We start from the raw sequence: 72,089 nt of genomic DNA, 5'->3' as shown, positions 1-72,089 counted from the left end.
CTTTATGATGGTAATGGTGGAAAACACACTCCAATCAGGGTGTAATTTGGACAATATGCTTAAGATTGTACAAGAACTTGAGGAGGAAGAAGCGAAAAAGGAACAAATCATGCCAGCAGAAATGGCTTCCGGTATCCCAGTGGTATCCATTGAAGAAGAAATTCAAGAACAAGAACAGATTTTCATTGAAATCAAGAGGGAGATTTATACCAGCTATGGTAATACAGAAAACGACACTCACCAATCGTTCGATGAAATTCCTAAGCCAAGCCAAATGGAGTTAAGCATATTAGAATCTAATGGCGTGGATATTGTTGGCATGCCTAAAGAAGCGCAAGAAGTATTGCAAAAAAAATGGCAAGCAATGGAAGAGTCAAAGATAGTTCCTAAAGAGGTTAAGAGCAAAGAAATTGTTTGCATGCCTGAGAAAGAATGAGAACCAATCCAAGGAATTCTTTTAGACAGGGAGAGGAATTATTGTGATACAGAGAAGGTGTTTGAAAAAAATCTTGAAAGAAAGTTGGATGATGGTGTTTACTTTCAGTGGTGTTTTGATCCCTGCAAAAATCATTTTCCTCTTGAAGAAACCTTCTCCAATCTCGTGTCCAAGATGATCAACTACATGAAGGTCGAGAAGCTACAATTGGCTTCTAAGAATGCAGAGAGCAAGGCTCAGTAGGTGATCGTGATGTTACCAAAATTAATATGCCTGCCCTTGGGTCAGGTCCAGACCGAAGCTATCTTAGTCGACGTGTCGTGTATGTTGGGCTCAAATGATGTCCTAGGTGAAATCCGTGGAGGGCCGAAGAACATATTTGATGAAATGTTGAAGCGAACATTTAAGCTAGTGAGTATTTTTGTGCTAGCAAGCATGCCCATTAAATTGCATCTTCAAAAATATTTTGTTGTCTTGAAGCACCGATGGCGTTGGAAGTTCCTTTGTGGCGGCCACTGTGGGTGCTAAGAACTGGGGCGAAGGCTTAAACCACCTTTCACGGAAGAGTATGGAAAGCGTGGTCATTAGGGATGGAACCTAGTTGTAAGGCTAGAAGATTGTAGAAGCTTTGGATGTCTGAAAGAGAGGTGGCATTGCTAGGAGTAAGAGAAAGGATGGTAGGGATGAATATCTTGTTATTGAAGGTGGAAGATGGGTTGTTCCTTGTCTTGACAAGCGTGGGGTTTAAAGAGAAAATGGAGGTCAGGTCAGTTGATCGTGCAACAGTCAAATATGAGAAAGAGGAAGACGCGTTGGATGATGTCTAGGAAATGTGCTGGGTCAAATTGGAAAATTAAATTTCACTGGATTCACACATTTTACATGGAGCAACGAGTGGCGTATTTGGAAATAATAAATGTTAATCTTGGTACTGTGAACATCTACAAGGGGTGCCATCATTCTCCGTTGGGCATTATAAATCTATCTCACAAGGAGGAATTTTTGCTGCATATGTTATAAGCCTTGAATCTATAATTGATAGGTGACTTGGCATTAAATGGAAGTGGATGTGGCAAGTAAAAATGTCAGAGGTGAGAAGGGAAAAAGCTGGGTGAGAAAAAAGGCATGGCGTATTGTGAACATTAATTTGGAGGAAATGAAGCGTCTTGGGGAGAGGAGCTTACACCTTTAGTGTGGATCTTTAGTCAATCTAGAGAAGTATGTGGGTTGCTTGACAATTAGCTTAAGTGCTTTGGGAAGACAAACGTGCATATGACATAATTCAATGCATAATCTTTAGACACCTTTTTATCCGAAGTGGCCATGTTTTTGGTTTGGTACAGGTGTTTAGGCAAGAAGGAGTAAGGAGGTGCTCCAAAAAGAAAAACAAGTTGACTTACCCGAAGTGGACTTCAAGAAGATCTTCACATGCTAACTCAGAAATGATTAGAATTAGTGTGTTGAAACAAAAATATCGATATTTTGTTGTCAACCGCACCTTGTGGGCAAAGTGCTTTGAAGGAGAGAGTAATGTAAGGGATATAGTTTTAGTGGGCCTTTAAGCATAATGGGCCATTATAATGTGCGTTTTTTAGTATAATAGGTGTTGGGAGTTAGAATTGTGTAGCTGAATGTGGGTTGTATAAATATAAGCAACCCAGTTCATTAGAGGTATGGAAAATGACTTGAGTGTTTTAATTGCTTTCATCTAGAGAGTGGGTTTTTCGAACAAACTGTTTATCAATACAATTTCTATATCCATTTCATCATCATCTTTCCATTATAATCATATATCTTTCACATTTGATATAAAATATCCATACTTCTTATAGATTACGAATCAAAGAATAGAAAAACTCATTACATTATGATCAAGGTCTCTACTTTCACAATTCTTCCATACCGCAACTCCTTGCATATTCAAATTTGGACTAGGCTAGCTGCCCCGATGATCGGCGCTTTAACTCGGGTTATTGTATTATTCTTGATAAAAACCTACTAGTTTGGAGCTCCAAGAAACAAGCTACTGTTTCTCGGTCAATTACTAAGTCCGAATATAAAGCCTTGCCAAATGCAACAGTTGAACTGATTTGGCAACAATCCCTGTTAGGTGAGCTTGGCGTTGCTATTCGAAGTCCACCTATTCTCCAGGTGCCACATATCTCTTTGCAAATCCTATCTACCATGCACATACCAAATACATTAAGATAGATTATTATTTTGTAAGAGATCGCATTGCACGTAAACAATTAGAGGTTTGTTTCCTATCCAACAAAGACCAGATCACTGATATCCTCACCAAACCTCTTTTTTCACAACGCTTTATATTGCTTAAAAACATACTCAACGTTTATCCAACGATGTTGGGTTTGAGGGGGTGTAATAGACTACCTAAAAATATTGAAAATCAAAACACATTACGGTGGTGTTTGGTAACCGTGTTGCGCTGGGTAGACACGATGCACTTTTGAAAAAAGTACGTATGATTAAATGCAAGACATGCTGTCTACAAGGTTTTTTCTCGCCCTTTCATAGTATCCTATTTGGCAAAATTACGCTTCTATCCTCGTGCATTTATTTTATTTTATTTTATTTTTATTTATTAATTTTTTTTTTTTTAGAGCACGACATCTTCTCTCTTCTCCCCTACAAGCTCTTTCTTCTCCCTCACTCTTCTCCCCTGCGATCTCTTTCTTCTCCCATCTTCTCCCCATACCAGCCTACCAGTACCCCTCCCCTATCTGACTTTCTCCCCCCACCCCCAAACCTTCATCCTCTGGCCATGCCTTGACGCTGACCTCTCCACAAGCAACACCCACCTACCCTGGAAGTCGATCGGCGACACCCACCACGGAACCACAATAGCGACACCCACATCGGAAACACACAGGCGATGCCCCCTTAGGAACCACACTGGCTACATCGACGACCAGGGCACCAGATCGTGCTCTTGTGCGTGGAGCCATGGTTGGAGGTGTTGCCCACCGATTCTCGCGTCTGGCTACACCGACAATAGGCTGAGCTTCGGATGTGGAGGGCAGTGCAGGTTTTTTGAGCGGCGACATCTCCAATTTATGGAGTTTGAGAAAGTTATGTTCGTCTATGACGCACATGACTACAAACCCATAAAATCTCTGAATCTAGATATGCTGCCAAAAGCTTTGCTTTGTCTCAGGACGTTTGAAAGCGAGTAGGGGACATCGAGAAAAGCAGGCATAGGTGTTTGTGTCTCTGTTTGTTGAAAAATGAGAAGATGGAAGTGATTGTTCATGCAGAGATTCGTGAGAGAGAAGAGGGAGAATCGTGAGAGAGAAGAGGGGTAAAGCTACAGGAAGATGCGGATTTGTCGTTTATGGCAGAAATATTTGAGGTAGAGAGGAAGATTCTAATGCAGGTTGATTTTGGAAAAAGAGTCAAAGGCATAGGTAGTTTGATTCGGGTAGAAGATGGGTACTGGTAGGCTGGTAGGGGGATAAGATGGGAGAAGAGTGAGGGAGAAGAGAGACATCACAGGGGAGAAGAGTGAGGGAGAAGACACACCATCGCAGGGGAGAAGAGGGAAGATGTCATGGTCTGGAAAAAAAAACAAAGGAGAAAAAAAATAAATGAGGGTAAAAGCGTAAATAGCCTTACGTGGGTACTATGACTGGTTTGAAAAAATATTGTAGATGAAAGATGTGCTTTTAACAAGATGCACATATGGTCTTAAAGTGCACGCTGTCTACCCAACGCAACACGGTTACCAAAAAAACCCTACTTGAAAATTAGAGTCAACAAACATAGCAAAGATCATATCAACAACCAACTAAGAGTCATTTAAATACAAAACATAATTCTAGATAAAATACATCTGTTATTGTAATCTTTCAATTGTACATTTGAATTCCTTATCTTGTATTTACTATACAACAATAAAGCTTATAAATAGAACCATTGTCATACCTTAAAGGTAGGCAGAGAAATACACAAAAATATTTGTGTAATCTTTTATGTTTCATCCTCACCCAAAAAAAAAAAAAAAAAGTCTTAGTAAGTAGCATACTTGTACTCCCAATCAATTTTGGGAAAAAAAAATTATTTAAAACATTTTTCTTGAAGATCATTTATTTGCCAATAAAAGGAAACTCTACAAATTCTTTCTTTGTAAAATTGAAACATAGGAAAAATTCTTCATTCTTGTCTTACTATGGTTTATTCAGACTATCGTGCCCCACATACTAAGGTTGCGCGATTCAATCTTTGAAATCATGGCATCATTTGTGACTATGAACGTGCCTTCTTACCAGCTGAATAACTATGGATGACTCAGCTTGCCAACCATGATTATGGACCACCCGTACTTTGGTGGGTTGCGCTCCATCGCCATCTCCAGGACCATGCTGTCTCTTCTCTAATGTCTTAGGTTAAATATATATAAAATAACCACCTTTTCATATGCCTTCAACTTTTCTCTTTCCATTTCTTAAATTCTTAATTTTCTCATAATCTAAGGGCAATATGAGAGGGTTTTTTTATCCTCTTCAAAAATCTCTCTTTCTTTCTCTAGGATCATAGGGTACCACGTGTTACTCGAGTGACATCATAATGTACGTTTTGTAAAAAATTCATCATAATATTCTTTAAATAAAAACATAACACGTGATAATATATATATATATATAATACCATTTAACAATCATAACATAAAACATATACGTAGAAGGGGTAAGGAATATAACTTATCTTAGTCTTAGCTGAAATAGGTCCAACGAATTCCAATGTCTTAGTCTAAACATACTCTAACTTTAGTTAGAATTGAAGTTGGCTCAAAACTAAGATATTTCTTGGCTTTTCCTCCTTATAAAATTTTTATTTGTAAAAATAGGCTTAGGGAGTTTCTTTAATTAAACCCCCTATTTTATTTTGGATTTTAATCCAAAAATAAACTCTTAAACAAATAAAGATTTATTTTGTCGAAATTATTTTCTTTGGACTTTCGTGATTTTGAAAACACTTTTCATTTAGAAAATCACTTATTGGCCTATTTTATTTTTAGAAATTTCCAGAATTTTCTAAAATTGTTCTCCAACTTTTAAAATCTAGGAATTGTCAAGACAAGAATGACCCTTTTAGACCTTCTCCTAAGTCCTCACTAGTTTCTTAATTCTAAAGTCCAAAAACACATAATCAGGCGCATAGACATAACTAGTTTAGACCCAATTAACTAAAAACGTCTCTCAATGCCCATAACCTAAACAAAATGGATCAAACAAATGTTCTAAGATATTAATTTAATATGAGCCCAATTTTCGCCCTTAACAAGTAGTAAATGTGTACCTTTTTATGAAAAATTTAAGCCAGTGGAGTTTCTCTCCAGACCGAGATTAAGTCCTATAAATCAGTTTTTGAGGACTTTTCGGTCAAAAAAACATTAATGCTAGAAATAAAATTTTTGTGCACTATCCTGTACGCTTTTATTTCCTGTTTTTGCTTGTAATAAGACTCTTACCTCTCTTGATTTGTATGCTTGATGCTCTCTAGGTTATTTGCTATGGTCCAGACCGTTGGGTTGTGGACGTAAACGTTATCTTGGCTTTCAAGTTGAGTAAAAAGAGTTTCGGTTGGGGGTTTGTCTACCCTCAGTTTCGAGGAATAAGCACTACATGCATTAATTTGAGTCTGTTTGGCACAGATCTATTTTTTAATATGTAGCTTAGTCATGGGTTAGTGGATTAGTTTTGGGTTTGGAATGTAATACGTCATCTATGACGCTTGTAACCTCGTAACTTTGGCTATGGTTGCTTGTAAAAGCTTTATACTCATGATAATTTTTATGAATAAGACTGATATGGATTCCCTTTAAAAAAAAAAAAAAAAAAAAAGTGACTCGGCCATGCCTATGGATGAATTAATGCTACTCGTGTTGTTAATTTTTCAATATATTCGTGAAATCTAACTGTTAAAAAAAATTATTCTACAAAACAATTTATAGTTTATGCATAAATCATAATTGATGAACTAAAAGATATTTTTTTGCCGACATTATGTTTCAAGCATACTAAAATTCATATAGACCAAAAACTCATGTAAAAAAAAACACAAATGTTGGGGAAGCCCATGCATAATAATATCCATTATGGCCATCAACAAAGCCATTAATTATTTTCTCTGAATGCATGGATATTTGGTGCTACCACAGCAATCATGAAGACAAATCATGTTCCGACACCTCAACATATTCTCCGGGTCGTCATGGTAATCAAAGGTCACATCGGAGTCTGACGACAAAATGCTGAAGCCATAGGTGCCATACATATACACAACAATAACAATATGCAACAAGAAGGAAGATAGCAATATATATGCAGAGAATCCAATGATACTTTTATTCCCTAAATATCTTATTTTTCTGACATACCTTGTTCCATACATTTGATGTTCCTCAAACATACGTGTCTAATTCCCATGCATGAAGCTTCTATAGGCATTCGATGATCTCCACGTCACCTTGACCATAGGGATCTTTCTCCATCCTCGTCGTCAACTATCCGCACCGATGTCTCTTCATAGGTTAAATCTCAGCTAATCTGGAGCAGCTCCCTATCCACCACGTGTGACGGGTCGGACATAGGCCGCTGTACAGCTAATTTAGCTTATTATTTTATCCAAAATGAGCAACTCTCTTTGTAAGCGTATTTTTTCGAAATTAGTAATTTTAAAATCTCTTGTATCATTTATATATTTTTAAAAAATTATGTGACTTTTAAAATTACTAGTCAATTAAAATTTCAATTTTAAATAGTGGAATTCCTCATTTATTAATAGAATGTTATATTCCATTTGAATCCTTGTTTATCTCATGAATTTGACTTGTGGATGAGGATCAATTGCAGTTGTAGAGTTATCTCCAATAGTCCCACGCCCACTTTGTTGATGTGTGCTTCTTCACTTTGATGGCAATGATTTCCACTTTGCCATAAAAAATAAACAAATAAATAAATAATCCTCTTAATGTTATTAAATCAATGAATTCTTCTTATGACCTAATGTTAGATAAATGGGGATTGAAAATTTAATACAATCATATGGAAATCCATCAAAGAAAAACAGAGTGAGATAATTAAAGAGGCTTACCACCTTATGAAATTCCACCAAAAGGGATATATAGCGAACAAGAAGAAAATTATTCTTCTCAAAAGCCAAAAGGGCTCAAATTTTATTTTTTCAAAATACTCCAATGCCTTGGGTGCCCGTCAACTCCAGAGGTTTATTTATAGAGAAAGTGAAAAGAGACCTCGCTTAGGCAAAATAATAAAGAAACTAAGGACTCGTTTGGTACGCATAATAGACTCTTAAAAATGTTCTTTTGTTTGATTGCGTACCATTTCAAAGAATAACTATTCATTTACGACAAGGAATACCCATTTTTCTTCACACAAAAAAAGAGAAAAAAAAAAGAGGAATAGTAATTCATTGAGGAATGAAATGAATTTTCAAAAAATCCATTAATTTTTTTTTTTTTATGTAAATCTAAATATATATTAAAAAGAAAATTGAAATTCACAACACCATAATTTCCCTTGTTATTTTTCTTGTTATGCAATATGGTGGAATTCCTTCTTTCTTTCTCAATGTTATTCCATATTTTCAAATCGTGTTACAATTTTCCAAAATATACTAGGGATAAATGTAAAATTGGTCTTTGTGGTTACTTCATGAAATCAATTTCCATTAAGTAATTAACAAAATCTGCTACTTTGCCATATCATACCCAATAAAAACGTGACACCTAATTTTTTACTTTAAAAAATAACAATTATGATTTTTCACATAATTTTACGATGCCAGCTAAGAATACACATTAGTCCTCACTCCACTTCATACTGTTACAGTAAATTAACCTAATATTGCGACAGTAACTTAACTTAATCTCTTATATCCCAAAATTTTACCCCGTGCATAACCTTCCCTTATTTTCATCTTCCTTAGCCACTTCACAAAATGCGACTGTCAAATTCTTGCAAAATGCACCCAAATCATGGCAAGGAAGATGAAAATGAGTAAGGGTGTTACGCATTGAGTAAAATTTCAGGGATAGAAGAGATTAGGTTAATTTATTGTTGTAGTATGACGTGACAAAGTAATAGATTTTGTTAAGTTACTTAACGGAAATTGATTTTAGGGAGTAAACTGTTATTTTGGCCTACCTTGAAGACTTATCAATTATTTTTTATACCACATGGAGTGATGATTTGTAATTGAGGCCAACTACAAGGAGCTATAAATTATTTTTTATACTACAGGAAGTGATTTGTAATTTAGACTAACCATAAGGGTCAATTTTGCATTTATCCTTATATACTAATTCCCCTTTTTCTTACTTCCTTTTTACTTTTCCTTTCCATTTTTTTATTTTTTTAATTTTTTACACATAAAACTACACTAGTTAGGCAATTTTCTCGCCATTTTGAGAGAAAACGTTGTATAGAAATTTCAAACTTCCATTTAAAAGAAAAAAAGAAAGAAAGAAAGTATATTAGAAGCAAAATAGACCACTTGACAAGCATGTATGGGACCCTCTTCCTTTTTTTTTTTTCCTTTTTTTGGGGGCGGGGGGGTCTCTTCTGAGATTGTGAATACAAATTTTTGAAGAACTATGACTCGTCACCATTTAACCATATGACTATGAGAGATAGCAGATAATTAACTTAATGATTAAATTGTATCTTTTCTATATGTTTAAGTTTTTGAGATAATTGATGATTTAATATGATATTATAATAAATGTCATGAGTTTGCACTTTGACTTTAACGTTTTTTCTCATTTAAACTAAATATTATATGATTAAATTCAACTTCTTATCATCAATTTGAGCCATGTGCATGGTAGTATCATAGTAGTGTTGTTAAAAGTTCATTAGCTAATATTATTATTATTTTTTTCTCTTTTGCATCCAAGATTAGTAGCGACACAAAAGTCGCCGCTAATAATATGTAGTATACTAGCTGCGACGACTTTATTGTCGCTGCTAATAATCTTGACACTAATGAGCGAGATGTTTGTAGTTAAAGCATCATTCGAATGAAGGATTCCGAAATCTGTTTTGTTAGAAGTGTATTCGAGCAATCTTTGAAGTGTGTTAGAAGTGGTGTTTGAACGGTAGTCTACTAGATAGCTCCTTTTGAAGGGAGTTTGAATGGTACTTTAAATTCGCTATTTATTATAGATTAAGGTTTTGAAATGAGCGTTAATTTATTAGTCATCAACCACTGTATATCCTCTATTGAGAAACAATATATAGACTGATAGATTGGCGTCACTTGCTTACTTCCCTTTGTATCAAGTCCAATGTTCATGAAATTTTCTAAATGATGCTAACCTTACAATATTATAATTTCAATATTTATTAATTTTACAAGACTTTTACATATTGTAACATAAGATTTGTGAAAGATACCAAAAACCCAATCAGTAGATGGTAATTCTATCTATAGCTCTTTGCTTTAAAATTTATACAAAACCTCACTCACGACAATTAATTAACATTTTGCCATATGGAGGGCCTGGATACCTCGCCAATAAAAAATTCACGGAAGGCACAACCACAGCCTCAAGGGCACACATTTCAAAATTTCTATGGAATGATGTACTAATCGATCATCCAAGAGAATTGGTGGACTCCTGGAGGACTCAGTAAATATCCACCCAAGAAGAAGACTCACAACCCTAGATCAAGCCCAACCACTTAGTGACCCAACGGGTTTAAGCCACTACGCGACCCAAATAGCTAACAACCCGAAGACCTATATAAGGCCTAAGGTAAACAAATCTCAATTCTGTTGTACACTATCAATAACACTCTGCTCACTTGAGAGAGCTCTCATTCACGCCCCTTACTAACTTGGGCGTTGGAGTCCCTCCAACCCTCTAGGGTCGGTGGGCTTCTGACTTTCTTTACCTCTTTTGCAAATGGAGCTCCTCTCTGAAAGGCGGCTTGAGACTATTGTTGGTTCCGTACACCAACATTATATATCGTGCTTTGGAAGACCATTTTTTTTTTCCCCTTCAAATGCTAGTAGCAGATTACACAATTGGGAATCTCCTCCGACATCCAGTTCTTTAATTTTATGGTCATAGAATCCAAAATTATTCTCTTAAAATGAAATATCAGGTCATAAAAACGATTTATGATCGTAATAAACATAATAATTAAGTTCTTCAACATATATATGTGCTTTTATAACCATGCTTCCTTATATTAGTTCTTTCATGTCTCATAAATTAATTAATAACATCATGCTGTTAATAAATAATAGTGATGCAAGTAAAGAATTAATGTAAGAACATTGGAAATATATATATATACCTCTAGTAATATTTTGTTCAAGCATGCTTTTGATTTGAGCAGAAAATCCCAACAAATGAAACCCTAAAGAAAGTTTTTTTTTTTTCCTATGCCTAATAATGTATTGTTGATAGAGTACACAGATAGTTTATTTATAAACTAAACTATTCTCCCATCAAGGAAATTGGAATTGGACTCCAACAAGGGGTAGTTCAACAAATAATTTCTTATTTTTAATAATTACCAAAAACTGTTAATTTGTGTTTAATTAAACCATGTTAAATCATATATATAAGGTATGTGGGCCACACATTAATTTATTAGGGAATTTCTTATATTCTCCTACTTGGCCCTCTGGCCACATTAATTTTTTTTTTATATTGTATTTTTTTTTTTGAAAAGTTTTTTTTTATTTTTTTTTTATTTTTTATTTTTTTTTATATTGTATTAGGTACTTCAATATGGCCATAACTTTATTTATTAATCCAAATTATTAATGGAATTTTCTTACGGACTCACATAAGGAATACTCCGCATGAATCATGACTGCAAAACAAAACTATTATATAATGAGTCTTCCCTTCTATTATTACAATAAATCAATAATGAGTATCTTATGGGCAATCAAACTTTATAAAATTAATTTGAATTTCCTTTAAGCCAGTCGGGTCCAACTTTATATATTCCAATCGATAACAACAATACACGTGCGCTCACAAAACAATTCATAACTTGCAGCCCATCCTTAATTAAAAGTAACCTAAACCTAACCCATAGGACAACTTCCCCATTTGTTTAGGACAATAAATTAATAATTAATCCACATGTGGGGGTTGTGAGAAATGAGCTGTGGATGTGGAAGTTGTTGGAACATTAGGGCCCTAAAGGTGCCCTACGAGGGATTCCCTTTCTTCTTGAATTGGAATGAGGTGGAGGAGGCGTGCTTCGGTACATGTCTTGTTGGATGCCTTCACGCAATTTTTCTTCTTCCTTTTGTGCCAATCTTCCTTGTATTCCTTCCCTTCTTTCCTTCATTTCTTCATTCTTCATGCTTAAGATAAAGCTAGAATCCCCATTTTTCTTTATTCCCACAACCTAAGATTTGAAAAATAATCATCACAAAACTATTTGAATTATGCATTAATTTGATGAACTTTGGATTAGGCTTAGGTGCCATAAAAAAAAAAAAAAAAATACAACATGTGCATTCAAATTTAATTTCCCTCTCTTGATCTTTCTCATGAAAAATTTAAATTATTCATCGAAAAAAAAAAAAATAGAACGAAAATTAGAATTATATCTGAACCATTGAAAAAACTACAACACCTAAGCGAAATCCGTTGAAGCGGGTGATGGAAATGGAAACTAACCTTACATCCCAATGAACAAAAACGAAAGGGTTCCAAGAGAGCTCTCCTGCATATTTCACACAAATGAGAGCTTCCTTTCCCAGTATTTTTAGGCTGAGGTCTCTCATTGAGGAAGAGAACTCTGGCACTGTTTATCACATAAGTCTGAACTCCATTAATGTCCAAAAACTTCTCAATCTCAGCCACCCTAACAACATCATGATACGATGATCGCCTAATCTGCATTATACATTTGTATATACAACCCCAATTAATTTAAGAAAATGAACTAAAAATTAAGAAATAAAATTAAAATATTACCCACTTGAATAACTAGGTGATCCTTATGGCAGGTTGATGTACAATAGAAGCAGAATGCATCATTATGGCAATCAAGGCAGAACATGTTGCACTCGTTACGGGGAGCATTTTTGTGGGCGGAGCAGACGGAGAAGAATTCTTTAGCTAATAAGGATTCAAGCCATGGTGGTACCAACATTGCCTCCTGCATGTTTTTGAACGAATTAACTCAAAAACAAAACAAAACAAAACACCAACAAGTATAAGCCATGAAACATAATAGAATAAAGCCTGATAATTGTGTATTAATTACCATTATCGAGGTTGATTTCTTGACAAATCCACAGAGAGAGAGAGAGAGAGAGAGAGAGAGAGAGAGAGGGTTTAAAGAACCAGAAAGAGTAACATAAGATTCATCAACAAGACAATGGATTAACAAAAGGACAAGAACATATAAAGAAAAGGGCTAAAACTAGGTTGCGTTCGGGCGGGGAAGCCTTTTATGAAAAGAAAAGTCAAAACAAACCATATATGCATGATGACGTGTATGCCACGTGGGAAGAGCTCAATGGTTGTCTTCCAGGTAGCCTCTTAAATGAGTTAATAGGTTGTATATCTTGCATTTAAGAATTCAAAATGGCATGATGTATTAATTAAAATTCATGGGTGCACGCAACGACTATAAACATCAATTAATTTATATTTGAAATCCATAAAATTATTTTAGAGATCACATGGATCTCGATTATTTATGTTAGAGAGCTTGACATGATACTCTATGAGGGTAATTTTGCAAAAAGAGAATTTGATGGCTGACCAACCAAAGGAGTGGTCAAACACTCTAACAAAACCACAGGGTAGTCGGGTCATTCCCCAAGCTCCTTTCAAGCCGGTCGCATAAACCCCTAAAACTAAATGACCAAAATTCTCTTCGATTCATTTGTTTTTATTTTATGGTCATGATTTAAAATTTGTGTATTTAATAATGTACATGATATTGTATTATTTAAATTTTTTAAAAGACGTGTACAGTACAATCCTATTATGTTCATCAATCTCATTGATTGAGATTATATGAGTAATATAATCCTCTTTTCTTTAACCATTTATCTATCTATTGAATCATCATGATTTGCCCTGCGGGGCAAGTCAGATAATTGGGCCGTATGCCCAAATAAGGCCCTCCATGCAGCGAACCCAGATTGGATTCTCCATCACCAGGCCCATGGATCAAGCCCTAGTTTCTCAAAGTTGGGTTTCCAAGTTCCATATATATAAAAGAAAAAAAAAAAAAAAAAAAAAAAAAAGAAGAAAATTACACTTTACCTCTCCAAAGTTTGAGGTGATTTTCAATTCGACCTTTAATGTTTCAATTTTTGCAATGTACCACAAAAAGTTCTAAATTTTTGCAATTCGACCAATTTTATCATAAAATTCCCATATTGCCCCGAATTTTTTAATAAAAAATAAAAAAATTATAGGCAATATGGGAATTTTGAGATAAAATTGGTTAAATTGCAAAAATTTGGAAGTTTTTTGGGGGAAGGTGCATTGCAAAAATTAAAACATTAGAGGTTGGATTAAAAATCGCTTTAAACTTTTGGGGGGAGGGGGGCTAAAGTGTACTTTTCTCAAGAAAAAAAAATGGTTAACCCAATAATTTTTTTTTTTTAATTTTTTTTTGAGAAAAAAGCGGAGGAGGCCGACTGTAATCATTATATTTAAGCATGATTATAGTAGCGCCTATTCACTATGAATTGCACAGAAAAAGCTAAACAGTGAAAAATGCAAGCGTTCCCTTCAATCTAAATGAACCATATCATAATGTATTTATAAAACAATAAGATATGATTTATTTATTGACAAAGTATGCCTTTATATGTGGCGTGGAGGCTATAAATTCTTGTGAAGAAGTAGGTCCAACAACCTACGTACAAGCTTCAAAGTGACAGCTAATTGTAGGCAAAAATGATTGTAATTGGTACTTAGCACAGCTGGGTTACAGCAATGTGACCCTACAAGCATATGTTTACGCGTGAGCTTAATTTGTTTGATTCCTTAGGACAACACCAATACCATGACGCTTTTCTCATAATTTGTATACCATTAACTTTACATAATCTATTTGTATAAATTCCACCGCTCTTTCATTCTCCCCGTTTCAAATGAAACAGATAGTATTCATTTCATTATCCCGAGCCTCGGTGTTAGGAAGACAACGATAATTTCGCAAATGTGAAGAAGTGTTCACATTGTGGCAAAAAGGGGTTTATAAATGCACATCATCATCATCATTCATCACCATCATTAGCCCCTAAGTCTTATAATTTCTTTCCATGTTGGAATCCAATTGTAAATCATTTAATAGTGTCACATTATGATAGTGGAGCCTAAAGAATCGAGAGTTGGAAAATTATTTGATCTTGTGGGGGAAAGAAATTGATTTCTTGCCTAATGCTGGGTTGTTGTCTAAACAACAACTTATCCCCAATATGTAGCGTGGTTCCCACAACTCGAAAACGAATTCTCATGCATTAAATGTTGTGAGAGCACTGCACCACATAGAATTAAAGGATGAAAGAAGATGGGGTTGATGACGTAAATATGACTTCAATCTGCTGCTATAAATATGACTTTTTTATTTTTATTTTTGGATATAGATGTCTTCATTAGAAGTAGCATGGCCTTAACAGACAATTTTTGTTTCCTATAAATCCTTTGCTTAAAAGCTACACTGCGTTCTAGAGCCATGGTCCCTTTCACGTGTGATCACAATATCGAGTACTACAGTAGTCCCATTAGAACTTTTTTCATCATGGTCCTTTTTGAAGGATCATTTGATTCATTTGTGGAGATCTTGTGACCACTAAACGACATAGGGCTTAATCATATCACTTATGCTTACATATGTACACTCTAAATTGCATTGATTACTTTCTCCATAAAATTACTACCGCCTAATGAAGGCCGCCATGCATAGGCCTCTTTCTAGTTAGGGATTTTTTTTTTTTTTTTTTTTTTTTAAGACATGTCCACACAAGAGGGGGGAAGAGGATTCGACTAGTGACCTCCGCTTCATGAGGCGTGATCCCTAGTCGATTGAGCTACCTCTTAAAGACCTTTCTAGCTAGAATTATTTCAATGGGGTTTGCAAATTCGAACAAATTTTAACCTTAAATATTAAGGTTGAACCAAACTGTTTTCTTTTCTACAACTGCCCCTACCCCCCAATGTTAATTGAATAGATTAGGCTTCCCCTTCTTCCTTGATGATCTAACCCAATGAAACGCCCAATGAAACAAACTTTTAAGTAAAATCCACTCTTGAAAATCGGTTTGTAAAAAGAGGGTGCCAAAGAATTTATGATGTACAGTTTGTTAAGATTGTACTTAAATTGCTAGGTGGAACACTTAAGATTGTAACATACCACCGCGTTCTGTAACTAAAGCTCACGACAGCTTACTCTGTCCTATAAGCCACTCCTTCCTTGACTCAAACCCCAGACGTAGTGATTGGCTCTAATACCAAATTATACGAACTTTATGTATAACTCATTCTCAAAACTTAGCTTGTAAGGGGAAGAGGTGCCAAAAAACTTCTATACACATGGTTAAAATTGTACTTAAGCTAAACAACATGAAACATTCACTATTGTTACGCTTAATGAAAATTCAAATACACATGTGGACCATAAATGTGTACTGCCACTATGATGGTGATCCATGGTGCAAATGTGCACTTCAACTTTCCGTAAACTCGGAAGTCCACATGCATGAATGATGAGAGAATCAAAAGCCTCAAATGATTTCCATGTTTTCTGCCAACTTTCACAAACTCTGAATCATTCTCAGTTTCAAGGTTCAATGCTCAAGGTTTTATTAATTACACTGGTATTATTTTAATTTTTTTTTCATCATTGTTTAATTTCTATTAAATTGGTATTTGAAGAGAGGTCAATGTAAATGAGTTTTGAATTAATATTATGCTTATTATAATTCTGGCCTTTTTGTTTTGGATTGATCAATAAATCCGACCATTTCTTCTATGTTGTGTTGAAGCCCTTGGCGGCCACTTGGCATAATCGCCCGTCGCCAGCAAATATCCATCTAGGCCCAAGAGAGTTTTTTGAAGAGGCCAGGAGCTTAATTCATTGAAGTTATCGATCTGAAAGGGAACAAATGAGAAGCTCGATGAGTACTTGTAACAATTGGTTGGAAGATCCAGACAACATTTCTGAGTTTTTGGGAGGCTGACATGTTTGTTTCCCTGTTTTACCTGCCTTAAAAAAATAGAATCAATGTCTTGTCGCATTGTATGTGGTTTATTCTTGCTACTAGTTTATCTATGCAGCTCTAATTACAATGGTACTTTTAAGGAAAAAAAAAAAAAAAAACAATTAACCTCGCTTAGTAAAGGTACGTAATTAAACATATATATTGCCATATTGGAAAGTCTTATTATATATACCATTTGTTAAGAAGATTGATGTCTGAAGAGTTTTTTTAATGATCCCATAATATAGTATTTTGAAATACTACATGTCTCAATAGCTTAAGTCTATGAATTTGGATTCAACCATGCTATATTAATCACTTGCATTCACACATATATACTCAACAATATGTTTACGTCATTCCTTTTAACGAATTCAATATTTACATTGTTTAGTTTTAAATGATGTAAAATTTTAAAAATAATCAGTAAACGACGTTAATTTACTTATTTTTAATAAAAGATTTGGGCATTCTAATGTATTTAGTATACCCAAATTTTTTTTTCACCTAATAAATAATCAACACAAAAATATCTCTAGGTACTCAAATAATCACTACAAACATAATTCTCATATCACCAATCCACAACTTATCAAAATTGATCACCCTCAGAAACAATAATCAAACCATTCATCTACCACAAGGTCACAAATTGAAACAATCACTTATTTATATCCATACCTTAACCCTTAATGGCAAGGACGGCACTAGAGGTTCGGTCTAAAAATTAATTTGTTTCTAACAAAATTAAACTTGATCCATCATTCATGTTTTTCCGCTTATCATATGCTAGTAAATGAAATATTGTACGAATGTAAATGGTTTAATATTTGAGCATGATAGTTGACAAAGCTAGAAACAATTTTATTATTATTATTATTATTATTATTATTTTTAGGTGAAGTATTAATTACAATTTTTTTTTTTTTTTTTTTTTTTTTTTTTTTTTTTTTTTTTTTTTTTCAGGTGAAGGGGTGTAAACGAGCCGAGCTTGAGCGAGCTTCCCTTGTTTGGGCTCGGTTCATTTAAATTTTACTCGAGCTCAAGCCGAGTTTAAGGATGAGCCAAAAAATCGAGCTCCGAGTTCGAGTTCATAATAAGTCAAGCCGAGCCGAGCCGATGACTCTTATATTTAATTTATTTTTTTATTATAAATTTAAACTTCAAATACTCTTAAACGGCTCAAGAAGCCAGCTTACATATGAGTATTTGCTTAGTTTGGCTAACCGAGTATGGAGCCTGAGTCAAGACAGCAAGACACTTGATTTCGAAGAGAGAGGATATGCATCATTTTATAATAAAATGATGCTATTAGGAAAAAAAAAATCATCAATTTTTTATATTAATATGAGCAACTATGTGAACAACCACCAATTCGAGCCTTATACGAGCTGCTCACGAGCGTAACCGAGTCGAGCTAAGCTTGCTTCGTTTAATATTTATTTGAGCCAGTATTTGTGTTCACAAAACACCTCATTTAATAATCGAGTTGAGTACGAATCAATCTCAAACTCACTTGCAAACGGCTTGCTCATTTAACACCCCTCAAGTGAACTAACAAGCTATTTATTTATATATTTAGTTTTTGGGTCTCTCGTTTTTTATTCCTGAAAAATATATTAATTACCCAGGTGTTTACCTCAAAAGTGCTTTATTGTTTTCAAAAATTGAGCATCTATTTTAAGGAAAGTATTACCTTGATTCAAGTCAGTTTTATATTTAATGTTTTCAGTTAAACAAAAGAGAGAGAGGCTTTATAAGAGCAGGAGGGCTCACGTGACACAAACAGTTTGATTGGAGGTTTTACTTGTTGAGACGTGGACTCACAATTTCACCTATAAAATTGTTGAATTTTACAACTATAATTCGTTTCTATTATTATTATTATTATTATTATTATTATTTTTTTTTTTTTGTGTGTTATTTGTTATTAATATATTTTTATTTTTATTTTATTAAATTCTTTTTTTTTTTTTTTCTAAGCAATAATGGGATAAGGGTTACAGGGAAATAAACAAATAAAGTGGGGTGGATTTCCCAACAACAAGACCCAAACAAAAATGACAATACAAGGAAAAACACATAAACACATGGTAACAGTAGGCAATGATTCCAAAAAAGTTCCGGGCCTTTCTAAGGGCCGCACGAAACGGTATCTAGGTGCAAAAGGACTCGGTTAAGAGCCTCAAACGGTAAGGGCAACAACCATGGTCAAGAAGTTATTGCAGGGAGAGTATTGCCGAAAACCAAACAGGCTACAAAGTCTCCACTAAAACAAATAACAACAACTGAGCAGATCTTCTCAATCTCGTGACTTAGAAGAAAATTTTCAGAAAACTCTGGATGATCTGCTTATTCAAGAAGAATCTCTGTGGAGGAATAAATCTAGAGAACTTTGGCTTACTTGTAAAGATTTGAACACGAAATTCTTCCATACTTCAACTATTATCAAAAGACGGAGAAATGCTATTGACTTCTTAAAAATGCCTTCTGGGAACTGGACTGCTGATAGATCTGATATTGGTAATTGCTTTACCTCTCATTTCAAGAATTTATTTTCATCTTCTGTTCCTACCTTAGATGAAGATTTATTATCTTTGTTTGATAATTGTATCTCTCCTGAGGAAAATGATACTATCTGTGCTATTCCTTCGGAAGAAGAGATTTTCTCTATCTTATCCAGTATTGGTTCCACAAAAGCTCCTGGCCCTGATGGGTTTACTGCACTCTTTTATAAGAAATATTGGAGCACGGTGAAAGATGTAGTGCTTGCAAGCATATGGGATTTTTTTGGGAAAAACCATCTCCTAAAACAACAAAATCACACTTTTATTGCTCTCATTCCCAAACGATTGGGGGCATCTTCTGTGGATCAATTTAGACCTATTAGCTTGTGTAATATTATCTACAAGATCATCTCCAAGCTCCTAGCCAATTGGTTCAAAGGTTTGCTTCATCTCTTCATTTCTCCTTATCAATCTGCCTTTGTTCCTTCCAGGAATATTCAAGATAATACTATTTTGGCTCATGAACTTCTCTACTCTCTCAACTCTAAGAAAGGGCGAGGTGGACTTATGGCTATAAAAATTGATATGGAAAAAGCCTTTGATCGAATGGAATGGAAATTTCTTCTAGATATTCTAGCAAAGCTTGGGTTTAATTCTACTTGGATCAACTGGATTCGAATCTGCATTACTTCTCCCTCATTCTCCATTCTCATCAATGGAAGCCCATTTGGTCTTTTCAGCCCAGCCAGAGGGCTTCGTCAAGGGGACCCCTTATCCCCCTTTCTATTTATTCTTGGCACAGAAGTCATCTCTCGGCTTCTCCTTCGCCAAGAATCTCATGATCTTCTTAAAGGAATCAAAATTGCTTGTAATTGCTCCCCAATTACGCATCTCTTGTTTGCGGATGATCTTATTGTTTTTGCTAAAGCCACTTCTGCAGAAGCAGTTATTATCAAATCATGCTTGGATAAATACTGCCTTTGGTCTGGACAGGCTATCAATAGTTCTAAATCTTCGGTCCACTTTAGCAAAAACACTGCTGCCTCCACTATCACCAGTATCCAAGGAATATTCCCATACAAATCGGCTTCGGCTACTTCTAAATACCTTGGTCTTCCTCTCTTCTTTGGTAGATCCAAAAAAGCAGCTTTTCAGGATATCTTAGATAAAGTTTCTGGCAAGATAGAGGGTTGGCGAGCTAAAACTTTGTCTCAAGCTGGACGCTCAGTGCTAATTAAATCGATTGCAGCTACAATTCCTTCTTATGCTATGAGCACTTTTCTTCTTCCTGCCTCTTTGTCTTCTTCCCTTGATAGGTCTTTCAAAAACTTTTGGTGGGGGTTTCCAAAGGATAAAGCAAAAAATCTCTCATTGAAATCATGGAGCTCTATTTGTCTTCCAAAAAATATAGGAGGTCTTGGATTTCGTCGTATGCATGCTTTTAATTTGTCTCTATTAGCCAAGCTGGGATGGAAATTGCTCTCAAACTCTGATTGTCTCTGGGTAAAGCAACTTCAGAATAAATATATCAAGTATGGGAATTTTGTTTCCTCCCCCAATCCCTCTTCTGCCTCCTGGTTCTGGAAAGGTATTCAAAAAATTAAACCGTATATTTCAGTGGGAGCTTGTTTAAAGGTTTCAAGGTCATCTTCCAATTCTATCTGGTCTTCAAATTGGATCCCTACTATTCCTTCTTTCAAGCCTATGCCCAAATTCCCCAACAATCGCAATCTGCCATCTCTTCAAATTAAGGATCTTATTAATCCTTTTTCCTGTAATTGGAAGTTTTCTTCCATTCATGCTTTGTTTGATCCTGTTTCAGCTCATGAAATTCTTAAAATTCGCATTTCATCAGATCCCGAGACAAAGTATATATGGACTCCTTCCACTTCAGGATGTTTCTCGACTTCATCAGCCTATCATTTTATTTCTGCCTGCTTTTCCAATATAGATCCTTCCTCTATTTGTTGGAAATCTTTATGGAAGCTTAATATCAATGACAGGCTCCAATTGTTTTTGTGGAAAATAGCTTGGAATATTCTTCCGACTAAGGAGAGATTAAGTCAATTGTTTCCTTCCATTGCTGATACTTCTTGTCCTCTTTGTAAAGTGGCCACAGATTCCATGCATCATTTATTTTTCAAATGTGTTTTTGCTCGTGTTGTCTGGCGAAATTCTTTCTGGCCTTTGGACTCGACAGCTTTCAATTTCTCTTCAATGGAGGAATGGATAAATTTGATTATTTCTCCAGGCAGATATCTCGGTATCCCTCGAGAGGACTGTCATAAGTTCCAAATCTTTGCCTCTGTGGCATGTGACATCTTATGGTTCTACAGAAACAAAGCTTTTCATGACAATTCTGTCTTTGATGTTCGGAATGTCTCAGCTCATATTAATAAAATCTCACTTGAGCATTATCAAGCTTGGCATCCAGATACACAGGTTTCAACAGAAAATTGGATTACCCCTCCAAATCTCTGGTTCAAGATTAATTTTGATACTGTCATCCGGGACTCTTTCTCATGTCAGGCAGCAGTTTGTCGTGATTCTAAAGGACATATTATTGCAATGATCTCCCAGATCAGTCCATCATGCTCTCCAAATTTGGGAGAAGCCTTGGCAGCCCGTCTTGCGGTTTCCTTAGCATCTTCGCTTCGTCTTGATCGTTTTATACTAGAAGGAGATTCTGATGTGGTTATTCTAGCTCTTCGTCATTTAGATTCTTCTCCAGACTGGAGGATCTCTTCTGTCATCTCTGATATTTTAGACTCTATTCCCTTTGCTTCCTCTTGGGAAGCTAGAAAGGTTCACCGAAGTGCAAACTTCTGTGCCGACTATTTGGCACGTTGGGCCGCAGCCAGATCTCACTCTGGCAGCATTCCCTTTTCCTCTTCCCCTTTCAATTCTTCTACGATTGTTAGCGGAGAGGAACATAATCTTTCTGTTTGTTTGTTGTAGTTTTGCGGGTTTGTAATGTACTTATAAAAAAAACAACAACTGAGCAGAGACGATAAACCACATAATACAACAGCAACAAAACACCAGAAAGGCTGCATAAAAACACCATAAATAAATAAATAAATAAACACCAAAATACAGCACCAAAATACGGCAACCCACCCCCCCATATATATAGTTTTTTTTTTTTTTTAGTAATCACACACAAATGTATAGATTTCCGCGGAAAGCTGCATGCTTTGAAAGGAAACGTAGTAATCAATCACACACACACACACATAGAATACTATTATGTGTGTGTATAGTAAATGGCTTGCATTTGTGGAGGACGAATCATTGGGAGTTCACCAGTTCAATGGAGCCACTGTGATTGGTCAATGAGTGGGTGAATCTAGTCTCTTTATTTTTATTTTTTATTTTTAATTCTTGAAGCTCTGTGGACGAGAGTCAAAATACATATTCCAAGCTTCCACATTTTTCTCCACTTGAAAAGGTAATAAGATATTCAAACCCCTTACTTTATGGGCATTCTTTTAACAAAACAAAATCCAACCACACACTGAGAATCTGAGATAAAAGAACAGTTGCATTGCATTTCAATCTTCACTGCCAAACAAAACTACATTCCTGCAAGCAAGCAATCTCCTTTCTTTTTCTTTTCTTTAAAGATGAGATAAAAACAACCTTGCAGTTGTGTCATAATACCTGTCAATTGAGATTGAGCACCATCAAGAGTCAATCAATAAGGCGACAAAAGGAAAGAAACCCTGAAAAATATTTTCAAGGATATATTATTATTTATAGCTGTCATTGTTTTCATCCCACTGAATTCCATATTTTGTTTGTTGATTCAATGGGTTGCATTAAAGCAATTAAAAGCTGTCGAGTGGGTTGTTAATAAGCTATTGATAGAAGAACCTTATCTCAAATTATCCGTGTAAGTCTCCCTCCTATGTATTTACCCCTATTTTGTATTAATGTTCAAGACACAGACAAAATAAGCTTCAAATATATTCTCTCCCTTTACAGCATTTTTGCTTGATCAATTGGAGAGGTCAATCTCTGACATCTCTGCTTTGTAAATGGGAAAGTGGGGTGGTGTTATTTTCTCTCTTCTGTTCTTTTCTCCTCTGTTTCTTGGAAAAATAGCAGAAGCTTCAAGAACAACAGATGGATCAGAGGAATGGGGATATGTTGAAGTCAGACCCAGTAAGCCAAATGGTTCATAATTGTATAAATTTTCCTTCTTTTTAATTTTCTCAAACGGGGTGTTTATATTTACACAGAAGCCCACATGTTCTGGTGGCTTTACAGAAGTCCCTACAGAGTTGAGGATGCCTCCAAGCCATGGCCTATCATCCTTTGGTTGCAGGGCGGCCCGGTGAGTATATATTGTATTGGTTTTGAAAATGAATGAATAAAAAAACTCAGGGCTTTTACGATTGTCTAAAACATATATACTCGTTTCTTCATGCTTCATATGTGAATTCCCAGATTTTCATTTTCATATTCATACTCACTCTCCTCATCTGTATTTTTTTTTCTTCCTGCAAAATCAGGGCGCTTCAGGAGTTGGGATAGGGAATTTTGAAGAGGTTGGGCCATTAGACACCGATTTGAAGCCGAGGAATTCGACATGGTTGCAAATAGCTGATCTTCTGTTTGTGGTAAGTCAGCCATGGTTAGAACTCTGTTATGAAGAAAACGATTTGAATTTTGTTGGTTCTTTTAATCAAATGATTCGGTGTAATGCAGGATAATCCAGTTGGAACCGGATATAGTTTTGTGGATGATGAAAAACTGTATGTCAAAACCGATGAAGAGGCAGGAAACGATTTAACCACATTGTTGGAGAAGATATTCAATAAAAATGAGAGCCTCCAAAAGAGTCCTCTGTTCATTGTGGCAGAGTCCTATGGTGGGAAATATGCTGTCACTCTTGCACTGTCAGCACTAAGAGCCATAGAAGCCGGGAAATTGAAGCTTAAACTGGGAGGTAATCTCTTCTCAAGCAACATTTCTCCACTTAGCAATATCAAGAACCTGAAAAAGAAAAGGAGAGGAAAAAAAAAAAGAAAAAAAAAAGACATGGGCCACTTTCATGTGCTCAATCTATCATTAATACTGCAACTTTCATGTTTCTTCCATGTGTAGGAGTTGTATTAGGAGACAGCTGGATCTCCCCAGAAGATTTTGTGGTACATAGTTTTTGATTTGTCCAATTCACATGCTTTAGCTTGACTATTGATTCTGAGAATTACAGTATGTTATATAGAAACCCTTATATTCAGTTGTTCAGATTTCAATTTTGATATGCAGTTTTCATGGGGTCCTCTTCTCAAAGATGTCTCTCGGCTTGACTACAATGGGCTGCATTACTCAGACAGGTCTAGTTTATCCACTTAAAACTAAAATGTAGAAGAAAACTATCTTAGTATTGGAAAATTTTCAGTTAACTAACAAACCCATTTCAGAATACAGTGTAGCTCAGAAGATTAAGCAGCAAATTGAGCAAGGTCAATATGTTGAGGCAACCAAATCATGGATGCTACTTGAGTCACTGATTAGCAGGAGCAGCAATAATGTGGTACAGTACACCTAGACCCCATATTGACTAATTACCTGTAGGGTAGTAATTCGCGTTTGCGTATTAGGTTCGGGTTATGTCAAAGCACGGGTGTATAAGGCTATATATGTTAATTTTAACTCGACTCATTTAATTAAATGAGTCATACTCATTAATCATAATCTGCTAATTTCATGTTGAGTTTGTGTTGGATTTGCAGGACTTCTACAATTTTCTATTGGATTCAGGATCCGATGTGGCATCCTTCACAGCCATAGAATTATCAAAAGGGATTGCACTAAAAAGATATTCAAGATATTTAAGTTCCTTAAGGTCAAGGTCTTCTCCTGGTGGTGGTGGTGGTGGTTTGGATAGCTTGATGAATGGCCCCATTAAAGAGAAGCTTAAGATTCCGGAAAATGTGACGTGAGTTTTCTTTCTGCTCTCTAAAAGGACAACAAAAATTGCTGAAAGTTATATAATCCATCAAAGAAGTATGAATGTTTTCTTTCCAGGTGGGGAGGGCAGTCAGACAATGTTTTTACAGAGCTGGAAGGCGATTTCATGAAGCCTAGGATTAATGAGGTAAAAAGTTTGGCATTGGAGAAGTTAAAAGGGTAAAGGGTTTTGCATTATCCATACAAATCAACTCTTATTGAGCATGAATCAGTGGCATTTAAGCCTATTTGGAACAAGAAATGTGAGGGATAGAAAACAGAATAATGTAATATATCTTAAATTTCTCTCCTTTGGCTTCCTTGAGTCCAGTGAAAGTATGATGAACTCGCTTGCTTTTTCTGCATGTTATTCCCATTTCCAGCTTAACAAGCAATCAGTTGTTTGGTAGCCACAGAAATCAAGATTCTCTTTTGCTGTCATACAACCAATAGAAAGATCAGACCTTTCATCCAAACTGATATTTTATGGAGGGACCAAATTTCCTTCATCCTTACCTATTTGGCATCATTTTGGTTTCACATGGGAGCATACGTGTATTAATTTATTATTTGTTTATTTTTAAATTCATCGATGGAGATGGTGGTTACAGTTATTGCCATAAAAGATGTTATATAATTGAGACCTTATCTTATTCTTTTACAGGTCGATGAGCTCCTTGCTAAAGGGGTGAATGTGACTGTGTACAACGGGCAAGTAAGATTTCTCATCATGTCTTTCTCAACAATACCCCTGAGGCTATGTTTGCCATTGGCCTTAAAAAATGAAGTGGCCTGAAATTGTAGCAGATTTGATTGATGTGAGAAAAAAAAGTTTTGTAGTAATTTTTTTTTATTTAAATAGTAATAAAAAGTGATTGATATGATATAAAAAATAAAAATATTGGAGATTGATTTTGAGAGGAATAGTATAAATCTATTTTTAAGGCCACTAGCAAACAGACTCTCAGTGCCCATATAAAGACTTAAAAGGTTTAGACATGTGGTGGGTTTCCCATCTGGACCACCCATCTCTCTGGCTTTCTTTGGAAACTAATGTTGACTTAAGGGGGATCATTTAGGATCCGTTTGGATTTGTCATTTCAAAACGTGCGATTTGAAAAATGCAATTTTTTAAAAAACGTACTCTCAAAAGATATTTTTTTGCGATTTAGTTTAAAATTACAGTGCTAAACGCACTCTTAGTAGTTTTCAAACACAATTATACGGTTAATGTTCTGATTGTTATTTTATGAATTGTAGCTTGATCTTATATGTGCAACCAAGGGGACAGAAGCATGGATTGAGAAGCTCAAGTAACTCTCCTGACATCTCTCTTCCAATTGTGTTTATCCATACCTTTTTTTCTTTTTCTTTTTTGCTGCTATATATATATATATATGTTGAAGGGGGGTTTGTGTTGTCAGGTGGGAAGGGCTACATAATTTCTTGAGCACGGACAGAACCAATCTCTATTGTGGGGATAAAAAAGGCACCCAAGGTTTCACCAAGTCGTCGAAAAACCTACACATGTATTGGATACTTGGAGCAGGCCACTTTGTAAGTCAAACAAAACCATCTTTCACTCTCCTCATCATTACCCTTTTCTTTCACTCTCCTCATCATTACCCTTTTTTCAACGGAGAAAAACACTACACAAACTCTCTTTTCTACGTTCTTATTCCACGATGTGATAGTTGCCATGTCAGCTTTCCACAATAGGGTTTTCTAATCTCTTATTAGAGAGTATAAAAAAGAAGGTTCGTGTAGCTTAGCATACAACATACCTTACTTCCCCCAAAGCAAAGTGAAACAAGTGACACTTTCTTTCTCTCTCGGCAATAGCCCATTATTGACATAAAAACAACATATACTGTTTGCCTTCTGTAGTTTGTCTCTGTAGTTGAGATGTCACAATCATGATAGTTTCAATTAATCCAGGCCCTCCATCAGAAAACTCAGGATTGAATTAGGGCAGCAGTGAGACAACCTCACAAATAGTCAAAACATTTGAAAAAGAAAAGAAACATCAAACAAACAAGTTACCCCTGCCTCTGCCTGCATGCATGATTTCTGACTTTACGAGTAAATAATAAACATGGGATGCTGTGAAACACACTACACATGGGGTTTCTGACCCGTCCCACCGAGGTACCTCATGTGCGCGTGGCTCCCACTGCACCTAACAAAATTATTAAAGACAAAAAACATAGTAGGTCTGTAGGTGAATGTAATCAAGAATTAGAGAGATTAGCGAGGCCACGCGCTAGGAGAAAGTGTGAGATTGGAGTTTGACTTGTACAGTAAAGGTGCATGACAATTACGTGAGGGTTAGTAGGGTAAACTGACAGCCCAGGCGCTTACGGCAAAAGTACTACAGAAGAAGAGATATGGTGTCAGCACGGAGTCGGGAAATCAGAAGACAAAATAACAGACCAGACCAGACCAGACCAGTTTCTCCCTGCCCTTTTGCTTTCTCAAAATGGGTGGTGAGGGAATTCGGTGATTGTCGGTCTGAAATATTAATAATTTAGACAAATAACTTGAGGATTAAAAATGAGAATTTTTTTTTTTTAAATGAGACTTTTCTAAAAGACTGTTGAGTGATGGTAATTGCAGGTACCGGCTGAACAGCCGTGCGTTGCATTAAAAATGGTGGGTGCCATCACGCAGTCACCAGCGGCTTCTAGGCTTGTACGTAGAAAGTGAAGAAGGAGAAACACAGAGCCAGCCTGAGAGTATAGAAGGGAAGCAAACAAGAAAGAGGGCTTGGACAGAGTCAACAAACAAGCAAGCAAGCAAACCAACAGTAGAGACTGAGATGAGAGGACAGAGATTATATATTTTTATGTCACAGTTTGATTCATTATCCCCATTATCCTTCACCCACCAAAGTACATAATTTATTTCTTTTATTGAATAACAGAAATTTCTATCTTCTTCTTTCTTCTTCTCTTGTGAATTTCTATCCATGCATTCACCAGCTTCAGAAACCCATCCATGACATGGAAATTTCTATCCATTATTGCTAGTACTTCGATCAAGGCTGCTCTGCCAACTCATTTGATCGGTGAATTATATATTTTTGGACTTTAAAGTACGTTTGATAAGCAAAATAACTATTCCATTAAAAGCAAATAAGTCTTTATTAAGAATTGAAGTAGACATGTACTTTAACACTATAAATAGTCCTTCCCTTGTGGGCGGCGAGAATGGCTATTTTAAGGTTATTCTATTCCACCTTCAATTTTCAATAAAAGATATTCATTTTTTTTTTTAATAGAATAGTCAATCCTTGCACCAAACTTAACCTTAGTATTTTTGAATAATTATTGCAATACATCATAACTCAAAGCAGTGGAAAAAACAGAAGATATTTGCTAGTAATTAGATTAAGAACAAAAAAGATCAAATGGATGCAACAAAAAGGACCTTCTGCAAGTGAAAGTGGAATCGGGACTTTGATTATTTCCATATAAACTCATTATTTCGCCTATTATGTGATCCAAAATTACATTTGATGTTCCCTTAAAAGGGATGATCATATATTACAAGCTCAGATATATACTAGGACATCTGAAGATATACAACCTCAAAATATACTCTACATAATAATGAAGGGATTGAGATCAGAATACCATCCAAAAATACATTACTCGTACAAAGAACCATTAAAAAAAAAGAAAAAGAATGGAGTTAACTAAAATTCCATCCCTGCTCACTCGATCTTTTCCAGTACATCCAACCTGTTTTTCCTCTTCCAACCTTTCATTGAGGCAACAAGGTTGATCAGCCCAACAATTTGACTTTTACTGTATTCCTGCAAGGAAAAATGTATTTTCACAAGATGTAAAATAATAATCAAACAATGTCGCAGAAATCTCTCATATTTTTTTTTAATAGGGATGGATCTTCTTACTGGGTGAGCCCATGCCCAGTGTACAAATTCAGTTTCAGGTAGGTAGTAAGCCTGCATTAAGAGAGAGAGAGAGCGGCAGTTAGTAATAGTCAGAGTTACAAATGAGTATGGCATCCATGTCAAAGAGGTCAAGCTGCAACCCCCCAGCAATTCCACACCACTCCAAAATTTTCTCATCATTTTTGAAGTATATCTTTGATTACGCTTACCTTAATGAAGGTTTCTACCATCTGTAATTTGGGCTTCACATTTACAGAGACAAAATGTCCTAAACCATTAATTAAAACCTGAAAGGAATAAAGAAAAAAACTCCTTAAATATACCCAGCTTCAAAGAAAGGGAGCAAAAAGCAAAGGAAATGTTGCCATGTACAGATTCTTATCATGGTTAGAAAGAAACCTGAAGATCCAATGACATAAGAGCTCGCCCTTCATCAGTACACCGCTTCACTCGTGATAGACCTTCAATGAGAGTTTCCGCAACAATCTCAAGTCCATATTCTAAGAGGAGGAATTGCACCTAGGCATATAGGAATATAATATTCAAGTTGGTCAATCATATTCAGGGTTTCATTACATTCAACAACTAAGCATTAAAACTGTCTCCTTTTCTGCTAGGGGCCCTAAACACAAATTCATAGGCAGCTAAAATCACCTCATCAAAGCCCTAGCGCAAACAAGGGGAGGTAACACACTATTAAGATACTAATATCTAGTAATCTTTTTGGTAGATGTTAGAAACTCGGTCCCAAAAACTTAAACTTATACTCAATGGAAGTGGAAACGAAACATAAACAAGCACAAAAGCAGAAACTCAATAGATGAGGGTTTCCGAGATTTAAAACCAAGAACCTCACAAATTCTGACACCACATCAGAAGTCATCATTGCCAAAAACTTAATGACCTCACCGTGTTAAGAGTTTTTTTTTTTTTTTTGATAAGTAAAACAAAAGTAATAGAGTTGTTACATTTTATATTAGCTTGTTATTCTTATAGCTTCAGGGTGTTCTTGTAATCATATTATGTTTACCCTAATATAAATATGTGCTATGGAGAAGGGGCTTGAATGTACAGTCCTAAACCTTTTCTGAACACTCCTCTTCTTCCCTCTTCTATACTTTACAATTCAACTTGGTATCCAAGCAACCAATCCACTCATAAAAGGCATCAGAAACAGGTATTTGTCAGCTGACACAGGCATTCTGATGTCAGCATCCGTACACTGAAGTCATCACTGATATCATCACTGGAACTCTGGAGCCTTATGGTAATTATGGAGACTTTTCCGGAATTTTTTTGAAGCCATCTGATGTGAGTTTTCTATTTTTCAATAGTTTTCTGGAATTTCAAACATTTTTATGCTCCATCAGACCCCTCACATTCCAACAGCACAGTTTAAGAATTCCTAAAGAAAGACTCCTTGTGCCATCCAGCTCTCACAACTACAAAGAGAAGACAGCCTAGCGCTACTAGGCAAGTCATTTTTCATAGTCACGGGGTCCTGCTTTAGCATTGTGTAAGATGGTGAGAGACAGCAAAAAGATGCATAAATTTTTTCTTCGATCAGTAGATCTGGAGCTGTTTGGGAGTTTTTGCTGCATGGGTCTCCTTCCATTGGGGCTGAATAGGGTGTAGAAAGTCTGGTTTGTTCATGCGTAGGGTTGTTTTGAATTTTTCTATGAATTTGGGACTTTCGGCCTTCCATGGGAGTGCTGGTTTTTTGAAAATTTGGGACAAGGTTGACTCATTTATTGGTTTTTGGAATTCTTTTTGTGGTTCTGGATGAATCTGATCTTGTTAGATTTGTATGCTCCAGCTTGAGGGGGGAGTGTTAGCGTTTAGCTCAAGGGTTTTTTATTTTTTATTTTTTTTTAATGAGGAACCCCTCCAAGGCAGAGCCACTTCATGTACTCACCCCTATTAGGTAAACCTCAAACCCATGTAAAGCACTCCCTCTACACAGATCAGGTAATACTCCGACTTTGTCGGTGGGCTGGCCTCAAAGAATTGTTTACACCCAAGGGGATTTGAACTTTAGACCTTATGGACTACCACAAACACCAAAGCTCTTACCACTTGAGCCAACCCCTCGGGGTAAGGGTATTCTTATAATCATATTATATTTATCCTAAATAAATATGTGCAACGGTGAAGGACTTGAATGTACAGTCCTATACCTTTTCTAAACATTCTCTCTCTTCTCTTCTTCCCGCTCTTTTAAGACTTTACAATTCAACTCACTCCACTCCTTGCTTACAGAGAGAGGACATGCCATTTTGGAAGACCATGATCTTATATTGGAGCAACTTTCTTGGGAAATAAACAAGGAAACTCTAGAGGCTGGAATAGCATAAGAGTATAAGCATGGCACATGAGAAGAAAGACAACGATGATCAAGAAAGAAAATAACAGGTTGGATAACAGGTTGGATTATTCATTAGCAATTCCTATCAACAAGGACAAATTTTGAGGTGAAAAATTTCTGATTCTTTGAAATTAATGGTGGTGCCTTCCAAAATTCACTGCCAACCATTACCTCTTTGTTGATTTCCCCATGAGCGAGTCTTGTTTTATAGTGCTTGAATTCGCCCAACAATAGATCAACATACCTGTTGATACAACTCACTTCAGAACGCTAGTCAACTGGTAGTGGTTTTCATATAAACAAGGAGAGAAGAAAAATATTGAAGAGATTATTATTGTCAATACTAGAAATAATTATGATAATAAAAACAACAATAATAAAGATATTACTCATTATCTTCAAAATTTGTAAACAGTAACAGCAATAACACCAAAAGAGGGTTGTTTAAGGTTAAATATTTCTATTGTTCCTTGGTTTGTAGTGAAGGCTAACAATTCCCTTGGAAGAGTGCTTGACGGACTAAGGCTTCCTTGAGGGCGGCCTTTTTTGATTGATAGGCGGTTTTTGATTGATAGGCGGCTGTAGGTAAGATCCTTACCATGGATAACCTCAAGAAGCAACATGTCATTGTGGAGGACAAATGTTGCATGTCCCAGAGGAATGGGAAGTTCATGGATTATCGTCTTCTTTATTGTGACGTGGCTTATGCCTTTTAGATTGCCTTTTTCATTCATTTTGGATTGTCTTGGATTATGCCTAAACGTGTAGTCGACCTATATGCTTGTTAGTTAACTACTGGCAGTACATGGAGTGTTGCTATGTAAAAAATGGTGTTTGCGTGCCTTTTATGGTGTTTATAGAGGAAAAGGAATGACATGTTTTGAGGGCCGTCAGACGACTTTATGGAGATTAAATCATTTTTCTTTAAAACTTTGTATTTTTTGACAGCTGCTTATGTTTCTCTTTTTAACAATTAATTATAGTGATTTCTTTATTATTTTTGCTCCCTCTAGTTAGGTGCTTTCTCTTCTAGTTAGATGCTTCCTCTTATATACTTCATGTGTACTTGGGGGGTGCCTTTACACTTTTAATGATATTTGTCAATTACTTAAAAATAAAAATAAAAATAAAAATCCTCCTGATGCCTCTCTCAAACCCAAATACGACCAATCCACTTGATTACAGCCCCATAAACTATGAGCCACTTCCCTAGTAATAACCTCCATTTGTCTCTTGCAAATAAACAATATCTGCTTTCCACCCCATTAGAAGCCTTCTAAACCCCATCTTTTTCTCCTTATTTCAGGCTTCTCACATTTCATGATATAATCTTAGATTTCATAATGACCATTTTCCACCCCTCCCCTTGCCTGTCACTCTATGAGATTGACCTCCCTTGACATCATAATTCACTTAACACCAATCACTTTAATTCACAGTTTCCTCTATTACCTAATTTCTCACTCAAATCTGAAACACTACCCACACCACTTTGACGTCGTCGACTAGCTTCAATAGCATTCACAGTTTTCTCTATTACCTAATTTCTCACTCAAATCTGAAACACTACCCACACCACTTTGATGTCGACTAGCTTCAATAGCATTGAACAAAGCCATAAGTTGATCCTCAACCTTCGCATGACAATCCAACCACGACCAAAAAAAATTACCCTCTGAACCACCCAATCTGAAGACACCGAATAAGATCCCCTCCTTGTTCCCCAATTGCAGCAAGTGGGTGAATATCCAGCATGACACTTCCCCTACTTTCTTCTTATGTACAAATCACCACAGCCAAAGAAGGATCAGACACATCCCCACAATATAATCTACCTTTATTACCCTCAAAGCCCCCTTTCCCCACCCCATTCTCAAGTGCCAGGGAGTTCCAAGAAACAAAATTCAAGATGGGTATTGTAATCCGTTGTCCACCTACCACCTGATACAAATTTTGGTTACCCAAAACAGATTAAACCCCATGCTATAAGAAACTCTCCAGGAACATCCCCACTTCCAATGACCTATTCACCCCCAAACCATTCATTTCACTGATATGAGCAGACCCTCATCCGAGCTACTCCCATGTATCACCAAACCACCCTCCTGCTGTTGAACTTCTTCCCCACCCGCCTCAAACAGTATTTTGTTCCTATCTGTGCAACATCCAAACACATCCGAGTGATTAACTCCTTTCCCTCCCTCCCCCCTCAAACATAATTTTGTTCCTGTCTGTACACCCAGACTCCTCCTGCGGTTTAACTCCTTCCTGGCCCACCTCAAACATAACTTTGTTATGTTCAGTTATACCTTTTGAACACTTTCCAACAACTCCCGAGCTAATCATAATTTCAGCATCACATCCCTTCCCGTCAATACCAAACAGTTTTTCATTCATGTCTGTGCAACACCCAAACATTGAAACGGTTTCTTTTGACTTCTGAACAATTTCCAAGCTTGGCAAAACTTCATTATCAATTCTTTCCATTCCGCTACCAAATAATAGCTCTTTGGTCTTTTCTGAGCAAGACCCACTTGCTCCGACAACTATTATCGTTGCCTTCGGAGCTGTCGCCAGGGTCCCCCAATAACCCCTTCCTCTGCTACTTCACCACTCACATCTACCGTTCTAACATCTACTGGAGCACTTTCTTTTGTACCAATCTTTCTAGCATCTAGCCTTAACTAACGGTTGAAACCGCCTTTGATACACTGCCCCGCATAATGGATCAACCCCTTTTTTTCTCACATCAACCGGGATTTGTCTTCAAAGCTTACCATCATCTTTTAGCCTGACTGGAACAGGCTGGTTGTTCCTCTTCTCCTATGGGTTTCGACCCTTCTGTCCCTTTGGGCTCATAATTCCTATCCGCCACATAAAACTAATCTTTGTTATGTTTCCCCCCAAATTTTTTTATGAAACTAAGGAAATATAACGAAGGATACACTTACGTAAGCACCCAGAACTTATATAACCTTTACATCCTAACGTCCCAATTTACAGACAAAGTTGCCCACAATTGGAAATTGGTTCTTATTCTAGTTTTTCACAACATTCACACCACTATATTTTGTCTCGCATTCCTTCACTAAAGTTTCTCTTTGGATTTCATGGGCCATAGGAATCCAAAGCGTTAGGCACCCTTGCAAGAGCAGTGAGTGGGAACCCCCTATCAAGCAAGAACAAAGTAGTTCTACCCATAGTGGAGTCACCATTGATTCTAATTATTACAGCAAATGAGTCTATCAAAGAAAAGGATCCCATGATCATGAACGATCATATCTATCATTATTATGCAATTGCAAGTTTGTGTGTGAAGAGCATATCCGATTATGTCAATCACTAATTTCTTGGGTGTATCCCAAAAAGAGCATTGCATACATAAGTAACAAATATATATACAGCTTAATGTTATTAATGTCGGTGTTTGATGAAAATCAAAAGTGTGAAAAAAAATTATATGTATGTATAGACAAAAGGACAAAAAATAAAACAAGAAAACAAACCCATTATGCTCTAGTCCAAGCTAAAAAAATTATATGTATGTATAGATAGAAGGACAAAAAATAAAACAAGAAAACAAACCCATTATGCTCTAGTCCAAGCTCTTTCACTTCCCATTTAGCATTGGCAATTCGATCAACATACCTGCAACACGTAGTTATCCATTAAAGAATTGCTCATAATAACCTAAAAAAGGGTTTGCTAGTTTACAAAAACAGCCTCTTTAATGGCAAGAATGGGCAATACCACAAATCCGATGGGACTATATCAAAATCATTTCAGAAATCACAGCCACAATGGTGAGGGGAGAAAGTAGAGACTAAGATGAGAGAGATAACATTTGCATTCAGCCTACCAGTATTATGCAACAAAGATTCATCATCGTTCTTCACAACTTTTTACTTTTGATTGGAACTTCCATTTTTCATCTTTTTTTTTTTTTATTTTTATTTTTTTTTTTTTTATTTTTATAAGTAATAATGCATTAAAGAGCACAGAGGGGTGCAACCCATTTTTCATCTTAAACAGAGGATTTGCCTAAGAATTAGATCAGTCAGGTTGGAGCTTCATAAGAAATCTTTAGAGGTTTTTTTTTATAAGTAAAGAGAAATTTTATTAAAGTGTAAGGCGCTACCAAGTACATGGGCAATATACAACAGGAAGCACCCAAAAGAAAGCGAGCACAAGAAAGACCCAAACCAAACAGAACCCACCCAAGAAAATCCCACTAAACACCAAAAGCTCTCAAACCCGAAAGCCACAAACACCAACGGTCCTTAAACCCGAAACCCACACAAAGCACTCAACATTAAAAAACGTGAGCCTTGCCTTTCCCACGCCTAGAGGATGCGCCTGTAGTATCATAATTTATGGAGCATTCTAGGTTCAGAAGCTCTCTTCTACCTCTAAGATTAGAGTGAGCACCCTTAACCTCCTGAGAAGAGAGCCACAGTCTGATCCTTATTCCCCTCACACGAAACTCCCACCACATGACAAATATTCTCAACACAAAATAGAGCCTAGTCCAAAGGAGTGACAGCGGGAAAGTCTCCACAAGGGAGGGGAAATCCCCATCCTCCCCCATCATCCCTCACAACCAGCGCTAACAACAAAACCGGCACGGTCGACTAACAACACCTCCCTTATCCATCACTTCCGGTGAGGACTGAGAATGGACCAGCTCAGTTGAACAGCCACGAGCCCCAACAGAGGAACTCAACTTGAGAAACCCCCTCTGGAGAATACCCGTCACCGGAGGGTTTTCTGGACAACAACACGCAATCGTCAGGCTGTGGTAACCTCTGACAAGGTATGGGACGTGATCTTAACAGACGGCAAAGAGAGCAAGCTCAGGCCGAAATCCAAAGGAACAACAGGTGGAGCATTGAGCACCAAAACTGCCTTGGCGATCAGGCTATAATCCATCTTCAAAAACCGATTGTCCTTCAACTTTCAGTTGCTGGCCATAACTCAGAATCTGGATGCATCTTAGAGCCCTGATTAGTTGCAGCATCCAACCATCTCTGATCACCAAATTCAGCAGTTGCAAGCCCTGTAGATATGCTAATGCAGATGATTCTGCATCACATTATTTCCACTCACTTTTTAAAAAGACTCAACCTTGTGCACGCTGCAAGGTCCCAGTTATCTCAGGTTTGGATTTCCTCTTATGTGCCTTGTTTTCCTAGTTCCAAGCAATTTCAAAGTTTTTTGTCAGTTTTACATTTTTTTTAGTAAGCAACACATGTTACTTACCAATCTTCTTTTTTATTTTTTTTTATTATTATTTTTTTTTTCATAAAAGAGTACTTGTTAAATAAAGAAAACAAGTAATGTGGGTGTACTTTTTTTCCTCAAGAGCAGCTTCAATTGAAACTTCAAAAGAACGACAAAATTTAAAGGTGAATTGACCCTGGAAATTTCCTATAGCATATATCTCATGAAGTTCTAAGAAACATTGCTTTAACCAACTTCCCATTGAGCTCCACACCATTTAACACACAACGTCCTATCATGCCAAAGCAGATAACAAAAAGCAGAACTGCACCACTCTCATGACGACCAAACCTCTATCCGATAAGAATAAACCTCCATAACAGTCTCAGGCATCACCTAAAGCAATCCAAACAAAGACCACAACTTGCTTGCCAGTGTACAATGTAGCAGGAGATGGTCAATTGTCTCAACACTACTCCTAGACATACACCACTAAGCAACTATAATTTTTCCTCACATCCTAAGGTTGCCAACTGTCAAAATCTTACAGAAAGCAGCTGTCCACCCAAAAACGATTAAGCTATTTTTCGTGGAACCTTCACACGCCAGAATGATTTTTCCAAGCTACAGCCCCCCTCAAAGTCCCTCACAGAAAGAACTACCCCCATACTTCCCATCTGTAGAAAGCTCCCATTAAATCCTATGGCCAATTCAAAGAGAAATGCTAGGGGTATTAACTCTTTTACTAACAGAGGCATATTACACTGATGTATAACCCATTCATTGGAGAAAAACAGAACAATTAATTAAGATAAATGTAACAAATACCAATGAATGAGTTACACATCAATTTAGTAAGCCTCTGTTAGTAAAAGAGTTGGTACCCCTATTATTTTTCCAACTCAAATCAAAGGAGAATTAGAACAATTCAAACAAGAACCAAAACTGATTCCAACTCCCCATCCTGAAAAGATCAAACGAGTGTAACATTCCAGGTGTTGAACTTCCACTCTGGTCATTCCTAGTTGCGACTTCCCAAACAAAAGATCCTTCCCAATCATCTGCAATTAGAAATACGGCCAGAAACCTATCTTCGAAGTAACTCACCACACCAAATGTTTCCCAAAACCAAATCTTAGCACCATCCCCAACATAGAAATAAACAAACCTGGAGAAGGCTCTTCAGTTTGAGAATACATTGAAACCATTATTTGGATTACGGCTTTGCTGAGTGGAGGGGCCAAAGCTACCATTCAAAAGGTCAACTCCAGGTAGAAAGTGAAGCTTGAAATGATCAAATATTAGCCTCCTACTATGTTTGAAAATATCCCAATACTCAAAATCACAGGATACAGTATAGAAACAACAAAAATCCACCATTTTAGATGCAAAAATGCAATCCATGAACAGCAGAAGCAAAATACAGATGTAGATGGCAAATCTATAAGGCTGTACAGAGATTTCTTCAACTAAAATACAATGTGAACAGCAATATATTTTCTTCTTACCCATTAATGTGGAGAAGTAGTTTAGCTGTTGTCCTATGAATGTGCTCTACAAGAACTGGCACAGCATCCACCTGATAAAAGTTACATTTAAAACTATTTTTAGTAATAGTATATGCAGTTTTTTTTTTTTTTTTTTGCTATAAAAGCAATGAAAGCCAAAAACATCTCACACAAGTAGATGAAAACAATATAAATGCGGGAAACAACATGAATTACTATTCTAAAACAAAACCATAAGTTCAATATTGGTCCTCCTGAGCAACTTTACTCACTAATGAGAAAACGTGAAGAGCAATCAGCAAAAGGAAAAAAATAATCAGCAGAAAAAATAGAATACGGGGAGGGGGAGGGGGAGAGAGAGAGAGACCAGATTTTCCAAAAACAGGTTATATGAACAAAAATTCAGGCTACACAACGATTGTGAAGACTATTTATCATCATTCTCAAAAATCAATGCTCCAAAGCATGCGTGTTACCTAAGAGGCTTTGTCTTCAACTAAAACTATACAACCTAAATATAAATGAACCTCAACATGAAAGACACAAATAAACAGAATAGCATGTCCACTTTAGTGTATGTATTGTGTGTGCACATGCATGTGCGTACATATGTAGGTGACTCTCCAAACAGACAGAACTTCATCTAACTGGTACTGTTGAATAAGTTATGAGATGGAGGCACAGAGTTTTATCATTTTCTCTATTAATAAAATATTCCAATAGCCTTACTAGCCCAAAATTTCATCGAGTATTTAATTATATTTAACCAGAACTGAAATTCACATCAATTTTTGTAATTTCACAAACCACCATAACAAATATCGAATGCTCCAAGAGATCTTCACGGAAGAAACATACCAGGTGAACATAAAAATCTTCAACTACAGTTGCATTATTTTGCAGAAGCATCAATTGGAGATGAGCTTTAGATCTATGCAATATTCGAGCAACAAGAGATAAAGTATCAGCGCCTGCACATCTTTCCTGTAACATAATGGTCATATTATTTGTAGGCAGACATGTAATACAAATGGCTTCAGTTGTAATTTAAGTAACCAAATACACTACCAAGCATATGGATGAGGAAGCATTATAAGCACTTCTTTCCTGTAAAATAATGGTCATATTATTTGTACGCTGACATGTATCACAAATGGCTTCAGTCATATTTTAAGTACCCAAATACACTGTGCCAAGCATATGGATGAGGAAGCATTATAGTTTAACCACTTGAGAAAAACAAACCTTTTGAATTTGATAACAAGTTGAGGTCAACTAAACATATTACAAACTGGTCATTTTGAATTTTTTTCACGGCATGGTTCACACTTGAAAACCAGATACATTTTTCCATTGTGACCATTTTCTGTGACCACCTCTTCAGTCACCTTTGTTAACAATAGAAGCAGAAGCAGTTCACCAATGTACTGGAGTGGTAATTTTGACTAAAACAAACTACTGTAATGCTCTTAGCCAGGCATACACACAAACCAGAGATGAACCAGGAACCTTGTGAAAATTTTGGACAGAAGCATACTCATGCTCCATCTACATAAGAATTCTAGGATTCAAAATTGTGCATTCACTCAATCACTTTTTGTAATTATTTGCATCTGTAGAATGTCAACTTGAAAATGACCCAATTTCTCCCATAATCTCTTTATGAAGAGATTACATTTCTCCACAAGTTCCCTTGAGCAGAAAGATGAGCAAAGCTCCCCTAAAGGGTGTAACTCTGAGAAACCACATTCCAAATTGCTTTGGTAATTCTCAATAACATGAAGATAATTATGAGAATGGGAAATTCTTGCAAAGTACATGATCATTCTCCTGAAATGAGTACATTTTTATTTTAGACATTTGCATGAATACCTTGAGACCAGAAGATGTTCCTGGAAAGTGACCATGACTTGTACTAGGAGGACTTGAAGGTGTAACATCCGCATGCGTAAATGATGTATTCAAGGATGTGCTTGAAGAGGACTGGGGTTTTATCCACTGGTCACAATCTTGTGTAATTCTGGATAAGGCTGTTTTTAGTCGATCTGAGCATCACAGATGATATTAGGTCTTTAAGTATGTTTCAGTTGAAACTGGAAATAGATCTACTCCAGTCATATTGATATTTGATCACAAAACCAAACCAGAAAATAAAGATGACGAATTAAAGAATGAACCAATAAAACAATTTATGATAGGATGGTAGAAATTGATAGAACAAATTACTTACAATTAAGAGAATCAGTTAAGCCTTTTCCATTTGAACTGGGGTTTTGCTGACCAAATGTTTCAAATACAAAATAGAAAAAAACCCCAAACAACTGGCATATCCCCTGCAACAATGTACTAAATCAGGAAAAACAATTTAGAGAAAAATTGCAAGCATTACCAAGCTTTTCATCAATAAGCTTAACAAATACAGGCAATGAAGCAAACAGGGTAAATGTCAGAGAGAAGATCATACCTTGAAAAACTCTATATTGACTATTTCTAATTTCTGCATAAGCCTTGCATATTTATCCATCGACCTAATAGGTAAAAATTTACATATAACTTAATGCAACCATACAGAAAAGCATAATAAAAACTATAATGCCTGAGGAAGTGTTCCTTTTTTTCAATATCAATAGAGTATTTCACCTAAGAAGACAAATCGAGGATCCCGTTTGGGCTGTAATCTCATCGTCTTTCCAATTTGAAGGGTTACTTTTTGGAAGATTAGGTTTGGAAATTCGACTAGGAAGTTGACTGTCCTCATCAATAAAGTCTGCAAGAAGGTCTTCGTTTTCATCTTCGGAAATAGAATTAGAGCTGTTCTTATGATTTACATCACTCTTTCGTGTAGAGAACTTGTCACCATGATAATTGTCACTAATATTTCCATCAAATTCACTGAAGGTGGCCCCATTAAGTAGGGAAGAAGTATGACCTTCTTTGGAAGTGTACGTAATTTTTAGCAAAAATGGGTTTCCACTTTTAAGCCAGTGTAAAAATCCACTCTTCTTCACACTGGTATCAACTAAGCTTGCTGATTTATCAGAAGGAGACATCCTGGCATTACCAGAGTTGCCAATAGATGGAACTATTAGGGGTGCTCCATCACCAAGAAGCCCAGGAAAACTAATTACTTGTACTGTATCTGGTGGCAATTGAAGCCAGTTTTCCTTTTCCAAAACCATTTTAAGTGCCTGGAAGACAAACAAAACAATAAATGTTACCATATGGGTTGTGTTCTTCAGAGTACTAAGGCTGAATTTGGGCCAGAAACAGAACTAAATAATAAATGAGCAACAATTAGCAAAGAGTTGGTGCCATAGAAAGGAAGACAAAACTTTGTTACTTCACCCAAAAAAGAAAGACAAATGTGAAAATTTATTCTTTACTGAAGCAGATACGTATTTACCATTTTTTTAATCTTATCACCATCTGTTAACAGTTTCTCACCAAGTCCATGCAGACAGATTCAAAAGCATTGTTTATCCATAACATACTGGCACCTGACGAATGTCCAAAAATCTAGTGCTCAAAAAACTGTTTCACAGCCACTAAGAAGTTCATTCTTCAAATGGCAGTCACAGAGAAAACCTCTCCTGATATTCTTGAAATCCCAAAATGCTAAAAGAGTATTAATTTGATGCATTCACTACTAAGTGAAATTAACTTCGAGGATTAAGAATGAATTATCAGAAGATTCAAACTTTAAGGAATCAAATGTATTGTGTGCATTGTATGGATAAAGTTTGTATCCTATCTCACAAGGCATGACATTTACTGTGTTTAGCATGCAGTGCCAAACAAACAAATCTAGCAGCATGATATGAAACAATGTAGAGAACAAGAGCTACTAAAGGAAACTTACATAAATATTTTGCCGATGAAATGCTACAAAATAGTTTTCACATACGACCTTCAACTTCTGCCTGAACTCAACCGCCTCAACTCCACAGAAGGCTTCCCCAGCCAAGATGAAGACATTCAGATCTTCATAATTCTTCAAAAATTGGTGAATGCTAGTTGAACAAACAGCAGCAGAAGAAAGCAATACAGATATACGACTAGTTGTCAGCTGCCAAAGATTCTTGCGTCCTCGTTGAAGGGTTTGTGAAACAAATGCTGTAGCATCTTTCCGCAGTTGATACCATGGAGATCCACTACTAGATGTTGTACCATCATCCTTCCTAGACTCGGCTGTATTTCGAGATTCTAAACTAGCCAAAGCAGTAGTTCCAGTGGTCTCAACTGAACAGCTGGTGGTTGTAGATTCCTCCCTAGATGAACCAGGCATTCTGTCTGCAGATGCAGATTCACAGAGAGAGCCATTCTCTCCTAGGGAATTGCAAGAATATCTTGTATCAGAATCAATTTCTTGAACCTCTCCCGAACTCCAAGGGATGTCTTTTTCTCTCAGCTTAGTATTTGAATCTTGGCTTGCTGAATCCTGAAACAGAGATGTAAAAGTGTCAACTAAAGTAGAAAGAAAATGGAGGATCACAGGAAAGACCACATATGCTGATAATTTTAACTATCAGTAACAATGGCATACATGCATATATGTAATTCATAAGCAGCTAAAGGAAGCATCCGAAGACCAATAATTTTTCAACCAAGGAAAAGTATTCTCATTCATGTTGAAAGTGCTGCAAGGACAAGAAAAATGCCAAAATGAATGTAGGAAAATATGGCTGCAATAAAGCTCAATAGCCAGCAACATTTCAAGTAGCCAACCGGCATTATTTAACGTAAGGTTTCATGGCCTTGAGAACAAATTTATCCACACAAAAAATATGCCAGATTGTTTCATGTTGTATTTGGGAAGGCAAATTCAAAGTAATTCTACAAAGTATAATCTTATCACATTGCATAACTTTTTGGAACAAGATCTCAAATAAGGAGGAAAACAGGTTCAGAAGTACTTAAGTTAACCAGCTGAGAGTAGACAAGCATTAACCTAGTTGTATGTATAAAGAGGAAGAACAAAGAATAGAAACCAAAACAGCAAAAAAATTAAACAAGAAATAACCAAATTATATACTGAATCAAGTAATAGGAATTGGAGTTTTACCTTATCATCCAGTTGGAAGCCCATAATTTCATAGTAAGAACACATCAACCGAAAAAGGACTGCTAGTGTAGTTAACAAACACTGCCTAAACTTAGATTCAGGTATCCGCAGGCATAGATCACTGTAGGTAAGTCTGAAATACAAATGAAAAAAATTAGGCAGCATATAAAAAGTATGAGATGATGTTACAACATTAATAAAGGGCTTTAAATGTGTAAATGCATACCTAGTATTTTGCATGTGTACTTCCTGATCCTGTGAAGGACAATTAATCATCAAGATAAATATTTCCTTTAATAAAACAGCGAAGGAAACAATGCCAAAGAGTAACAAAAGAAAACAATGACATGTAAAAGTACTCCTTTTATTTTTTCGCATATCCAAGTTATAGCCTCCAGTGCACATATTCAAAGAAAACAATTATTTCAGTTAAATTTTATACATATGTCCATATAACTAAAGCAGGGTCGAGAACACCCTAACAATGCAGCTTTTCCCATATGTTCATATAAAGAGGTTCCTTATGTAAAGAATTACAACATGAAACATGGCCAGAGGGCATCAAGATATAGTAGGATATAACAATCTTTAATTAGTCACCAAGGATACCATGCAGACTGTAACATCTACCAAGCCAAGAGATAGAGAAAAATTAAAAAACAAAAACAAAAACAAAAACAAAAACAAGAACAAAACAAAAAAAAAAACAAAATGTAAATTATGTAGCCATTAATTAACAATAATGCAGAGGTATCTCTCATTTCTTCTCTTTGCTGGTACTTACAGCAACACAGTCCATGGACGGTTATATCTTAATTATGTCAGCATACCTCTTGCACAATATTCTTCAATACAGAGTGTGTTTCTGACAGAACCTCCTGCATAAAGAAGCTCTGTAACTTTTCAGCAAGACCAGATACATCCCCAATTAGTGCGTAAGCATCAACCACCTGCGGAGCATTGTAAATTTGTAATAATCTGTCAACCTAACAAAAATTTGCACAGAACTGTAGAATAATAGTATTTAGTCCTTCCAGTGTTCCTTGAATATAATCAGAATAATAATGCTGATTGCAAAGTACTCTTTGCATGTATTTCATTTATCATAACCGCATGATGAAGCAGGTGATCCGAATATCTGATGAAGATGCAGTTGCAATGACAATATTGAAAATGGAGAAGTCCACTCTATATGGAAGAGGTGAGTTGGAAGCAAAAATCTAAGGCCTTGTGGTTAAGGGAGGGCGATGTGGCGTCCCACATCGCCTGGGTATGGAGATAAAGATTTGCTTATATATATACTTACACCATTAATGACAACAACGCGTTTTAAAGCCGTGATGGTCATGATCTCATTAGAACTCCACAGTCAAGTGTGCTTCTGCGAGAATAGTATCAAAATGGGTGACCTACTGCGAAGTCTGGTCCAGGGGAGCCAAAAGCGGACAATATTGTGTCATTGGGGGTGGGGCGTTACAAATGGTATCAAAGCCATTACCCAGCTTAAGATGGGGGGAGCGTGCACAAGCCCATGGGGGTCGCCAACGAGTACTCGCTGGGACGCCAAAAATGGGATGATCCCATGAGGGTCGCCAACAAAGACACTGGGTTCCAAGAGGGAATGATTGTGGCATCCCACATCGCCTGGGTATGAAAATGGAGATGTGCTTATATGTATACTTACACCCTTAATGAAAACACCGTGTTTTAAAGGCGTGATGATCATGATCCCATCAGAACTCCACAGTTAAGTGTGCTTCTACGATAGTAGTACCAGGATGTGTGACCTACTAGAAGTCTGGTCCGAGGGAGCCAAAAGCGAACAATATTGTTTGTCATTGGGGGTGGAGCGTTACAGGCAACCAATGCACAAAATATTTCTACCGAATGGCCAATTCTAATAGAAGAAATAACTTCATCAAATCCTTGCTACTTGATTGTACAATTTCTACCAACTGGGTGGGTTCAGCGAGTACATTGTGCAATTTTATAATCACTTGTATAATAAGCAATTAAGGAAGCAGCCTAAGTCAGATTGTTGATGAGGTGGAGGCCAATTGGTTGGAGAAAGCATTGGGGGAAGGGGAGGTTGTTAAAGCTATGAAGAGTGGAAGAAAGCCATAAGAGTAGTCGCCAGGACTTGGGGCCTTATTACCTGGTCCAAGGTGTGTTATCCAACTTTTTAGGGGGTTTGGGGATTCTAAATTTGTTCGTGTTCAGTCGTGCTCTTTTGGAGAAGTGGTTATAGCGTTAACCTTCTGAGAGTGAGGCCTTGTGGAGATTGGTAGCAAATCTTAAATATCGTAGTCAATGGGGTGGGTGATGCTCAATGGAGTCAATGCGTCATATGGGGAGGGGCTCTAGAAATTCATTAGGAGGGGTTGGGAGGAATTTTCTAGTTTTATTAGATTTGAGGTGGGGGACCAATTCAAGGTCAGTTTTTAGCATAACGTATGGTGTGGGGAGTTGCCCTTTAAGGGAGTGTATTTGGAGTTATTTTGCATTGTCTGCCTTAGGGATGCATCCGTGGAAGATCATCTTCAGTTCTCTAATGGTTCTCCTTAGTGGAATTTTAATTTTGTTAGAACGGCGCATGACTGACAGTTGAATTCTTTACTTCGTTATTCAATCAACTATATTCCATCATATTGAGATAGGATGGTGTAGACAAACTTTATTGGATCCCCTCCAAGAGATGCAGTTTGAGGTTAGTTCGTTCTATAATGTCTTAATCCCCATGATAGTACTCATTTCCCTTCCAGGTGTATTTGGAGTAAGGCCCCTTTGAGAGTGGCTTTCTTTGCTTAATCGACTGCTTTTGGTAAGATCCTCACTTTGTATAACTTAAAGAAGCGGATGGTTGATTGGCGTTGGGAAACCTTTGATCATCTTTTACTCCATTGCGAGTTAGATAGTGTATTTTTCTTTTTATTTTTTTGTTTTATAGATAATCAAGGGCAGTTTGAGGTTAGTTCGTTCTATAATGTCTTAATCCCCATGATAGTACTCATTTTCCTTCCAGATGTATTTGGAGTAAGGCCCCTTTGAGAGTGGCTTTCTTCGTTTAATCGACTGCTTTTGGTAAGCTCCTCACTTATTATAACTTAAAGAAGCGGATGGTTGATTGGCGTTGGGAAACCTTTGATCATCTTTTACTCCATTGCGAGTTAGATAATGTTTTTTTTTTTTTTTTTTTTATAGACAATCAAGCGCATTTTATAAAAAATGCGTAAGGCACCCCTAAGTACACCAGAAGTACACACAAGGACACCAAGCAAAAGAACAAAAGCAAGAAAAACAAAAGACCCAAAACCCGCAAAGCAACCCATAAACAGACACAAAACCCAAAACCCAAAAACCCAAAGAACTCTCCAAGTACCCACAAAACAAACCCAAAGCCCCACCAAAGAAGACCTACACCCTCTTGCCTTTACTACGACTGGAACCCTCATAACTGATAGAAGTCTCCAAGTTCTTCAATTCCCTCCTTCCAAGTTAGATAGTGTATTATGAAACTCTATCTTGGGCTTGTTCGGCTTAGCGTGTTTCATGCCTCGTCAAGTGAAAGATATCTTTGGTTGTTGGAAAGGTAAATTTGGTAGCCCTCAAAATAAAGTTGTCTGAAAGATGGTTCTGCTATGCTTGATGTGGTTTATTTAGAGAGAAAGAAATGAAAAAAGCTTTGACGACAAAGAGACGATGGTTGCAGGGTTAAAGGCCTTCTTCTTCAACTCCTGTTTCTATAGGATGGGTGCCTATGATTGTTTTCATATTTCTAGTTTTCATGACTTTTTTATCTTTTTTCTTTTTCTGGTCAAGTGTTTCTCTTGTATACGTCTTTTGGTTTTTAATGAAATTCAATTACTTATCCCAAAAAAGAAAAGAACAAAAAAAAAAAGTTACTTTAGAATTAATGAAAAAGAAAAGGACTATGGACTTTATGAAGTGAAGGAGTTGAGACGCAAGAAGATATAAAAGATTGAGATGCAAATGATGGACAAGTTGGATGCCAAAGTTTAATCAACAAATGAGAAGTGAACAAGCAAATGCATTAAATACATACATCTGAAGTGTAGAACAATGTCTAACAGAAAACTGAAGAAAATCAACAAGAATACCAAAATGAGAAGGGGAAAAAAGATAAAACTATACTTTTTTTTTTTTTTATAAGTAAAAAAGATAAAACTATACAGAAGTATTTAACAATTACAAAAATTCAAATCAAGTTGTTAAGCCCAAGAAATAAGCAACAAATGTACCTTGAAACCATCAATTACAGCTATAACATAGGAGTATCTATTATTAATCAATATAACAAAGATCAACACATATATATATATATATATATTATGACATGTTATTGTAAAGTTAAATTAAATCAAGTTTGTTTTATACTAAATTCAATCCATGTTTTAAAGCAAGAGTGTTGTTTCTGATGCACATAGAAACTAGATCAAAGTTCAGATAAGAAATTTTGAGTTAGGGAAACGGGAAGTAGACAAAGAATAGAAAATACTATTTTCCCCTAAAAATAAAAAGTAAAATACAAATAAAATAATCATGGTTACCAATTTGTCATAGAATCTACCAGTCTCATATAAGCTACAATGGTATTGATAGTCTAAATAAAAATATGAAAATGGAATAGTCATGAATTTATACTTATAAAATGTCTCGATAAATCCAATGAATAAATAAACATAAAAGATACATCTACTTGCAGGAATATATCAACTTTATATGAACATAATTGCATTATTAAGGAACAAGAATTGCATGTAGACAAGAAAACATATCAACCTTGTAAGAACAAAATTTCATGTAAAGATTTTCTAATTTGACTACATAGATGCAGTACTTGTAGGAAAATAATAATTCACTTCACAACAAAAGATTAATATACTCACAGTTAGATAGCCCTCCTCTTTGAACTCCTGGCAAACTCCTAGTAAAAGTGAATCCAGCTTCTGAAGAGTTTTCCCCAGCCAAACCTGCATTATTATTTTGGAAGGCGGGGCATTCAAATTGTAGGTAACAGTCATTCATTGGTTACAATAAATGCTTCCTAATTGTAATGTTAATGCATACCTCCACACCACGACTCATCTCTTGTACTGCTGAAAGCTCTGAAAAACTATCTAAGAGCTGCAAATACTCGGATAGAACTTGGAATGCCTTTACAAAAGCGACCATTAACCAAATGAGAGCAATAAACGAGCAATAAGATTATAATGACAAACAATAAAAAAAATTCAAGAATTGTAGGTCATATACCAACCAGATGCATGAACCCACCTTGCAGTAATTTCCTTCCTCAACAAGTGATTCAAGTGCCGATTGCATGTCAAGTGCATGACGAAGTTCAGTTAAAACTGGAAGCATGTCCTGAAATTACAAATAATGATATATGCATATTTTTTAAGTTCACTGCATAAAGAACATTCAGCCCAATCTATCAACCTCTTCTCTAATAAACTCCCTAACAAAATATGCTTACAGGAAGATGGCAGCTATTTTGAAACAAGTCACTATAATCGTCTCAAATAATATGTAAGATTCAGTGATCTTCCAGAGCAAAAATTAGAAAGATAAAGTCATAGATAAAGATCAGTGTTGCCAAGGTGTAAAGAGCAAGGAATACCAGAAGAGCTTGTTTCTTTTTCGAATTTGAATTTACAATGAGGTCCCTTGAAACCTCATTCTGAGATGAGGTTAGATGCCTTCTTCCATTCTGCAAATACCACAAGAAAAACTGTAATAAAAGCCACATCCATCAAGGACGTAATGATAATAGCTTCAAGTAATCACAAAAAGTACAGGATAAGGTAACGTTCATTACATGCAGCTAACATTCCATATAAATGCTTACCATGCAGATGACATTTGCAATCTTCAAGTCTTTCTCCAGTTCCCTGACCAGATTCATCCCCTTCACTGGCCAAAAGCAAAGATCAACATCTTATTACAACTAACACAACTTGCAATGTGAACTTATGAGAAAAATAACGCTTAGCTATGAACAGCAGCTAGAACAAGGTTTTACCATGAGGTAAGAATACATTTTTTTATAAGTAATCAAAATTCATTAAAAACAAAGGGTGCACCCAAGCACACAGAAAGTATACAACATATATTCTAATTAGTCTATGTATTAGACTAGAATTAAAACTTCATGATGGTCATTCAAGCAATTAAAAGCATCAATATGAAACAACAAAGTAATGCCTAACCAATATGAAACAGGAAGTCATGCCTCAAAAGAGAAATGCTAGAAACCACACTTTTATCTCACTTTGTTGATGTGGTACTGCCAATCAATCTCTAAATCAGCCCTTGTTAAAAAAAAAAAAATCCCAAGGGCTATGTGATGGTATCAAAGCAAAGGTTCTGAGTTCGAACCTTGTCTCCGTCATTCATTTCCCATTCCAATTAAATATTCTGCGTGTTGGGCTTCACCTACTAAGGGAGAGTTTGAGCCCACACATGAGGGGGTGTGTTAGAGCATTCCTAGCAACCTCACTAAATTTTACTCACCAAAATAACCAAAAGTAACAACTCACCTTTTTAGAGCACTCATAGGAGCCTCACTACTTTAACAATCCACTTTCACTCTTTCATTTAAATATTATTTTTCAATGATTTGTTTTTTCTTTCTCTAACTTTTATATTTTTGAATGTTTGTACTTTCCTAATGGTCTATTTTAAGAATATTTGTCTTATTTTAACGGTAATATTTTTAAAAATTTGTAATATTTCCTTTATTTTCTTAGTTTTAATTTCTATTGGAAGAAGATAATGTTTTTCATGATTGATTTTGGATTGTTACAAGTCGGCTTATTAATTTCCACTCCCATATCAATTCTGGAAAGTTTTTTTAAAAAATAAATAAATAAATAATGCAATTATATGGCATAATATATACGTTGATTTCATTGAAGAGGGAGAGAGAGAGAGAGAGAGAGAGAGAGAGAAAATATATTTGTTTAATGAATAGGTGAGTGAATAGTAAATTTTAAGTTTAGTGAGTACTCTTCACCTCACCAATTTTTTTTGTTAAAGTGGTGAGGCTGAAAAGTGTACATTTAAGTCATTTTGGTTAAACTGGTGAGAAAAGGCTGCTATGAGTGCTCTTAGAATATAAATTAAATATTTAAATTCATCTCTTCCTATCAGTTAAAACTTTTGGAATAAGTGGTAATTTAATAAAGAGATATTAGGTAGCTACAAAGTCTAATAATCATTATTCACTTTATATTTGGGAGAAAGGGGCGGAGAAATTCCTTGATACCAGGGCGCACAACTCAAGTACTCAAGAAGCATACAAAAGAGAGCCACTTTGAAAGGTGGGAATGGAAAATACAGAGAATTATAAGATCAAAAAAATAAGAAAAAGAAATAGAAGAGTGAGATCTGCTATCCACATCAACAAATAACACAAAACATAACTTAACTATCTACCACACATCATTCATTGGCCCAAAGGATCATATGCTTCTCCTACCACAAACACCAAATCAAGCACAGAGGAGCCACTCTTCATACATGGTAACCAACCTTTCTAAAACAACACCCATACCAAAGACCAGAAACAACACCCATACCAAAGACCAGAAATCATACTTTCTGCGGATGGATTGTAACACCCTAGACCCATAGGGTGATTTTCTTCAGTTATTTTATTTTTCTTTAATATTAAGTTGTTCTATTTGTCTTTAATTTGTTGCATGGTAGCTGTTTGTTTAATAATCTCTTATAAATTCGTGGGTTTAATAGAGGAGTATGTGAGAGGGCTGAAAAAGACTTGTAAAGGACAAGAAAGCCAATAATTTTAACTCTTAAATCCTAACATAATCTGGCAAGCTGTTTTTTTCTCCCACTAAAAGGAAAGTTTCCTTTGTTAAAACAAGTACTAATTGTACGCCAACTCCACCCTATTTTTCAGGAGTGGTTTCCTAAGTTATTTAAAAAAGAAAAGAGGTTCAATGTTACAAGTAAACCTGAATATTTACTTCTGCCAGTTTGTACTCAAAATAACCTGTTATTTTCCTGCAACACTAGCTCCAAAAAACTGTGGATCATTTTTTTCTCCATTGTGAGGTTCTGTGCCATTTGGAATGTATTCTTCAGTCGATTTAGATTGTCTTGGGTTATGCCTAGATGAGTAGTCGATTTGTATGCTTGTTGGTGGACTGCTGGCAACTCTCAAAGTGCTACTATGTAGAAGATGGTGTATTTGTGTCTTTTGTGGTGTCTATGGAGCGAAAAGAAAGACAAAAGTTTTGAGAACCGTGAGAGGATTTTGGAGGAGATTTAGTCTTTATTCTTCAAAACTCTGTATCTTTGGGCAGCAACTCTTGTTTATCCTTTGGTGATCAATTATCATGACTTCCTTGTTCTTTTTACTCCTATCTAGGTGTTTTCTCCCATATACTTCCTACGTACCTCAGGGCGCTTTACGCTTTTAATGATATTTGATTACTTTAAAAAAAAAAAAAAAAAAGTTATGATACTTGAAGAAAAGTGAATGAAAAGAAAGGAAAGAACAAGAAAGTGATTGTATGAATGCATGAAACGTTTTAAAATATTTTCTTGGCCATATGAAATGATGTGCATTGGTATCAAAATTAATGGGCGGGAGCAGCCATCTTGTATGGTCTGCCAAGAATGGCTCACTCGAGTGCACCATGGTTTATTGAGTGATGCCCATATCATAAACGCTACCCCACCTATGGCCACAAGAACGGAGTCAAGATCCTAGTTATCATACAGAGCGTAATTGTATGTCGGCCACTCAAGAGTTGAAATGAAAGAGAAGATTTATGATGTATGTGAAAGTTTTATTTGTACTTTTTGGATGTTTTGAAAATTAACATAGTTTCCAACTTTATTTACTGTATGTTGTATCTACTTGCTATGTATTCACCCTTTGTTTTTGTGTTACAAAACAACCCAGATGATATTGTGGATGGTTCTACAAGCCAAGGAAACTAGAGAAAGAAGCCCTCACATAATAGAGGAATTGAATAAGTGCACCTAGCACATTAGGTTGCTTTGTTCCAGCATACTTTCAATGTTAAGACTAAGAGTTTAAAGGTTAAGTTTTAACGGGATGAATTGTAATAACGGTAATACGATGGCTAAGTTTAAATTGGTATGAGACGTTTGGTTTGCTTTGATTTGTAGCGTATGGAATTCTTATGTCCTTACAGATGCGTAATATTGTCTTCCTACGGAAAAGAGGAGTTACATGGATGGAGTGCTTCTATTCTTCAAATAACTAAAACTTATTCTTTTGGCACAAGGGGGAGGGGGTGCCTTGGCCTTTGAGACCACAGCACTGGTGTTGGCTGCTTTAAGGTAAACTCCAAGGTCTCAAGTGGAGATTACCATTAAAATAGAGAATTAAACCTGAACAAGATGCAAGGTTGAGAAAATGAAAAATTTCATCAATCAAATTCACAGAAAGTCGCAGACATAAATTCAGGTTAATGAGAAGATGCAAAAGAAACATATGAGAGAGATGTGTTTAATCTTGGGTACTCGGAGATTTTTAGAGATTGGTAACATTGAGTGAAATGACCGCTGAGCTATTAAAACAGATATCACCCGATCTCCATGAATGTGATTCCTCTTTTAACCGTCTCAAGGAATATAAGACCATGTCTATTAGTTTGTAAACCTTTTAAAAACGAACTTCTTCCTAGTGATATTATACAAGATGTGCAATAGCATCACACTGACATACTTTGGGACATATCACAATTGAAACAAAAATCAACTACATGGTACATAGAATATGAGACTTGTTAGTATGACCACTGATATGTAAATATCCATAGATACATATATACAATTATAATTTCATTACAAATGCAGAAGAGGTTGATAGAAGTCTCATTGAAAAACTTACCCATTACTTCATGATGCTCCATAACATGGCGGGATAAACTTTCTGCTACTTTATCCAGTTGTGCTAATCTAAGAGCTGCCTACAAAAGAGATGAATTCTTATTGAGTTGTAGTTAACAAATTCGGTAGAACTTTCAGATCTTACTTCAAAGTGAAAAAACTGTACAATACATGTCCTTTTTAACCAATCTTTGAAGGAATAAGATGAAGTAATAGCAATTCATTACAATCAAGTATATACAGATACATATCCTTGCATATACATGCTGAACAAGATGCAGAATGTAAAATACATCCACTAGAAGAAAAGATCAAGAAAAGGAACAATACCTCTTTCTCAAAATACGCTAGATCATTTTCATCAGATGGAATATGTTCTAAAACATGCCTAACCGGATCGAAGTCCTGCAGACGCATTTATAACAGCTCTTCAGGAAAAAGCTCAAAATTTAGTCCTCACAAAGACAATAACGATTAGGAGATTTATCATAGTTGGCAACAAAGCCGATGTGATATTTGATATTCACTAGACTACGAAGTAGAAAAGGTTTCTAAAAACTAGCATGCAGATCAAAAAATAGAAGTTCCATTATGTGATTTTGTAGCACAAATGAAGGTTAATGATTTCCAGGTTTGACAGAAAGAGAAGCAGTGGTGAAGAAAGAGGAAAAATAAATTTAAAAAACAAGGCAAAAGAAAGAGAGAAAAAATAATAAATTCTTAGCCCTAACTTTATTATCTGTTCAGAGATGGGGGAGGAAAGCTTACAAAATCCTAAAAAAATCATGAGTACATCATTACCCTTAACCAACAACCCATCCCATGTTGTAGCAAAGATATCTGTAATGCAACTTCCCAAGAATATCATGAAGATATACTTTGCTCACTCCCATCAAGCCATTAGCAAATTATGGTATGGTCATTACATAAAGATTTCAGGCAGCTGCCAAATTACGCTGCTAAAGTTCCAGCCAACTCATTACTTTATCTGGATTTTTTAATTATAAGTAATTTAATCTCATTAGAAAGCGCAAAGGGGCGCAACCGAGTTTATAGGAAGTATACAAGAAAGACCTCCTATTAGGGACTTTATTTTAGTTATTTTAAACCCATTAATGAGCTTGGTGTCAACTTTAACAAAAGTAGTCTAAAGTATATGATTTCATGCAACATGCCATAAGCCATGCATCCGAATATAGACAGAGCTGAACATAAAACCTATTTCTTAATCTTTTTTTATAAGTAAATCAATCCAAATCTTTTAACTGAACTAGATGGCTTTCCCAGCTTCTCAAAACAGAAAGTATTCACTATTTCCAAGAAAGACCTTTACAAGAGCTCAAATAAAAGGGGCCATGGTGCATGGCAGGGGAAACAATTTTCACAAGCCAAAATCTTGTCAAAATTTTATTTTTGATAGGTAATTCAAACTCATTAAAAGGGCGAATGGGCATAACCAAAGTACACATGAAGTATACAAGAGAACCCTTAAAGTATAGACAAAGAAGAACAAAACTCCAAGAACTCAAAGAAATTAGAAATAGACAATCTAATAAACGCTACTATCCATGTACAAAGGGATTGAAACAGTCAAATACAAGCTGAAAAGGGGATTGAAAACATTGATATTGTATTTGTCATGCGTGAGTTCAGAACACAGAAGTTACTTTCAACTGCTCCTACCAAGCATACCAAAACAATTGGCCACCAACCTCCTACGTATGCCAGCAGAGAGGGAAATATCCTTCTAATACCAAAGTATATGGAGGGGCTGCTTAAATACAAGATTCACCCTTTGAACTTTTTTTACAGAACATCGATATAAAGCACATATATATTGAGTGGCTCTTCATTATTCAGTACAGCTTAGAATACGCAAAAAAAAAAACTGAATTCCACTAATGTAAAAGTATGTAATAACATCTTGTGTTGCCCAAAAGGAAAGATCAGCCACTGATGAGAATGATTATCCCACCTCCCTAGTAACAGACATGCTGAAAGATCATAGTTATACTTTCCTTCACAAAAGAGAAGATACACACAGTAAATGTACAATTAATCTCCTTGAGCATTTTTTGGGCACTTCCAATACCACAAAATACTTCAAACAGCTTCATAGGCCATCTTTACATATCTAACCCTGATAAACTCAACTACAGCACTGAAGACGTGGAATTTTTAGACTCAAAATACAAAGTAAATCTAGTGCCAATCAAATTACAGCTTTGCAGTGCTGAGCAAAATACAATTCGGAAGGGGCTAGTCTCATGCTACAAAAAATTATAAACATTAACAGCATTCTTTTGCAAACTCGGAAACTTTTAGAAGCAGATTACTCACAATTGCCTCTTAACGATTCTTGTTAAACAGTAATAAAAGGATTTGATCAAAGTATATAAGCCCACATTAGCAACCTTTCCACCACTTGAGCAATGCCAGTGAAATACCAATGCCATATAAAATGCATAAAGTATTTACAATAGAAAGACAGTACAAACATAAGCACTCCCAAATTGGTACTAGAATGATATAAGCAAGTAGCACCTCTTCATAGAAGTCTTCCTCTAACTCATCAACAATTTGACCATGAGGTATGCTTCCATATATCGATCTCAGCCCTTCAGAACTTGATGGCAGATTAAACCTCTGATGTGGAGGCAGTCCTGCAAGAGCACGAGCAACAGCTGCTGCTGCTGCTGCTCGAGCAGGAACCTGTGCAAGGTCATAGAGAGCATATGAATTAAGCTCTCACACATGATGGCTCAAAGTTTCAATATGTATCAGCATAGGTAATCAAGCACATACACAGTGGAAAAAAGAACATGGCAAGTAATAGTAATAATGCACTTTGAAAAGAGTGTTATGAATGTTCCTAGTGATGTGAATGCACATTTACTCCGATACATCAAAGGGATAAGTCACTTTCAAAAGCCATCAATAAATTTACACCAAAACAATAACAGTTGATATACATGTGAACCACCCTGGTTACACCAAGCAACCTGGCTCAAGGGGACTGCATCAAGCACAATCTTCTCTCTTCATTTATTCATATCCCACAGTTAGACCTTTCTTTGATTTTGATATAGATTCTTTATTCCTAATTTCTGCAGTACAATTAGAAAAATATTGGATTAGGACATATTGTTTGCAAAAATAGTTACCAAGCACAATTTTTCTTTGTATTTTATTCATATCCAATAGTTAGACCTTTCTTTGATTTTGATATAGATTTTGCATTCCTAATTTCTGCAGTACAATTAGAAAAACATTGGATTAGGAAGCATTGTTATCAAAAATAGTCATCAAGTGAAGGAACATGGTCTAGCTTGAAAATTTTGGATTCCAGTATTCTTTGAGTCAGGAGATTGAATATCATGTCAAATTCAACAACAAAAGCACATGACTTAACAAAAAATGTCCAAAATCAAAATGCATCGTACATTCTTTTTGGGGTCTTGAACCCCACGACCTTACTCTCCACCCCATTTTCATGGGGGAGAACGGGCAATTTCAACCAGGGTTCATTGGCTCAAAATGCATCCTACATTGTAAGAAAATACAACTAGAAAAACAGGAGCACAATTATTAAAAACCAAAAAAAAAAAAAAAAAAAAGTCTCTAAGCTTCTAAACTCCAAAGTTGTCAACAAAAAGTCAAAAAAACCATGACATCTTGAAATAAAATAAAGCTTATATAAGCAATACATGCCAGTGTAATGGGATAACCTGTAACCTTTTGAATCAAAATAATAATAACAGTAATACAAACTTTAAAAATATATACGTATATCAATGATTACAAAACTCAAAACAAGCACTGCCTTTTGATCCTTTTTTTTTTTTTTTTGGTTGCAATTTGAGCTTCATAAAAAAGTGCACAGTTTTGTGCTTAAGCTGCACCTCATTGACGGTAATTCATGTAAGACACTCTAAGGCACTACATATGATCCTCATTGAGCTTCAAGCTTAAGTATGTTTACAAGGAAGTAGAGAAGAGGAAAAGAGACCAGAACGGGTGGGGGTTCTCCTTCCCCATGGTTGGAGCTATTCTTAGGGGTAAAGGAAAAGGATTTGGAGGGGTACCATACCCCTTTAAAAACTTTTTTTTATTCCGTTAAATCGAAGGAATTAGAGAGGATACTTCTATACTGAATTTTTCTCCAATTCCCCTTTACTTAACAAGGTCCCAAACAACTCCTATCACTTATCGCTCTCTATAGTCAATTTATATGATTCCTTCTTCTTTCCTCTCCTTTCCACTCTGCAACCAAAGAAAAGGAGGGATATCTACTCCCCTCTCCATCCTCTTTGTTTTTCAACATCCAAAGAAGAAAGAAAAAAAAGGAATAAGTTATATCCGCTCTTCTCCCTCTTTAACTTATCCTCTTCTCTCCCTACAAACCTCCAAAAATTGTGTAAAGCGTATTAAAGCACACCAGTTAGCTAAAAGGGGAAAAAAAAAAAAAAAAAAAAAAAAAAAGCAGATGTCTAAGTATGCCTGTAATAAAACTCAAAAATGAACTCCATACTAAAAGAGAGATGTAATATTCACATCTTTCCTAAAGACAACTGTGTAGAAGAGAAGGGAAAAAAGAAAAAGAAAATCAACTTTTGAAGGAGTTCTTTTTTTTTCTAGGCCACTTTTGAAGGAATTCAAACACATCAAATGCTACATTAAGGAAATAAACTCCAGAACCCCCTAACACATATGATAGGATTTGACTTCAAACTTTCGACCCTTCAAAAACATCATCCAAATCCCATCATCTTCAACACTAAATGCCTTTTCCGAATACAACATATCAAAAAAAGCAGCCTTAATAGGCAATGAAACTCTTCCAAGGACTAAGGAGCAGGCTTTCCTGGCCATAAAGTGGGTTGCTTATCAAGGTAAACACCATGTTCTAGGTGAAGTCAAGTACATAAACCCCTTACCCATAGAACCCCTTTCTTCCTTCTCTTTAGGCGTTGGTCTCCCAGAAAGTAAACAGAATGCTATTGGTCCTTATCCTAATAGACTACGAGAGTACCTTCTTCCTGCTCTATTAGTAGAAATAAGATTAGTGTCATTCGTTAGCCTCTCTCGTAGGCTGAATAAAACTGATTTTAAGGGAAGCTCTCATTGAGAACTGACCAAAAATGGAACAGGTGGTTAATTTAAGAGTGAGTAATCTTTCGTTACTCTAACCCTATGAGTTAGCATATGGCCATAAAAGCCAAGTTGTTTGTGTACCTGAAGAACCCATGGAAGCTGTGTACCCTGGTTCAAGGAATCTTAACATGGAGCATGCCCTTTGATGATGGAGGAGAAAAAGACTCGTACACAAAACTTTACATCAGTGAATGGATAATTGAGTAGCCAACTATTTAAATGCTTCTTTTCATTGGATCAATAATTTATTACTCATTTTCTCCTAAAATTTACCTTAGATGTCAACCCCAAACAAATTCAGGCGACATTGTCTTCTTGGGTGCACCTTAATTCTCACACTCAATGAACCATAAAACAGCTGACTTTCTAATCATCAAACACAAAGAAGAGGTATCCAGCCAAGCTTTTCATTTTCGTAAAATGGGTCATCCAATTTTTAGCTACTCTCAGTTCATCATACACGTTCCATTTCTTGCTAACGCACTTAGAATTTTTCCCTTTGACACTAACCCTCTTCTGTGCCATAACACTGGAACTAATACCAAAAACTCAAGCCAAACGGTCGAAGTTGGGTTCACCCAAGTAAGAGTTGTGCATTGGTCCACACCTAGAAAGTAAGAACAATACCAGGATTCTTCTACTTTCCCGCATTTTCTCAGCAAGTAAACAAAACCTACTTCTTTTTTTCCAAATCATTGAAGTCGAGCATGCAAAAGCTACATTTACCTCGGGGCGATCAGAAGTAGAAGGAAGAAGTCCAAGCGATCTGGCGGACCTGACCGAACTGAGAATCTTCTCGCCAACCTTGGATAAATCCATTCCGCCTCCTTGGAACAACAAGAACGGGACCAAGAAGAAAACCCTAGAGCTCTCGAACCCCTCGCTCAAATCCCCATTGAACAAGAGCGGATTACCCAAAACGGTGCCGAACGGGAACAGATTCGGCTGCATTTCAACTCGAATCCCCGAGATCAAGATCCAGCCGCTCAAAGCCCATTTCAGAAAAAAACAAGGGCAGGCTTTTGTCTCTGGATTTCGAGTCTTGCCGTAGATCTAATTGAAGTGCTTTCTTTTGTCGTTGTTTTCTTTGTTCGGGATCGGAGGATAAGAGGGAGTTTGGGAGTGAGATTTGAGATGGCGGTGGCGATGAGAGGAAATGTGGTCTGGTCTCCTTGGTGGAATTTTCGTTCGTTTTTGAGTACTTATTGCTTTGTAGACTTTGGAGCAGTCCCTGTCTCACACTCGACCTGACCTCTCCTCAGCATTTCGTTGCTAAAAGGATTTTCTTTTTTCTTTTTTTCTTTTTGTCTTTTTTTATTTTTGCTAAAAGGATTTGGATCGACGACAATTAATTTTAATGACGATTAAAAATTTATTTCGACATGTAAGTTAAATATAAAACGGTAGGCCGGGTATATTAATTATGGCTATTTTATCTAGGCGTGACCATAGTAGCACTATCTACTGGGAGCGGCACAAGAGGAGCCTAGATGGTGGGAACCGCAGGTATTCTCTTAAGTCCGACTAAGCCATAACCTGGTCCAGCCCTACCAGAACATCAATGAGAATCGAAGGTGGCTAATACTAATCAGGCATATGTGTGGATTCTCTATTACGGAGATTCGACCTAGTACATATCCTGACCACTTGAAAACTTTCTTAAGCCATTAAAGCACCACCCTTGGTTGTTTATTGCAATAGACGGCCTAAAACACTGACGGCTTTCAAAATTTGAAGTTTTAAAATTTGTCAAAATTATAAATTATAAATCATATGCCCTCTTTCCTTTCAGCTAGAAACCACATGCCCTTTTATACGACTGTCAATCCTGTAGATGTGGAGACCAGATCAGAGGTGGTGACAAGTAGGGAATGACACTTCTAGCTAATTTGTCATGTTTTGAAATGCAAGGATTTTATGTGATATTGGGGATGAATTGGCTAGCAAAACATTATGCTAGTATAGATTGAAATGGAACTAAATGACTTTAAGACCACCAGGAGGTGAGGAGTTTACCTTTGTTGGATAGCAAGTATGATCACTTCCCTCTAAGTTGTTAAGTCCTATGACCACCTTCACAAGGAAGAACGCTCATTTCAAGTGGAGCGACGCCTACGAATAAAGTTTACATGAATTTTAGTAGCGGTTAGTGACTATACTAGTGGCCCTTTCCACGGAGTCAAGGGGTCTCGTGATGTACAATGACGCCTTGAATAAGAGCTTGTGGTGTGTATTCATGTAAAACAACAAGATAGTAGCTTATGCCCCACGTTAGCTGAATAGCTATAAGCGAAATTATATAGTGCATGGCCTAGAGCTAGCAGTTGTTGTTTTCGCCCTAATTATTTGGAAACACTACTTGTATGATGAAATATGTGAGTTATAAAACCCAATGGTTTGAAGTAATGATGGTAATTTGTGTTCACGTTGAGTCATATCGAAACGTTGTGTATAAGACTATATAAGTTAACCATAACGATATCCATTTAATTAAGCAAGTCAAACTCCTAAACTCAAACCCTCTAATTTTATATACTCGTTTTGTATTGGGTTTATAAACCATGTTAAAATTGCCTGACATTATATCACATGTTGGGTTCGAGTTGTGTCAATGCATGAATATAAGATTATATTATATAAGTTAACCATTAGCCAATTTATTTAATTAAACAGGTTATACTACTCAACATTAACCCTTTAACTTTGTGTTGGATTTGTGTCAAGTTCGTGGGTCGTGTCAAAAATTGTCAACCCTAATTTAAAGTTAATTAACTTTGGCTAGCTTTCCTTATCTAGATTCTCACTTATGACATGTTAATTTGAAATTGCCATGCTTAGATAGGATAAGTACACAAACAATCCTTGAGAATTTGGATTTACCAATATAGCAAGAGTAGACATGTAGGAAAATCTACCTAAAACACTTCTCCAATCAAGGCATTACACTTTTGCTCTTTTTTTTTTCCGAGACTCCTCTCTCTTGTTTAAATACTATAGTAACTTTGAACAATGTATTGGTGAATCATTGATAAACTCCTCTAATAATTTTTAGAGAATCAAAATTATGGTCTTACCTATCACAAGTATTATATATGGAAATTTATGATTTTCTAAGGTGCATATAAATAGTTTGGAGTTTACTCTTGGGGGCTCCTTAATTGATGATTCCAAGACTATCCTAAGTTTTAGTTCGGCTTCATCCTTTACGAATAGGCTGTGACCATATCCATCCTAAATCAAATAATTAGCGACCCTTATCATATCATTTTTTTGGACTTTTTACTAGACAATTAATCAAGAGGTTGAGGTGATGCTGATAAATTAGGGATGATCACACCATAACTAGTGTGGTCATCCCCGTAGACAATCATACCCTTTCATGGTGGTTATAATAAGTGATGTGATATAACTCTTGGTGAAGAGTTATATCATGACTCTATAAATAGAGTTGAAGTCAAAGAACATACGTATTATTCCATTCTCTTATTCTCTGATTTCTATCACTTTGTTCTACATAGGATTTTCACCCTAACGGGAGATTCCTACATACAGAGATGATACGTATATTTTCCAACAGTGGTATCAGAGCCAGATTATGGATGAAGACAAAGAGAAAGAAAGTTCATATGAAGAGGAATCTATGGATTATATGAAGGAGATCTTGCAAACCATCAACATACAAAGTTTAGGTTTGGCTTCTTCTGTGGTTTTTTATAATTTACATCTATTGGTTTCAAATCCACAAGAAAAACTTCTTAAAATTATTGTCGGTGGGTTAAAACACACTAGAGATATTCCAACATTGAAGAAGTGTTACATGTTGGAGCAAAAATACTAGAAAAATTTCTTTTCAACTCCTTTTGAAGCATCTACTTTGATTGATTTTCAAAGGCAAAATTCTACTCCTCTGGGTTTTGACATTGTTGGTGAATCATCCCCAACCAAAGGTACAGTTTCTGGATCTTCAGTGGAAGGGGGTAATTCTAGGGTTGATAAATCTAAATTTTTTGGAAAAAATCTGCAATTTTTAACTGTTTTGAGTCAAAAATCGAAAAAGAAAACCCTGTTGATAAAAAATAAATCATTTTGACCAACAGCGAAGGCAATAAAATTGCCTCTAAATCAAAAATTGAGAACGATGTCATTTCATTTAATTGGAACGACGTCGTTCTGGCATTTGATCCAGGGGGCGCACAAAGTTTCCCTTTAGAACGACGTCGTTTCAAAGATCTCCAAGGGGCTGTTTCCAAATGAGGTCGTTCCACAGACTAGGAATGCTGCTATTTTGCCCTCACAAGAGGAAATTTTCAATCCTATAAGGAATGACGCCGTTTCGTACCGAAACAAAGCTGCTCCTTGTACACTTGAACAAGCACGAAAAAAAATGACACGACGTCTTTTTGGACAATTCCAAACACGACGTCATTTCAGATTTTCACAACCCAATCCAAGAATTGACCCGGCTCGGACCGAAGTAGAAACATACGACCTGGAAATCTGCCATAAGGGCCCAAGCCCAAACGGGTCAAGCCAACAATCAGCCCACTAAAAATGGGTCAAATTCGACACGTGACCCAAGATTCAAACCGGACTACTGAACCGACCTGTGCATCTCCACAGACATGCGCCAGACGTACATCGTATCATGCACCAGACCAGAACCGCGTGTGGCATGCCTAGCAGCTGGATCCTCCATACACTGGTCCGATCTGGTTCAACAGTACTGCTAGAACCGCCATTTTCAACCTTAGGGTAGTTTTTTGACCCGTTTTCACTCATTTTAGCCTCGATTTAACTCATTTCAAAGCCATTGGAGAGCTAATTCGAGGGCAAAGAGTATTGCAAGGTTTTCAAACTATAATTCCCAAAGAAAAAATTATAAACCTCGTTGGGAAATGAGTGAATCTTCTTATCAAGGTCAAGGTTAAAGGCAAATAAATCGGAGGTTTGCTCACCCATGTTGGCTGTCAATTAGGCAACATAAGGAAGTGGAATTCACTGTACCAAATTTGACTCAATCAGAAATTTCAAGTGCTAGACGCTTGAGGGGTCCAAGTCCTTTGAGGATTACAAGGGCAGTTTTGCAAAATCCAAGGGACTTGTGGCCAATTAGCAACAATCGATACACCCTTCCACCTAGAGGTGACCAGTTCATACCGCCAGATTCAAGCCATCGGTACTACAGGGCTTGTATGAATAATTATCAAGCAAGGCTGACTTATCCGAGAGACAAGTGATCTCATAATAATAAGGACATAATTTTCCTCCAAACTGGGTTGGAGGAAGTTCCTCCAACTCAGTCTATAAAAATGACATATGTCATTTGAACATGTGAGATGCACATGTTTTTTAATAGTAAGGACAAAGTTGGAATAAATAATATTAAAAACTCATGTGCAACTTACATGTTATTAAAAAAATGGACACATGTCATTTTTATAGACTGGGTTGAAGGAAGTTCCTCCAACCTAGTTTGGAGGAAAACTTTGTCCAAATAATAATAATAATAAACTTATTTATTTATTATTATTTTCTGGTTTGTAATAAGTTAGAAGCACATTTTTAATTTTTCTGTTGGTGTGTAGTAATTAATATCAAATATATTACAGTTATTGTAAATAGATATTTGTATTAAGTTTATCATATCCACATTTTAAAATGGCTATTAAAAGGGGTATAGATTCCTCAAAGGTCGAAGGCCTTAATGGAATCAATTATAGAATGTGGAAACATCACATCTCTTACGTACTGACACATGAGAGAACTTTGTACACCCTCACATCAAGTAGGCCCGAAGTAGAAGATCAAAAAGATGATGATGCTATCAAGAAAAAGGAAAAATGGATGGAAGATGACCTAACGGCAATGGCCACTCTCCTCCCTAACATGAAAGATAATATCATCCCTCTCTTTGAAGAACATGAGACTGCTAAGGACGGTGATTATATATTGGTGTGCACACACACACATATATATGGCAATATCCATTAGAATAGGACTTTAGATGAATTTCATCCAATTAGATATCAAGTAAATCCCCTAGAATATAGGATGAGATTTTCTTTTTCTTCTCTCTCTTGCCAACTCAACGTGGGTATGCTCCAAAAAGGATTTAATTTCATTTTTTTTTCTTCCAAAAAACCAACCTAGCCTTTAGAAAAAAGAGTAAACCAACGTGTCCTCTCTCCTTTCTCTCTTGGACACTTGTATTCCATGCATAACCAATTGAATTATCAGTTGACACCTAGGCAACCACTTGTCCTCTCTCCAGATTACACGAGCACACTCTTCTCTTCTTAGTTACCTATGTAACCTAGAAGCTTTCTTTCTTCTCCTCATGCTCTAAAACAGAACACAAGAAGTAGTTGTCTCAAGTGCCTTTCTAGTTTGCCCTTAGCACCACAATATCTAATCGTCATTTCAAGGTAGAAGACACCGCAACGCAAACCCATCGTCAAGTTCAGGTAAGGGGACACAACACCAAAAAAAATCCCAACCGATTTTATTATAAATCTTTTGGAAAAGTGTTGGGGGATTTCATAAATCATTTACTTACATGATTTGAGATTGCACTTCCTTTCATATTTTTAAATGCCAAATTTTATTCAATCATATGTCATGGTTTAATAATTTTACGTATTGCAATTATCTCATTTTTATGAGTTATGCATGAATGCAATTATGAATGGAAAAAAAGCTCTCAAAGTTCATGGTATAGTATACAGTTATAGATGAGCTTACAAGATCATATGAAACGTTATATGTGCATTCATGTCATAAATGTTTAACCCGAGACACAGCTATAGTTACGAATGGTACCATATCGCATGGGTAGCATGACAAGCACACCGAAGGACGGCTATGAGAAGGTGTGTGCTATCGGCCGAGTGACCTTCACCTAGGGGAAGTTTTCAACCCGGTAACACTCCCCTGTGACGATAGGATGAATCTATAGGTTCTTTGGGACAAGCCAACATGCACCGCACATGGTAAAATTGCGGTTATGGGTCAGAGGGTAAAACATGATTTGAGAAAAGAAAATAAAAGGAAGTGCCTATACATTGCATAACTTATTCACTTATTAACTATTCTTGCTTTTAATTATTTCATTCTGAAATGATTATTTTAGTGCATGATTGAGAGTATGACAAAAATCTGCATAGCATATTTTCTAGCTTTTTGGTTTTATGGCTACTTACTGAGTTGTTAAACTCACCCCTTCTCCCTTTATTTTTTTTGCAGATGGCATTATATATAATAGTGTTGAGGGCGGGTTTACTGGTGGGCCTTCTGGTGCTTAAGGACCCAATCATCTAGTCCTATAATTGGGATACTTGGACAAATTTGTTTGCAGAGCCGTAGTAGTTGTAGTACCTGGAATTCCACTGTAGATTGCTGGGTCAAGCCTAGACTGTGCAGTCTTTTGTTTATATAGACTGTACGGTTTGGATATTTTGTTTACCTTACAAATTTTGTGTATAGGAGGACTCTAATACGTCGGAAGGTTATGACCTCCCTATAGTAGTTACTTTGGTTTATACCTCATTGAAGGGCTTGTAATGTTTTCAATGGATTCCTAGTTTTTATATGTGTTAAGGATGATAATAGTATTAGAGTATAATTATTTCCTTAATTGCTGCAAATTCATTTAGTTCGCGTTTTCCCTTTTCACCTTAAACGGGGCATGACAAGAGTGGTATCAGAGCAAGGTCAACTATAAGTTTGACTTGCTAATTAACCTAGTGAATATCGTGCAAACCCAGGCTTAGGTTAAGTTGCATCACTACGCTTATGATTTAAATTTTTACGAGTAGTTAAATAGGAAACTCTAATTTGTGACGCGTTCCAGAGTCATGACAGAAGGAGAAGGATCATCACAAGGTTTGGAAGCTGAGGCTACCCCAGATATGGCTCAGATGTTTCAGGCTATGGCTAGGCAATTTGTCACGGCTATAACTGATCTTAGGAGAAAAGCACCCCGTGAGGAGGAGCGCGGTTGCCTATTCAAGCGAAGCGTCTCCACATTCCTCCATTTGATGGTAAACAAGATCCTATGGAGTGTGAAAATTGGCTAACTGACGTGGAAGAAATTTTGCGACTCACAGGCTATACGGAAGGACAACAGGTATAATACACCGCCTATCGACAATCAGGTGAAGCCAGACATTGGTGGATCGCCAAGAAGTAGGGTTGAGCAGATTCACCGAGTTTCGAGTTTCGACTGAGTGCCGACCGAGACCGACCGTCACCGCCGAGATGACGGACGGAAGGCGGCAGGGATTTCCTTCTTCCAAAATTTTTCGGTCGGCAGGTGATATTGTTTCTCTGGAAGTCGGTTTTCGCAATTACCAACCCGACTCATACCGACATTCAAAACGACATCGTTTTGATGTCAAAACGACGTCATTTTGATTAATTTTAAAAATACTTATATATGTCTACTCAAAACGGCGCCGTTTTGAGTAGTATATATATATATATGGGAAAAATGCAGTTTACCCCCTAAAGTTTCAAAAATTGGCCATTTAAACCCCCTGTTTAATTTTTTCGTCAAAATTGACGAAAATCTATGAAATTACATCATTACCCTCAGTCTTTTTTAAAAAAATTTCCGCCCAATTTAACGGAAAAATTAAACGGAAGGTTTAAATTGCTAATTTTTGAAACTTCAGGGGTGTAGATTGCTAATTTTTGAACTTTGGGGTTAAAATTAAAAGACTCCTAAAACTTCAGGGGGGTAAACTGCAGTTTCCCCAATATATATATATATATCTCTTCTCACTGTGCTCAGCCCTAACCCATTTCCCCCAACCCTAGCGCCGCAGCTCAGTCTCAGACCTCACTGAGCTCACCCTCGTGACCCTCCTCTCATCTCTTCATCTCTCTTCGCGGCTCCGCCTTTTAGCCATCGAAGGTCCCTATCTTGGGTCCCCGATGAGGCGACGTCGGTTGTCTTCTCAGTTCACCATTTCTCCCAACAAAAACGAGGTTTTCTTTTGATTACCTGATTGTTAATTATATTGTCTGATTAATAATATTTTTCACCCTGTACTCTTCTGTTCTTCTTTAAAGATCTTTACTTGGGTTGGGTGTTGCAAAACTTCATGCTCAAGTGATAACTTTTCTTGTTTTCAAAAAAAATAATTTGACTGGAATTATTACCACATAGAGGATGCAATAAGAAGAAGAACTAAGTGAATAATAGGTACCATTTCATCATTTTAGATGATGCCTTGGGTGACAATCATGCAGGTTGGGTTGCCGTCTCAGTTACGAGTCAGGTGTTTGTGATTGTGAGTAACTGAGTATGAGTATAGCCTTTAAGAAGAAAATGACACACTGTTAAAATTTTAAACTAGTGGTGGAAAAGGGAAATGCAAACCCACTGCTGAAAATTAAAAGCCTAGTGAAGTGCAGTTACTGATTTAGACTTGGTTGAAGTAGATGTGAAGTTCAGTGAGGTCCACTTGTCTTTGAAGTGGGTTGCTTGGTTGTTTGATTTTATATATATATTTTTTCTAATTTAAGAGAGGAAAGGGTTATCATTGAGGGTTTTTTCTCATTATTGGGGGTTTTTTTTTTCTCATTATATGAATGACTCACAGAGGGATTCTCATGCTGCCACTTCTGCGAAAGCTTCACCTGCTTCCGCAAAGTCTGCTACTGCTGCTGCTTCTGCAAAGTCTTTACCAGCTGCTGCTATTGCAAGGTCTTCACCTGCTGCTGCTACTGAAAGGTCTTCTCCTGCTGCTGCTGCGGCGGTAATTTTACCCAAACCATCACTGACTACATCAGGTGGTGCTTCTCATACTTCATCTCTTGATATTCCAATTACTCCCATGGAAGTTGAAGATGTTGAATATGAGTCTGAGGATGTTCATAGAAGTAGTGGTGTAAGGGATGCTAGTTCTATAGGAATTGGAAGGGGTCGTGGGAGTCGTGGGGGTCATCCACCACAACCTAGGAAACCAAAAAATATGTCCAAACCATCTGCAGCATGGGAACATTTCACTAGGGATGAAAGTTCTTCCCAAGATGACTCTATGGCCTATTGTAATTATTGTGGGTCTGCTTACAAGTGTCATCCTAAAATTAATGGGACCTCCTCCATGCTTTACCATGTTAATACATGCCCAAAGTATAAGATCCATAAGACTAGACAAGATAAGAGTCAACAAATGTTTACCTTTGAGGCTAAGAAGGGGGAGGGTAATGCATTGATGATTGCGAAGTATGATGAGAAAAAAATAAGGGCTGCACTTACTGAAATGGTTATTGAGGATGAGTTGCCTTTTATGTTTGTGGATGGAAATGGGTTTAAGAAGTTCATGAAAGTAGTTGAGCCTCGCTTCAACATTCCTTCTCGCTTTACAACGATGAAGGATTGTGTGAAAACATATTTAACGACTAAGAGTGATTTGAAGCATATGTTTATGACAACTAATCAAAGGGTTTGCTTGACCACCGACACATGGACTTCTATTCAAAATATGCATTATATGTGTGTGACTGCACATTTTATTGATCATAAATGGACATTGCATAGAAGATTGTTGTCATTCCGTCAAGTGTCAGATCATAAGGGCATCACAATTGGGAGGGTATTAGAGGAGTGTTTAGTAGAATGGGGCATTAGTAGGCTTTTGACAATTACGGTTGACAATGCCTCCGCCAATAATAAGGCACTAAATTGGCTGAAACAACGAACAATGTACGATGAGGACACTATTTCTTTTAATGAATTTCTTCACGTGAGATGCAATGCCCATATTCTTAATCTAATTGTGCAAAGGGGTTTAAAAGATGCTCATGACTCAATTGAGAGGGTCCGAAATGTGGTCAGGTATGTGAAGTCCTCTCCCAAAAGACTAGAAAGGTTTAAGTCTTGTGCAGATAGACAAAAGTTGCTTGTCAGGCCTCCTTGGTTCTTGATGTTCCCACTAGATGAAACTCAACCTATTCCATGTTGGAGTTAGTAGAGAAGTATAGAAAGGCGTTTGAGCTTTTGCAAGAGGAAGTTGGGCCTCTTATGCGTTATTTAAATCGAACTGTTGGAGGAAGAAAGGGGTTGGGGCCTCCCAAGGAGGATGATTGGAACAATGTTCGTCACTTTGTACAATTTTTGAAGGTATTTTATGATGTCACTATGAAAATTTCTGGTTCATTGTATTCAACTGCAAACTTGTTTTTCCAACAACTTTGTAGTGTTCGTAGGCAAGTGCTAAATTATGCTGGAAGTCCTGATCCTTTGGTGAGTGATATGGCTAGGCAGATGAAAGTAAAATATGACAAATATTGGGGGAACTTTGAGAAAATAAACCAGTTGTTATTTGTGGCAGTTGTTTTTGATCCTCGGTACAAGCTGGTTGCTTTTGAATATTGGTGTCAAACGAACCTTTCACATGAGATGGCGAAAAATCTTGTTGATAAATTGAAGGAGGACATAAATAATATATTTGACCAATATGTGGGCACTAGGGGAAATGTGCCAATGATGAGTGTCAATGATGAGGTACAAAGTCGAGAGGCTCCACATTGTCATGCTTCAACATCATCCGAGAACATTTCATTCGACGACGACTCTTTCTTGAGTGAGTTTCATTCATTCCGAGCATCAAGAAATTTGATGGATTGTAAAACTGAGATAGAGCAATATTGTTTGGAGGATGTTGAATCACCAAGTACAACCTTTGATATTTTGAATTGGTGGAAAGTTAATTCAACAAAGTTTCCAATCCTCTCCAAGGTAGTGCGGGATGTGTTAGCCATTCCAGTGACCACAGTTGCCTCAGAATCGGCATTTAGCACCGGAGGTCGTGTGCTTGATCCATTTAGGAGTTCTTTGGCTCCAAAAACAATTGAGGCACTTGTTTGTACTCAAAATTGGTTGAGATCTTCTCCCGTTAGTTTGCGTGACACATTCTTGTCTAAGGTTGATGATGGCGAGAGCTACAAGCTGGATTTAGGTATTAAATTATTAATATTTCCTACTTACTACAATGAATTTCAAATATACTTAATTGGTTCTTTCATTGAATAATTTAATTGTTTCCAATTCCATTTTCTAAGTTTTCTAATGTTTTTCTTGTGGTAGAAATTATGTCCAATATTATTAATGTTGACGAGGCCGATTAAGGATTGAGACTTTCTCACATGTCACATGGTGTTGTTTGGTTGGTTTTATTGACTTTCTTAGTTGATTTAATTAATTGGTTATTTACTTGTCGGCATCATATTTGAATTAACCTTATATATTCTTTTTCTTTGCCTTTTGAAGGTTAATTGGCTACTGTTAGCGTTGTTGCTGACTTGCTTGGGAAGCTTGGGCCTAATTATGATCTTTTGAGAAGACTAATATGTTGAGATTACTGTGTAAAATTAGTTTATGTGTTGGTTTCCTTTAGATTTTAGACTACTTAGTTGCTTAACTTGTTTATGAGTTTATGTTTTGAACTCTTCATATTTGTGTGTGCTAGATTGCTTGATTGCTTGATTGTTTGTTTGATTATTTGATTATTTCATTGATGCTATAATGATTGGAACTGTTGGGGAATTTTTTACTTATTATGTGATATTGTGTATATATGTGCTTGATTGTTTAATTGTTTATTTGATTATTTGATTATTTCATTGATGCTATAATGATTGGAACTGTTGGGGAATTTTTTGCTTATTATGTGATATTGTGTATATATTTGCTTGATTGTTTGATTGTTTATTTGATTATTTCATTGATGCTATAATGATTGGAACTGTTGGGGAATTTTTTACTTATTATGTGATATTATGTATATATATGTTTGCTTGTCATTTGGTATTTGTTTGGCAACTTTGGCTTATTATGTTTATGTTTGATTGTTCTATTATTTAATTTATAGACTGAAAAGTATTGGATGTTTTAACAAATCTTTTGTATAGAGGAAAAATCGTTTTTGCACAATCCTATCAAATTTCAGTTTTGATATATAATTGAAATTTTACTTGTAAAAAACATTTGAAAGCTTTGATTTTTTTACCAAAGTAAACTGGCCAGAGGCAGTACCCAGAAAAAATAACAAAATTCAAATCAAACAATGGTAAAATTGAAAGCCCATCAAATTTTTAACAGCAAAAAATTATAAAATTCAAAGCCCATCAAACTGATCAAAGTTTTAACCTAAAAATCAGAAAATTCGGCCCAAAAACGGATATGTACAGTAGGCCCAATACAAAAACTAGGCCCAGCCCAAACGGGAATTACCGACCGACTTTGTCGGTAACGGTCGGTTTCGGTAATATTTTCGGGCGGTAGAAGTCGGTTAATTAACCGAGTATACCGACTTTGTAGGGGCGGAATACGAAATTGAAAATGTTATACCGTAACCGATTCTACCGACCGATACTCACCCCTACCAAGAAGTTATTGCTGATTCAAGAACTAGGTAGTGAGGAAGCAATTTCTTGGCCCTGATTCCAAAAAGAATTTCTCCTGCAATATTTTCCTAAGATCCTCAGAGACACGAAGGCTTGAGAATTTATGGACCTCACCCAGGGAAATATGACAGTCGCTCAGTATGCTGGCCGCTTCAATAAGTTGGCTCACTTTGCTCCCTACTTGGTGGCAGATGAAGGGAATCGAGTAAGGAAGTTTGAATAGGGCCTCAACCCACGGATCCATGACCGTGTTATATGCTTTGAAATTTGAGATTTTGTAGAATTGGTCAACAAGGCCTCCCTAGCTGAGGAAAGTGTGAAGAGAAAAGCTATGGCAATGGTAGAATCATGAAAGAGGGCTGCACTCCCACTGAATCGAAACCAAGCTGG

The 72,089-nt window shown here is 36.4% G+C and overlaps 4 protein-coding genes across 5 annotated transcripts; 2 read left to right on the top strand and 2 right to left on the bottom strand.

Annotated features, from left to right (window-relative positions):
* Nucleotides 1–11,430: 11,430 nt before the first annotated feature.
* LOC132164592 (protein RGF1 INDUCIBLE TRANSCRIPTION FACTOR 1) lies at nt 11,431–12,804 on the bottom strand. The gene is made up of 4 exons (XM_059575128.1): nt 12,724–12,804; nt 12,436–12,615; nt 12,132–12,350; nt 11,431–11,856 (listed from the first exon to the last, which is right to left on the bottom strand). The coding sequence occupies exons 1-4, from the start codon at nt 12,724–12,726 to the stop codon at nt 11,635–11,637; spliced, it is 624 nt and encodes a 207-aa protein (XP_059431111.1). The 5' UTR covers nt 12,727–12,804; the 3' UTR covers nt 11,431–11,634.
* A 10,055-nt stretch (nt 12,805–22,859) lies between these two features.
* Nucleotides 22,860–28,088, top strand: LOC132163504 (serine carboxypeptidase-like 51). The gene is made up of 14 exons (XM_059573813.1): nt 22,860–23,086; nt 23,179–23,358; nt 23,436–23,530; nt 23,709–23,816; nt 23,905–24,145; nt 24,304–24,347; nt 24,469–24,536; nt 24,631–24,736; nt 24,936–25,141; nt 25,231–25,300; nt 25,817–25,867; nt 26,413–26,465; nt 26,577–26,709; nt 27,769–28,088. The coding sequence occupies exons 2-14, from the start codon at nt 23,232–23,234 to the stop codon at nt 27,856–27,858; spliced, it is 1,392 nt and encodes a 463-aa protein (XP_059429796.1). The 5' UTR covers nt 22,860–23,086; nt 23,179–23,231; the 3' UTR covers nt 27,859–28,088.
* A 503-nt stretch (nt 28,089–28,591) lies between these two features.
* On the bottom strand, nt 28,592–59,510 carry LOC132163502 (uncharacterized). 2 transcript variants are annotated; one of them, XM_059573811.1, is made up of 25 exons: nt 59,013–59,510; nt 55,677–55,844; nt 53,463–53,537; nt 53,134–53,212; nt 49,093–49,157; nt 48,865–48,954; nt 48,519–48,608; nt 48,312–48,398; nt 48,131–48,214; nt 44,054–44,173; nt 43,450–43,478; nt 43,224–43,356; nt 42,021–42,599; nt 40,802–41,349; nt 40,626–40,689; nt 40,392–40,494; nt 40,034–40,206; nt 39,020–39,145; nt 38,162–38,232; nt 35,019–35,081; nt 31,605–31,677; nt 29,468–29,587; nt 29,278–29,355; nt 29,069–29,119; nt 28,592–28,969 (listed from the first exon to the last, which is right to left on the bottom strand). In XM_059573811.1, the coding sequence occupies exons 1-25, from the start codon at nt 59,235–59,237 to the stop codon at nt 28,868–28,870; spliced, it is 3,396 nt and encodes a 1,131-aa protein (XP_059429794.1). In that variant the 5' UTR covers nt 59,238–59,510; the 3' UTR covers nt 28,592–28,867. The 2 variants fall into 2 exon arrangements, with proteins under 2 accessions (XP_059429794.1, XP_059429795.1); XM_059573812.1 differs by lacking the exons at nt 53,463–53,537; nt 55,677–55,844; nt 59,013–59,510 and having other exon boundaries at nt 49,093–49,152; nt 53,134–53,214.
* A 9,739-nt stretch (nt 59,511–69,249) lies between these two features.
* Nucleotides 69,250–70,421, top strand: LOC132162840 (zinc finger BED domain-containing protein RICESLEEPER 2-like). The gene is made up of 2 exons (XM_059573059.1): nt 69,250–70,252; nt 70,381–70,421. The coding sequence occupies exons 1-2, from the start codon at nt 69,250–69,252 to the stop codon at nt 70,419–70,421; spliced, it is 1,044 nt and encodes a 347-aa protein (XP_059429042.1).
* The last annotated feature ends 1,668 nt before the right edge of the window (nt 70,422–72,089 follow it).

This window comes from Corylus avellana, chromosome ca10 (genome assembly GCF_901000735.1).
Source record: "Corylus avellana chromosome ca10, CavTom2PMs-1.0".
Classification (NCBI taxonomy): Eukaryota; Viridiplantae; Streptophyta; class Magnoliopsida; order Fagales; family Betulaceae; genus Corylus; species Corylus avellana.
The sequence above is the reverse complement of the archived record's forward strand: the minus strand, read 5'-3'. Positions and strand labels throughout refer to the sequence as shown.

What these genes read in the sequence shown, in the direction of transcription:
- LOC132163502 (XM_059573811.1), bottom strand. Translation starts at nt 59,237, where the DNA reads ATGCAGCCGAATCTGTTCCCGTTCGGCACCGTTTTGGGTAATCCGCTC. An exon ending in TGAAGAATATTGTGCAAGAG is followed by an intron (nt 43,479 to 44,053) that starts GTATGCTGACAT and finishes TGTCCTTCACAG; the next exon opens with GATCAGGAAGTACACATGCA. An exon ending in TTATGTCATTGGATCTTCAG is followed by an intron (nt 29,356 to 29,467) that starts GTTTCTTTCTAA and finishes TATTCCTTTCAG; the next exon opens with GTTTTAATTAATGGTTTAGG.
- LOC132164592 (XM_059575128.1), bottom strand. An exon ending in AGGATCACCTAGTTATTCAA is followed by an intron (nt 12,351 to 12,435) that starts GTGGGTAATATT and finishes TGTATAATGCAG; the next exon opens with ATTAGGCGATCATCGTATCA. An exon ending in TTTGTTCATTGGGATGTAAG is followed by an intron (nt 11,857 to 12,131) that starts GTTAGTTTCCAT and finishes TTCAAATCTTAG; the next exon opens with GTTGTGGGAATAAAGAAAAA.
- LOC132163504 (XM_059573813.1), top strand. Translation starts at nt 23,232, where the DNA reads ATGGGAAAGTGGGGTGGTGTTATTTTCTCTCTTCTGTTCTTTTCTCCT. An exon ending in TAGCTGATCTTCTGTTTGTG is followed by an intron (nt 23,817 to 23,904) that starts GTAAGTCAGCCA and finishes GGTGTAATGCAG; the next exon opens with GATAATCCAGTTGGAACCGG. An exon ending in TGACTGTGTACAACGGGCAA is followed by an intron (nt 25,868 to 26,412) that starts GTAAGATTTCTC and finishes TATGAATTGTAG; the next exon opens with CTTGATCTTATATGTGCAAC.
- LOC132162840 (XM_059573059.1), top strand. Translation starts at nt 69,250, where the DNA reads ATGTTGGAGTTAGTAGAGAAGTATAGAAAGGCGTTTGAGCTTTTGCAA. An exon ending in GAGCTACAAGCTGGATTTAG is followed by an intron (nt 70,253 to 70,380) that starts GTATTAAATTAT and finishes TTCTTGTGGTAG; the next exon opens with AAATTATGTCCAATATTATT.